The 66,945-nt window shown below is 40.1% G+C and overlaps 2 protein-coding genes and 1 pseudogene across 2 annotated transcripts; all 3 read right to left on the bottom strand.

The window, feature by feature from the left end:
- Positions 1 to 6,589: 6,589 nt before the first annotated feature.
- LOC120290444 (cysteine-rich receptor-like protein kinase 42) lies at positions 6,590 to 7,357 on the bottom strand. Its single transcript, XM_039306709.1, has one exon. It carries the CDS (start codon positions 7,355 to 7,357, stop codon positions 6,590 to 6,592), a length of 768 nt encoding a protein of 255 aa, XP_039162643.1.
- A 3,873-nt stretch (positions 7,358 to 11,230) lies between these two features.
- Positions 11,231 to 14,304, bottom strand: LOC104418003 (cysteine-rich receptor-like protein kinase 42). Its single transcript, XM_010029206.3, is given in 6 exon segments — positions 11,231 to 11,557; positions 11,882 to 12,026; positions 12,348 to 12,582; positions 12,850 to 13,200; positions 13,287 to 13,400; positions 13,573 to 14,304. Coding segments are annotated over 6 exon segments (1,773 nt in total). The 5' UTR covers positions 14,174 to 14,304.
- A 4,052-nt stretch (positions 14,305 to 18,356) lies between these two features.
- LOC120290443 lies at positions 18,357 to 23,492 on the bottom strand (annotated as a pseudogene).
- Positions 23,493 to 66,945: the final 43,453 nt, after the last annotated feature.

Here is a 66,945-nt window from a genome sequence, read left to right as displayed (position 1 = left end):
TCAATTCCTCTAGAATGATGGGACTATTTTACATTGTTAGTCAAATCCACAATCTTCATATAATATTTCTTCGAACCCGTAAACAACTCATTGGCAAACTCATACTACTCGAGTAAGAGTTGGTTTCCTCTAGAATGACGGGACTATTTTTTAGTGTTTTATGTGTCCTATGTTATTTGCTTGAGAGAAGCCCTACCTCTTCATAGAAGGTGAAAGAAGACCCTTAGTCTTCCTCTATAATTCTCCATTACTCCACTGTTTTATCATATGATGGTGGAAGAATTATTATTTGTAACTCCCACATAATTAGAGGAGTTATTCTTTTGTAACCTTCACAACAGCAACGGGCGTCTTTAATGTTTATTCTAACACCTTGCTGGAATTCCAGCAAGGTGTAAAATGTGGCGCTTGTAATTCTTACCATCCAAAGAGAGAGACTTGTGTGATGGAAGTGGATGAACTGAGGTGTGACATCCACTATGCATGTAAATGAAATAATTGCTTTCGACCGCTCGCACGAATTTGAAGAGTTGCTCCCATATCAGTTGATACTATTTCCTAATGAGAGCCCATCATCAATAGTCGAGTATGGCTGGTCGTCACGTTACATAATACCACGTTAAGTAATACCGGCTGAAAATCCTTAATGCATGTGGAATGACTCAGAAATTCTGAGATCTAAGACACTAGGAAACAATTCAATGGTGTCCGGTAATAAAGTCTCATGGGACACTGAACTAGACCTCCTTAAAGATCTGCAGTTCTATAATGCAAAAGAATTATTGCCGAGATTGAGATTATTTCTTCTTATTTTGCATTTTATAACTTTTTAAGTTCTTTCTCCCAAAAAAGAAAAAAAGTAGCTGGTTCTTTTGATCAATCCTAAGAAGAACCAACCACTTTAGCTCCGACCTCCGATCCGTTGGGATCGAGAGCCGCCTTTTCAACTCAATCAGAAACAAATCTCCTCTAGAAAAAAGAAAGGTTCGACACCCTCAGTAGGCCTGACCAAATGGGTGGGCTAGGCCAGATCCGGATCTAATATCGCCACACCTCAAAAGATGACAACTAAATCTCGGGTTGAGTTGAGTCGAGTCCCCAGGAGGGGCCCAAGGGGGGGCCTTTTGATGCGGAACCCTCGTCCGACTCATGATATTCGCGTTTCAAGCCAGCTGGCCATCCCACATCGCGAGGAGAATGGAAAGAAGCGTGCGGAATAAAGAAGAGAAGGAGAAAGAGACAAGAGAAGGATGAGGGCATTGACCCAGCTTGTCTCCATGCCACGACAAAAGAGCAATTCCCGGGCCATCGGACAAAACATGACCCTCGTCTAACGCTCAGTTGGGACAGAAGGTGCTCCGAATGTTTAAGCTCTCTCGCTTTGTGTTGACCCTTCTTTTTCTCTCAGTCTTCTCTGCTCATAAATCAAGAAACGCCCAAGAAGAGGAGATGAGGGATTCTTCATCTTTTCCGCGAGACTAGGGCTTTCATCATGAAATCAGCACGTCGGAATACCTCGGGAACCGATCGGTCAACTTGAGTCAACTCTAGTCAACAGTCAATGGTCAACTGATGATGTGGCAATGATGTGGCGATGACATGGCACTGCAGCCGCCGAAGCAGCTATTGGGTTTGCTATTGTTTCGTCGATTTATCGTAACAGAAAATCAACTCGTATCAATCAATCGAATTTGATGAATAAATGAATAAATAAATAGTATTAATTAATTATAGAAATAAGAATATTCGAGTCAGATGACGTGGCGATGACATGGCGTTGGCGTGGCGGATGAGGCGGCAGGTGACATAAGGATTATGCAATGATCATGTTAGGCAATACATGGCCGACCTAAGTCACGTGAGACGCATGTGGGCGTGCAGAGGCTTGGAGTGGCGCGTGTGGGCATGTGCGGCATCAATTGGCGGTGTGATTTGGCTGGTTGGATTCTTTGAGTGACGTAGAATCTGTTTGTGGTGTTGTTTTGTCAATATAACCAGCTGAATAAGTCCAAAATAGACTTGCAATATATGCCTGTGATGTCAATATAACCAGCTGAATAAGTCCAAAATAGACTTGCAATATATGGCTGTGATGTCAATATAACCAGCTGAATAAGTCCAAAATAGACTTGCAATATATGGCTGTGATGGTTCCAAGTCAATAGCATGTGGCAGCTGGGTTGGTGACAAAACAACCAGCGGAAGTTGCAGAGAAACGAGAGCGACGCGACACCTTTGTCGAGCAAACGTGACCTATTCAGCTGGCATTGCAAAAAATAAAAATCCTCAAGAAAGAGGCTTTGATACCAAGTTAAGAATAGAGGAATAAAGAACTTCTCTATATTTTGATGATTTGTAACGAGGAATACAAGAGCCTATTTATAAGTTTTACAGTAAGACTATTTACAGTAACAAAATATTATATTATCAATTATAATAAATCATAAAGATATCCAGAATATTAAATATATTAAGGATATTATAGATATTAGGATATGGGAAGGATATTTAGAATATTAAATATCTCTAGAATATCCAGAATATCGTAAAGATAATCTCATTATATCTTATAGCTCCGCCGATTGACGGAAGCAATCTCAAAATCGCGAGAGCATTGCTAAAGAGGCTGGACTCCAACACCGTCATGGTGGCTGGCAAGTCCCAACGTCGCGAGCTCTGCCATCTAAACATTTGTGAGTACCAGGTTCCTCCCTTTCTCTCCCCTCGCGTGATCTATACTAGGAGTGATGTTGTTCATGAAGGGATTCAACTCTGAAAAAGTTAGATTTTAGGCTCAGATTGCATTTGTGATATACGATTATGAATTAACGGTGTACGTGCCCAAAGTATTTGATGTTTTTGCATTTGTTGAAGACTAATGGTAATGGGTCCTTTGCTTTTCTTCTTAGCGTCCATCAAAGTCTCTTCTCTCTGCAAGTTCTTCTTTTGAGGTTTCTAGTTCAGGGACATCGTCACCTTCATCGTCGGAGGAGAAGCTTTCTTCAGAGTCTGTCCCTCTCAATCATCACCATTGGGAATGGAGAACTTCTCATTTTGTCATCATCTTTTTCTTCTTTTTTTTTTCGTGAAATCAAAGAAGAAGAGGACGTGCGACAATGCGCCGAAGCGATGGGCAGCAAAGGGTAAGCGAGATAGTCGCGGATTTTGAAGCAACGTAAAATTATTTCAACCAAAAAAAGAGAAGAAAAAATGACATAAAACTATAAAAAAAAAAAAAAACAGAACGACGTTGGTTCCTTTTTTCTTTTTCTTTCCTTTTATTACATAACCTATGACTGACTCTGGAATCGAAACATCCCAACATGATATGATTCTCCAACCAAGACGTAAAACTACGAAAAACAGAGCAATGGCATCTCACTTAGATTCATATATTCATGGGATATTCGTGATCTATCGATTTAAGATTGGACTCATTGTCATCTGAGCATGCTGCTAACCAAGTAAGGATAATTCGACTCATGCCCTGATGTCACTAAAATCTACACTGCTAGTCGTTTGCAAAGTGTTCGTATTCGTTGGAAGAAGAAGAAGAAGAAGAAGAAAGGTCCCAATCCTAAAGGGTCAACGCTGCAAAGCTGGAAGAGACCTCGGATGCCGTGAGCTGGCTCAACAGCCATGTGTTCATGTAGAGCTTCTGCTGCTGGGTTTGTCGAACAGCAAGCTAGCGTTGACAAACGGGGGTTGGCTTGGTTGGGGGACTACATGGTTTTTGTCGTGGAGCATCTCGACGACTCTAGACATGGGCGGTCGCAATTCCATGCTAGCTTGAGTGCACATAAGGCTGATTTGGAGCACATTCGATGCCTCCAGGATGGGGAATGTACCTTGTAAGGCCGGATCAATGCACGCGGCTAAATTATTTGACTTGTAATGCTTCCATACCCGCAGCAATCATGAATTTCCATGGCTCCCTTATATCTAAAGATAAATCTACTAGCACTAACGTAGAAACCAACGATAGAGTTTGTTAGGAAAATCAAAAGAAAAATTAGATAATCCTAGTGGGGTGTGGCCAGGAAAGTAAATGTCAGTCTAAGTTCTCATGATCGTAGGGACAAGTAATCTTACCGACTGTAATACCGAGCTTGATCCCCGTGTATATACACTGTTCTTCCTACCACTCAAGATTTCAAGAACCAGCACCCCAAAAGCATAAACATCGACTTTCTCCGTTAGTTGTCCCCTCATAATATATTCAGGCGCCATGTAACCGCTGCATAGTCAATCGTCTTTTAGATATAAACCATACTTAGCCCAACGAAGATGTGAAGTGCAAGGGAAGGATGATACGCGAAACCCCTCTTGAGGGGCCAAACTTGTCAGATTAAGGAAATAGAAAGTGCCGACTATGGTTTCGAGCAGGCTGGTAATGAAAAGGCATTCTTACGGTGTGTGCCGATTCTGTGCTAAGATGAGACTTATCCAGAGCAATGCATCGAGCAAGCCCGAAATCTGAGATTTTCGCTGTGAGATTTTTGTCGAGGAGGATGTTGCTAGTTTTTATGTCTCGATGGATGATTTTCACTCCACAACCTCCATGAAGATATGCGAGGCCCTCGGCTATTCCTATGATGATGTGCAGCCTTTCCTCCCAAGTTAGGACGGGGGTCGCATCGTTGACTGCAACAACAGATTCTATTCGCTTATTTAGAAAGACAAGCAGAGCAGAGTGGGATAGACATAACCGACGAAGGCAAGACACTAATGGAGCAGATTTTTGAAACCTTCGACTCGAAAATCATAAGATGGAAGCATTGCTTGCAATACAAGAAGCCAGTTACTAAGAATGCAAACTGAACCGATGCTCGTTGTGAAGGGTGGATCTCTTCTTGGCATCAAACAATGACTGTGTAAGTGCGTTATGCAGTTATGCAACAACCAGCTACTTACCAAAAAGAACTAGATCAAGACTTCTTTTAGGAAGATATTCATAGACGAGGAGGCTCTCTCGGGCCTTCGATGCTGCATCCAAAAGCCTCATGAGGTTCTTGTGTCGGATCCCACGTCGGGTTCACCTCATTGAAAAAGTCATCCGCCCATTGGCATGTGTTGAACACCAGCCGCTTAACCGCGACGACCTTCCCGTCGGTAAAATCCCCTTGTACACAACCGCCGCCCCCTTGGCCCAGCTTCCTTGAGTCATCAAAGAAGTTGGTGGCCTTCTCCCAGTGTCCCGTACTTGAAATATAAGCTAAACTTGCTCTTGCTCGCTCGTAATTGCATGAGGTTATTTTGCACTTTGAATAAGGATGAATGCGAAATTTGTGTCATCAAGCTTGTGATCAAGAATTACCAAGTGATCATTTTACACATTTGAACCGAATTGCTTACTTTGTTTCTTCTTGGAGTACTTGTTGTATCCAAGGTATGCACCAATGAGAACAAGCGAAGTCGCTGCAATAGCCGATGAGGTTATTGCTATGGTGATGCGAACCCTAGATGAACCCGCGAAATGATAAAGACAACATCAGGTTAAGATGAGCGAGTTCATTAATAATTCCAAAAATCTGGCAAGCATTGAATCATAAGATCAATCAAATTAAACTTAGGGTGCATTCATTTGGGGGAAAATTTCAAGAAAAAGGAACATGTTTTTGGAAAATCATTCTTTAAGAAAATGATTACTTTTCCTTTATTTGGTGATATATGACTAAAAATGTTTTTTAGTGTTGGAATCTCATTTGGAAAATGATTTCAATCTCATACAAAAAAAGTCATTTTTAAAATAATTTTTGTTTGATTTTCTTTCTCTTTCCTTCTTCCTCCTCCACTAGTCGTCGGGCCTCGACAGGGCCCGCAGCATTGTCGTCAAGGCCCGGCAAGGGCCAACCCGACCAGCCTCGGGTAAGTTTGAGCTCGCTAGAACCTGGGGTTTGTTGCAACGAGGCTGCCGAGGCTTGAGCTTGCTCGAGGTGGGCTTGCACTGGCGATCGGTGGAGGAGGAAAAAAAGGAAAAGAAAAAAGATAAGAAAAAAATAAAATCAATTTTTAAAATAAAATATTTAAAAATTCCACATGAGCAATTTTTGAAAGTGTATTCATCATCTTAGATTTAGGAATTCACTTTTCTAATTTTATGCATGTATATTTTCCTTGATCGGAAAGTGTTTTCGATTTATCAATCATTTTTGGCGAACTAAATGGATGAAAGTACAGAAATTAATTTTGAGAAAACACTTTTCGTCAAACAAATGCACTCTTAGGTTATGTTCGTTTCGTGGATAATATTTTTTCTAAAAACATTTTCCCTGGTGTTCAATTCGCTTAGGAAAATGAGGCAATGGAAAATATTTTTCTGGTCAACGTAAAACTATGCTTATACTCAAGAAAATGATTTCATGTTTGAAAAAGTTGGAAAACATTTTTCAAAATATTATTAGATATTGGCGCTTGATCTAAAACTCTACGTTTGAACACAAGAATCCCAACACTAGTTCCTGAGTCTCTAACGCTCAGGCTAGATCCATCAAGGTTGGCCCCGGATCCATTGAGGCTAGGACCAGGTCTCTTGGGCACGAGTCCATTGAGACCGGATGTGGGTCAATTGAGGCCGGGCTCTCGGTGCCTAGTTGTTACCTCCGCTATCAGGGACGTCGTAGAACTTTGTGGTCGAGTAACGGACGAAGCATCCCGCGTTCATGGCCCGCGCTTCTTCTCCAGGTGCGCAGCTTCTGGCCATCGAAGTTGCATTCTCCAAACAGACTCTGCAACTGCTGGCATCAAGCGTGCTCCAACACTGTGCCAAAGCATATACCCCGGCGACTCCTCCAACTCCGTCCTCCCCAGCCACCGCAAAGCCCTTGTTCCGCACGGCACTGGCCGAGACATTCCTCAGGACCCGGTCCACCCTATCCGAGAGCTCGGCCACTCTCTCTGCCGGGACTGTCAAATTGGAGCTACACTTGAGCATGTCGTGCGTTGGATCCACGGTCTCGTTGTAGAAGTCGTAACTGCCATAACGGAGGAAGCAGCCGTCGAGGTAGAGCCGACCAAAGTTGGGGAGGCAGCGGGCGATCCGGGTCCAGCTCTCGGTAAGGCAGAGGAGGCACTCGGTCTCAATCAAGTCACCATGGCACTGGGTGAGGCCGTACACTGCTGGCGGCGGCGAGGCGAGGGAGTACTTGCCCCAGCCCTGGGCAGCGGTGCTGTTGGAGATCTCGTTCATGGTGGCGATGAGGTTGGAGACGACGTTTCCAGCAACAATCCAAGTGGAGTTCTCGCAGATGAGGCCCACTTCGATGATTCGAGGATCGGAGACAGTGAGAGAGAAGAAGAAGGAGGAGAGCGCGAGCAGAGGAAGGGCGATTGATGGGCTCGCTCCGTTCGACTTCATAGGCTCTGCTTGAGATATGCTCGGTTATCAAATTTTCCTTCTCTCTCTGTTCTCTTCAAAGAGAGAAGAAGAAGAAGAAAAGGGGAAGATTTGAGCAAGAGCGCGAATGGGAGCTCCGATTCAACCTGATGATCTCTTAAAAAGCTTCAACCCAGCTACACCACGCGGAATCGGAGAGAGAGACTGATGCTTGACTTTTTGGGTCTCGTTTTTCACGTCACCCCTTGCTTTCTCTGCGAGTGGTTGGAATGCAATGTTGTTTTTTTTGTCTTGACGCAGCGAGAATGATGGGGTTCCGAGACCTTTCGAGTCCGAGGATATTTTGGATTGAGGGTGGTCCAGACGAAAGCGAGAGATCTGCAACGACCGAAGCGACGAGGGCGACGGATGTTGATGTCCATGTCGGTAGTTTTTTGTTGGGATATGTGCAACAGAAGTTGCGGTTTCAAATTGAAGAATTAATATTGATTGTAGACGAGAATGAAGTTGGCTCAAATCTGTTTTTGGAGATCGACACGGACTTAGTGAAATATATTCATGAAGATTATAGATTTCCCAATTAAAAAATATTGCTGGAGGTATTATTAGGTATTAAGGATGTTATTTGATATTTCATTATTCTCTTCAACAATTAATATCCTTCCCTGTGCATGTTACTTGGGTATGATAACCCTCCTCTAATGACGTGTAAAGTGAAGTCAATTAAGTAAAGATTCTCTCATCCTCTCCCTTCAAGATCTTAGAATATTTACGAGTTAATTACACAAGACTTGTTTGGATTTGATTTGGGATATTCCCCACGCTATCAGACACATTTTCTCTCCTCGATAGAGAGAGAAATTCGAAGGAGAGATGGGGTCGATCCTCAGCTCATCATCGCGCGGCGCGAGCAAGGAGGCACTGGCGGCCGCCGCAGACAAGGCCAAGGAGATCGCCTCGTCGGCTCCCGTCGTCGTATTCAGGTCGCTCCTTCCCTCCTCCTCCCTCCCGCTGCTCGTCGATCGAGCGATCTGCTTCTCTGGAACGGTCGAATTTTGATCTTGAATGATCGGCCGTTGACTAGTTATCGGTGTCGTTCGCGATGCGATTCGCTGCTGAGTCCGATCGCGGGCGAAATTGTATCGGCCGATGGCTTTGAACGGTAGAATTGATGTGCTAATTTGATGCATGGGAGAGAGTATATATTAGGTGAATTGGGGAGAATTGATTTTTTTTTTTTTTTTTTTTGGGTGGAAAACTAGCACTTTTTCAGTGGGTTTTTGAATTTTGACCAAAAAAAGAAATGGGTTTTGAATTAGATGCTTGTGGCTGTGGATTGTGCTATCATCTCGTGGTGCTGGTTGCTGAATTGATAGTGCAAGTCATTAACCTTAAACTATCATGTGTAAGGAGAGAAGCGCTAACAAGACTATCACTCAGGTCTCTCTCTCTCTCTCTCTCTCTCTCTCTCTGCGATTTTGAGTGCATTAATTTGTTCCCTCTCAGGACACTTTGTTGAAACTCTCCCTCTCTCCCTCTATCTCTCGCTCTCTTTGGTGGTTGTTTTTTTTTCTTGTTTCTTTTACGGTGAGTGCGGCGATAAACATTCACTCGGGGCGTGGCGGTTGTGTGATTTTTTCTACTGCAAATTGCAACCCAAAAGTTTTAAAAAATGCATAAAATTTGCTTTCGTTGTTCTGTTTTAGCCTTTTGGTTTCGCTATTTACTTGCATTCACTCGTGCAGTTTTTTTGCTTTTGTAGGTTGAGGAGAACATCAGCAAGTTCGCCAAGAAAGGTTTGACGCCATCACAGATTGGTGTCATTCTTCGCGACTCTCACGGGATTGCCCAAGTGAAGAGCATCACGGGGAGCAAGATTGCTCACGGTATGTTTTACTTCGCATGTTCATTATATTTGTGAAGTGAATTTGCCGGTTAATATATATAAATTGGATTTCAGATCTACAGAAGTAACTCTTTATATGCTATGTAGTACTTAAATTGTAAGCTTGATGACTTTGGTGGCTGACATCAGCTAAAGCACAACTTTAAGAGGAGATAAATTAGTTTTTAGAGCTTTCTACTGCAAATTGCAACCCAAAAGTTTTAAAAAATACATAAAATTTGCTTTCGTTGTTCTGTTTTAGCCTTTTGGTTTCGCTATTTACTTGCATTCACTCATGCAGTTTTTTTGCTTTTGTAGGTTGAGGAGAACATCAGCAAGTTCGCCAAGAAAGGTTTGACGCCATCATAGATTGGTGTCATTCTTCACGACTCTCACGGGATTGCCCAAGTGAAGAGCATCACGGGGAGCAAGATTTTGTGTATCCTCAAGGCTCACGGTAGGTTTTACTTCGCATGTTCATTATATTTGTGAAGTGAATTTGCCGGTTAATATATATAAATTGGATTTCAGATCTACAAAAGTAACTCTTTATATGCTATGTAGTACTTAAATTGTAAGCTTGATGACTTTGGTGGCTGACACCAGTTAAAGCACAACTTTAAGAGGAGATAAATTAGTTTTTAGAGCTTGCTATGTTCTTGGGGTCCCAAAATCATCCTGAAAACTATGTTGTGCACTATCTGTTGTTCATCAAAAGTTGATTTTCGAGGCTTGATTTATTATTGGAATTGTCTTACTTCATATCTAGCTTTAGCATCTTTCTATTGTTCATGTATCCCTTAATACGATTGGCATAATAGTGACTAGTGATTTGATTTATCTTGTAATTAATTTGCATAACTTTTGATTAAGTGAATGCCTTATTTATTCTCTCTTTTTTTGTTCTTTTTGTTTTTGTTTTTAGATTTGGATTGTCTTACCAAGGACATTATCATTGGAAAATAAACTTCATTTTGTGGAAACTTCGATTTTGTGGTAAGTAAATAAACTTTATTAAATCATAACTTTTGCATATGTCTCTAGAGCATGGTTTCTTGTTGATTTTTCTTTATATATGAATTTTAGGTTTTTGTCAAAGATTCGGTACCACGTGGAACGCAAGGCCGAAGAAGGAGAAGAAGATCAAGTGCATCAAGGACAAGGTTGAGGTCCCTAGGTCCACTCCTTGGCAATGGAATATGGAAGTTGTTTGTGTAAATTGTCGGTGGATTTTCAGTTGGGATTCACTTTGTATTTCGATTTTGAGATTAGAAAAGTTCTATTTTCTTTAAGATCGATTGTTCTATTGGTTTGAAAGCATGCATGGTGATATCTAGGAACTTTTGGATAAGAATGAGAGTCATTAGCATTTTGATTGATAGTGTTTTTAATCGCTAGTCCTCGCGGTTTTTATGCAAAATAGTCCTCTGGTACAGAAACTTTTATGCGAAACAGGTTCCAATATAAACAGGGTTGACCCTGGAACCGGATTGGAAAAACAGGGTGGGTCAAGAACAGGGTCCAATACGGGGTCGTGGCATAAGGTCCAAAATGGGAACCGGTTATAACAGAGTCGGGTATAGGGTCCAAGTCTAGACCCTACCCACCCTAGACCCGATCACCCCTAAGTCACTGTACTTCCCGTATTAATTGAGTGGAATTGGAAATACTAAGAGAAAATGGAGGATAAAGGAAATAATTGAATATGTACATGAGTTCCTCTTAACTCACTAAGTGGGAAACGGCTAGCATAAGACATGACCGATGCACCACGGAGCTTCTGCAATCTCTTGCACAGCACCCGCATCTTTGCCCCGTCTCGCTGCGCAGATATTCTCATCCCGATTTCTTGATCGGGGTTTGAGAAACACTCAAGCATTACTGGCCATTGGACTCCTTGCAATCCTTCTCACAGGACCATATGCCCATCTCATCACATGCGGCTAGTGGTCCTGTTCACATGTCCGAAAATTACATCGCCTCCGCTGGCTCAGTTGATTCCGCTGAATTCACCGGAGGCTTATGGTGGAAGCGAAGGAAATTTCAGAATTTGTCGGTTGTTTTGTGATCCCACTATTTGTATTCAAGCTTCTGCTGGAGTCATCTGGAATCAGATTATTGTTGAGAAATGGGGGTTGTGTTGGCACGGGAACTATACACTCCCGGTCTTTGAGCATCTCAACTACTTCAGACATGGATGGTCGTAAATCTGGGGAAGCTTGGGTGCAAAGAAGCGCGATTTGAATCACATTCAATGTCTCTGAGACGGGAAACTTGCATTTCAACGCAGGATCGATGCACTCAGCAAGACTATATGATTTATATTGCTTCCAAACCTGAGAAGTACAGAAAAGTCGAAGCAAGTCATTATAAACTTTGCTAGTGTTGAGTAGAAAAGACAGACTATCTCCAGATTGTGAAGGGATGAATTAAATAAAGCCCTTGTGCAGCTGAATCATGATATGTAAAGCCACGAAGGGGTTCGTGTGGGTTACAAGATTTCCAGTACAGGGAAAAGAGTAGCCGGAAAACTCTCAATTTGAAGTTCGAGAAGATGTTAGGATTTATTTCAACTCTATATCATAGGCAAGAAGAAATTTGCAAACGCCACATGCATATTCTAGAGGTTCAAATCAGAAGGATAGGTATATGAATCTTACTGATTGCAGAACTGAACCTGAGGCCTGCCCGAAGATACAGTTCTTCCTACCACTTGGAATTTCTAGGACCAGCACACCGAAAGAATAAACATCCGCTTTCTCTGTTAGTTGTCCCTTAACAAGATACTCTGGAGCCATGTAACCCCTGCAAAATTATTCTTTCAGAAGGAGAGAAATCTGTTCTGCAGAATCTGAACTCGAAGATGAAATTGCTAAAGAGTGAAGAGAAGGGGTCATCCAGACAACAAATTCCCCAAACCAGAACTGAGAAAGTTAGGGAAAAAGAGAGCAATTCTTATTTGATACAACGCCGCTCTCACTTTAAGCCCTATATCACATGCTTATCTTCTGTACACATAATATGTGGCAGTTCAAATAGCCAATCCAGTCTTCTCTACATGTAGATGTTATCTAAACTGGTTTAATTGAAACAAAAAGAGAAAAAAATTAAAGATCAGAATCTTACAGTGTCCCTGCGATACCAGTGCTAAGATGAGATTTTTCTGGATCAAGACATCGAGCAAGTCCAAAGTCAGCAACCTTTGCTGTGAGATCCTCGTCAAGAAGGATGTTGCTGCTTTTGATGTCTCTGTGTATTATTTTCACTCAACAAGGTCCATGAAGAAATGCCAGCCCCTCAGCTGTTCCGGAGATGACATTAAGCCGCTCCTGCCAACTCAGGATAGAGGTCGCATTCTTAACTGCAACAGCAACCGGGTCTTGTTATCGGTCACATTCTTGCAATTATGTACTTACTCAGGAATGAGTTTTAAAAAGTTGCCTGGAGAAGTTTAGCAAGAAAAAGTATTATTCCAGAAAAAGATGAAGCTAGCAACTAGATTAACACCGTGGAACAAATTATGAGAAGCTAGAATTCTAGGGTTTTATTATGGTAAGAGGACCTATTTATAGAACAAACTACACTAATCTCGGATGCAGAATGGAGCAGCAAGTGGGGAATAACTTACCGAAGAGGATTTCATCAAGGCTTCTGTTGGGAACATATTCATAAACTAGGAGGCTTTCTGGGCCTTCAATGCTGCAACCAAGAAGGCGGACCAGGTTCTTGTGTTGGATTCCACTGATCAGATTTACCTCATTGAAGAGGTCATCCACCCACTGACGAGTGTTGAACACCAGTCTTTTTACTGCAACAACTCTTCCATCAGGAAGGATCTCCTTGTATACAGAACCAGCTCCTCCTTGACCTAATTTCCTTGACTCATCAAAGAAGTCCGTAGCCTTTTCAAGTGATTCATAATTAAAATTCAGATTCAACTTCCTTACAATTGCCGGAACGCCAAAGACTTTCTTCTGGACTGGGAATAGGCAAAGAAGATGGATGGCATTAGAGAATGTTTAAAGAGAGTTAAAACAGAAATATCCTCTTTAGTTTCACATTTACCTTCTCTTTTCTTGGATAATTTTCTGTATCCAACATAAGCACTGACGAAAAGAAGTGAAGTTGCAGCAGCAACGGATAAAGCAATAGCAATGATGATCCCAAGCTTCAACGAGTCTATTAAAAAACACAGAGATCATCCTTTGCTGACAAGAAACCGGAAGCTATAGCAATTAAGAGGCAAAAAATAACCTACTACAGACTACAGCTATCCCAATTCAGTTGAAAATACAGAACAAGAAAACTAGAACATCGTGCAGACTAACTTGCAAGATCACTCAATTCTTACCACCATCTGTAGAGACAGTACAAAACCTCTGAGTCGAATATCGCATGAAACATCCGGCATTCATAGCCCTCCCTTCATCCCCAGGAGTGCAGTTCCTCGCCCTGATCATTGCATTCGCCAAGCACTCCCCACACCCCTTCTCGTCGAGAGTGTTCCAGCACTGCGCCAGCGCATAAACGCCAGCGACTCCTCCCCTCCTCGCCTCTCCGAAAATGGCAAACCCCTTGTTCTACGGCGTGACCGCTGACACATTCCTTAGCACCCAGTCGACCTTATCGGCGAACTGCTGCCTCACCTGCTGGTCGGCCGAGACGCTGGACTGATTGGCGCACTTGACCATGTCATGCTGCGGATCGATGGTCTCATTAAAGAAATTATAGTAGTCGGACCTTATGAAGCAACCGTCGAGATACAACCGCCCCTTAGTATCCAAGATAGTGCATCGAGGAAGTATAGTCCTGCTCTGCACGAAACAGAGGAGGCAATCGTCGCGGCTCAGGTCGCCATGGCACTGAGCCAGTGCATAGATTTCCAGCAACGGAGAGGTTTCGGAATCATTAGCCCAGCGATCTTCAGCGACTTTCGCGGCAACTTTCAGCATGACGTCGAGGAAGTTCGAGACGGACGTGACGTTGGATTTGAGGCATAGAATGCCCGCCTCCGAGATTCGAGGATTGCCGAGCGAGGCCGAGAACGAGGAGCTGAAGAGAACCAGGAAAACGCAAGCGAGGTTGAGGATCGAAGGCCGCATTTCACAGCTCCGACCTCAAGAGAATATGTAACCGAGCCGAAGTCGAGAAAATGCGGAGGAGCGAGAGAACCGGATTGCCGCCTTGAGTTTTCTCTCGGTTCAAGCTTCTCGCGCTTTCAAGGAGCGTCAGCTACCGAAGTTCTCCCTCCTCCGTCAAGATTCAAAGCTCGTGGAGTCCAGAATAGCTGCGGCGGCTTACTTATACACGTGAGCGCATGCGCAACATGGAGCGGCGAGCTTCTAGGAGCGGCAGGCGAGCCGACGAAGTGGAAATTTCGCGCGAACCGGTCGAACCGGCGATGCGTATGGAGGCGGATCGGCTCCGCGACGGCGACGATGGCGCGGCGGAGGGTGGGTCCTTCCATTGAAAAAAGGTCAAAGGCGATCTTATCTTAATGAATGATGATTGGACGGAAGTGAGAGTAGACGACGACCGGGGGCGGTTGCTTGCGCCTCAAGGAGGAAAGGAGGGAGAGAGAGTTTGACATTTTAAAAAAAAAAAAAAAAAAAAAAAAATAGCAGAGAAAGATGAGGAATGACTTGACTAGAGTAGCTAAGCCGCCTTTAATGTCATTGTAACATAAAAATAAAGATAATGATTTTCTTAATTCTAATTATTTATTCCGATATGAAGATCGATAATTTGGACAGAATCAGTAGAGTTGATCGGTTCCCGATTTGCTCTGGTTCCAAGGTGGAACTTGAAGCTGAACTAGGAGAACCAGCCGAACCGATCGGTCTAGTCCGGTTCAGTGGAACCGATAAATTTGGAGACCCAACATTCTCAACCCAGACTCGCTTCCTTGTCTTCAGAGCGAATTGGCGAAGACCCAATCCCGAATCAAGAATTCAACAAAGACAAAGAAGCCTCCTTTGTTATTATAGATGAAGGTGGGGGAGAGAGAGAGAGAGATGGCCCCTTGTCTCCAGCGGAGCTCCGGGCAGAAGAGGACTCAGGAATATTTAAGGGGGTCTCCTCTCTTCCGCGTGCCTTATATCTTCTTCTTTAGCTTCGAAACGGGAGCTCCAAACCACATTCAACAATGGCTTCCACGCTCTGAACTTCAGAGCGTCTTCGTTGTCGTCAAGGCAAGAGATTCTGTCCAGCGAGAGAGGTGAGCGAGAGTGAATAAGGATTCCCCGGGAAATAGGGGAAATTGGGAGGAATTATGATTTATTTCTTAAGAAATTTAAAAATATATATTATATAAATAATCAATCGATCCGGTCCGGTCAGTCCGATTCCCACCTTAGAATTGGAAACCAGAGCGACTAGTCACAGGTTCCAAGAATGGGAACCGAACCTCCCTCTTCGGGAACCACCTAGAACCGGCCGGTCTAGTCCGATCCGGCGGTTCCGTTGCACACCCCTAGGGCCCAAGCCCAACAACGTGTTGGAAACTAGAAAGTCTCCCCATGAGATGGTGGATATGGAGACAGAACGCCCCCGTTCGAGAGTTTGCTCCCCAACGTGTCCCGAATTCACGGCTTTATGAAAAGACCGGTACCATCTTTAGTGAAGTTTTAATTTGCTCCCCGGCATGTCTTAATTTCGCATTCGAACGAAGTAGTTCGAGAACTGTTTGCATCACTTTTGGATAAGGAGTCTGATCGACATAGAATGGATGAGAAGATGTCTGCGCATCTATGAATTGTTTTGAGCCGGACTTTGAAATGCTTCTTGCTTGTGAGACAAAAAGGAAAGTTGAAGAGGCGGAGAGATGTCAACAGATTTGGTGTTCTAGTTACAGCGTTCTCCCACTCAAGATAAAAGCCATACTTGCAATCTGGTTGGCACTGTCGTGCCCTATGCATATGTATAGCGCAATTTGCACGCGTTCCTTAGGATTGACCAAATTGAAAAAAGAAAAGATTTTCTTCTTTTGTTGAGATGCCGTGCAAATTCGGAAGACTTGGTGTGATTTGAACAATTAATATATCATAATTATCTTCTACCTTGCTAATTTAGACTTTCGAATAAAGATAGGTCTAACTAAATACGTCAATAGAGTCAGACTTGAAAGCTCCCTTTTGGCGACTTCCTCAGATGAAGGTATCGGGTTCTTGCCGCACTCTCAACAAATGGCACTAGAGTATTCTCAACACCCTCTTTGGGCAAAAAAAGGCGAGCCTTGCGATGTAGCAATACAAAGTCTAATGGTAGCTTTTATGGTTCGGTCTGGGGATGAACACCAACAAGGTGGATATTCAAGTTGAGACATAAGTTGAGTCGGTACAGTACCCGAATTAAGAGAGAGAGAGAGAGAGGACTCTGACTGCGACTGCGATTACTAGTGCAGGGGATGACTTGATTGAGAAACGCAGCAATCGAACCAAGAATTTTGAATAATAATAAAATAAAATAAAAAGAACCAAGAATGGACTGTCCATGCCGAATTATCACCGAATCTTTCCATTCATTATTTATTTGTTGCTTTCTATCTTTCCGGCTAGTGACGTATTAGCTCACATGATGAGTAATTTATATGAACAAAAATATCGTGTGAGAGCATGTAAGCTACTTTGATGTAGAGATGGTTTCTCTGCTAGTCCTTGGCGAAAGCACCAATGTCGAAGTAAGTATTCTCACTAGCTTAGAAATAATTGCGCTTCTTAAATTTAAGGATGGTGATATTGTCTCAACCTTATCCCTCCTTGGAAATAAGGGTGGGCAACTGTGTCGATTCAACCTAAAAACCAAGATGAATAGACCTCATCTGGCCGGTTCCAATCCTATTGACATGAGGACTGTGGTAGGTTCCCCAATAAAAAAAAAAAAATAAGGGAACACACCTTGATCGATTCCCAAACTATTTATTTCCATAAGATAATAGTTATATTATTAAATAAGTCTAAAAAAAAGGTAGGTTCTCAAGTATACACTAGAACCATCTGGTTTAGTTTTTAGCCGATTCCTTGCTCCAAAAATCAAGAATGAACTCTGATTGGTAGGTTTCAATTTCTAAAATAATTACTAAAAAGGTTTTAAACCTTTTATACGGATACAAACATTTTAATTTGATTAATTTAGTCCCAAACTTTTTCACAATTTGTTTTTGTAGTTCTCCCAATTGATTTTGGCCGAAAATTACTTATGTAAATGCTGGTTGTTTTACGTGTCAAAGGCCGGCATATCGATGCTAATGTGGAACTCTCCGTTTGGCGAGAGCCGTGGCCCGTGGCACAAAACATTCCTCTTTTTCCTTTCCTTTCCTTTCTTTCTCTTTCTCCTTATCAAGTTTCTTTCCTATTCGTGCGTCTCGGTCGCTTTTTATTAAGCTGAGCATCCACTGTTCACTGTTCCCCTTTTCTTTTTCCTTTTTTGATCTCATTGACTTTTGGCCTTTTGACTTGGTCAAAAATTCAAATGTTACATTTTCACTCTCCGGAAGTTCTTCTTCCGAGGTTTCTGGTTCAAGGCCATCTTTTTCTTGAGAGTTTGTGTCCCTCTCAATCATCACCTTTGGAAATGCAGAATTTCTCCTCATCATCATCATTTTTTCATGACATCAATGCACCAAAGCGATGGGCAGCAAAGTGTAAGCGAGACAGTCATGGATTTTGAAGCGACGTAAAACTATTTCAACCGAAAAAGAGAAGAACAAACGGCAGAAAACTAAGAAAAAATAGAATGACATTTGTTTCTTTTTTTTCTTTTTCTTTCCTTTTATCAAATAACTTATGACTGACTCTGGAATCGAAACATCCCAACAAGCTGTGATTCTCCAATCAGGACATAAAACTATGAAAAAACAGAGCAACCGCATCTCACTTAGATTCATACATTAGGGGGATATCCATGATTTATCGATTTAAGATTAGACTCCTCGTCATCTGAACATGCTGCTAACCAAGTAAGGATAATTTGATTCATACCGTAATGTCACTAAAATCTGCACTGCTAGTCTTTTGCAAAGTGTTCTCCGTCACTCGTTGGCAAGTGCTCGTATTCGTTGGAAGAAGAAGAAGAAATGTCCCACTGGAAGAGGGCTTCCTCTCAAGTTGGAAGAGACCTTGGATGCCGTGAGCTGGTTCAACAGCCATATGTGCATGTAGAGCTTTTGCTATTGGATTTGTCAAATAGCACGCTAGCGTTGAGGAATGGGGGTTGGTTCGGTTGGGGGACTATACGGTCTTTGTCGTGGAGCATCTCAACGACTCTAGGCATGGGCGGTCGCAATTCCATGGAGGCTTGAGTGCACAGAAGACTGATTTGGAGCACATTTGACGCCTCCAGGACAGGGAATATACCTTGTAAGGCAGGATCAATACATGCAGCTAAATTATTTGACTTGTAGTGCTTCCATACCTGCAAAACAATCATGAAATTTCCATGGCTCCCTTACATCTCAAGATAAATTGCTAACACTAATGCAAAAAACAACGATAGGGCTTGTTGGCAAAATCAAAAGAAAAGTTAGATCCCAGTGTGGCGTGGCCAGGAAAGTCAATGTCGGTCTAAGTTCTTCCTTATGGTAGGGACAAGCAATCTTACCAACTGTAATACCGAGCTTGACCCCCATGTGCACACGTTGTTCTTCCTACCAGTCAAGATTTCAAGAACCAGCACCCCAAAATAAACATTGGCTTTCTCTGTTAGCTGTCCTCTCACAACATATTCAGGCGCCATGTAACCGCTACATAGTTAATCATCTTTTAGATATAAACCATACTTAGCCCAGAGAAGATGTGAAGTGAAGAGAAGGATGATATGCGAAACCACTTTGACATGCCAAACTTGTTAGATTAAGGAAAGAGAAAGTGCTGACTATGGTTTCAAGCAAGCTAGTAATGAAAAGGCATTCTTACAGTGTGCCAGCAATTCCTATGCTAAGATGAGACTTATCCAGAGCAATGCATCAGGCAAGCCCAAAATCTAATATTTTCAGTGTGAGATTTTTGTCAAGGAAGATGTAGCTCGTTTTTATGTCCCGGTGGATGATTTTCACTCCACAGCCTCCACGAAGATATGCGAGGCCCTCAGCTGTTCCTATGATGATGTACAACCTCTCCTCCCAAATTAGGACAAGGGTCGCATTGTTGACTGCAACAATGGATTCTATTAGCTTATCTAGAAAGACGAGCAGAGTGGAGTGGGACAGACATAAGAAAAGAAGGCAAGACACCAATGGAGCAAATTTTTGAAACCTATGACTTGAACATCATAAGATGGAAGCATTGCACGCAATACAAGAAGCTAGTTACTGAGAATGCAAACCCAACCGACGCTTGTCATAAAGGGTAGATCCCTTTTCGGCATTGAACGATGACTGTGTAAGCGTGTTATGCAGTTATGCGACAACCGGCTACTTACCAAAAAGAACTTGATCAAGACTTCCGTTAGGAAGATATTCGTAGACGAGGAGGCTCTTTGGGCCTTCGATGCTGCATCCCAAAAGCCTAACGAGGTTCTTGTGTTGGATCCCACTGATTAGGTTCACCTCGTTGAAGAAGACGTCCACCCATTGTAGTGTGTTGAACACCAACCGCTTAACTGCGATGACCCTCCCATCGGGTAAATTCCCCTTGTACACGGAACTGCCCCCACCTTGCCCCAGCTTCCTCGAGTCATCAAAGAAGTTGGTGGCCTTCTCCAGCGTCTCGTACTTGAAATATAAGCTAAGGCGGCTCATGCTCGCCCTAATTGCATGAGGCTATTTTGCACCGAAAATGGATGAATGCAAAATTCGTGTCATCAAGCTTGTGTTTAAGAATTACCAAGATGATCATTATACATATTTGAACTAGATTTTTTACCTCGTTTCTCCTTGGAGTACTTTTTGCATCCAATGTATGCACCCATGAGAACAAGCAAGTCACTGCGGCAGCCGGTGAGGCTATTGCTATGGTGATGCGGATCCTAGATGACCCTGCAAAATGATAAAGATAACATTAGGTTGAGATGAGCAAGTTCATTAGAAATTCTAAAAATCTAGCAGCATTGAATCATAAGATCAATGAAATCATACTTAGGATGTGTTTATTTGGGAAAAATTTTTCGTGAAAAAGCAATATATTTCCTCGAAAATTACTTTTCAAGAAAATGGTAAATTTTCCTTTGTTTGGTGATATGTGACTGAAAATGTTTTCTAGTATTTAAATCTCGTTTGAAAATGATTTCAATCTCATAAAAAATAATTTTTTAAAATAATTTTGCTTTATCTTTTCTTCTTTTCATTTCTTTCTCTTTCCTTCTTCCTCCTCCGTTAGTCGTTGGGCCTTGACAATGGCTGCGATAGGCCATTGGTTCCATCGTGGAGGCTCGGTGAGGGCCAACTTGACCATCCTTAGGCAATGTTGAGCTTGCTAGATCCTAGGCTGTCGCAGCAAGGCTAGCAAGGCTTGAGCTTGCTTGAGGTCGGCCTACACCGGCTCACACTTGACACTTGTGGCCAATTGCCGAAGCCCGACAACCGATGAAGGAGGAAGAAGGAAAAGAAAAAAGAAAAGAAAAAATATTAAAAATCGATTTTTAAACTAAAATATTGAAAAATCCTAGAAGAGAGATTTTTGAAAGGGTTTCACCTTCTTAAATTTAAGAATTCACTTTCCTAATTTTATATATGAATATTTTCCCTGATCGGAAAGTATTTTCGATTGATTAATTATTTTTGTTGAATCAAATGAGCGAAAGTTCGAAACTAATTTTAGGAAAATATTTTTCCTCAAACAAACACACTCTTAGGTTCTATTCGTTTTGAAGAATTTTGTTTTTAAGAAAACATTTTCCACATTTTATGATGTTCGGCTCATTTAGGAAAATGAGTCAACGAAATTTTTTTCTAGTCAACAAAAAACTATGCTTATATTCAAGAAAATGATTTTCTCTTTGAAAAAGTAATAAAAACATTTTCCAAAATAATATTAAGTATTGGCGCTTGGACCCGAAATTGTACATTTGAATACAGGAACCCCAATGCTAGTTCATAAGTCTCCAATGCTCAAGCCGGCTCCATCAAGGTTGGGCCGGATCCATTGAGGCCAAGACCAGGTCTTTAACGCATTGGCACAAGTCCATCAAGATCGAACCTAGGTCAATTGAGGCTAGGCTTGGGACCTCGTTCCCAACTCGGGCTTTGAGGCCAAGCTCAAACCCTTGGTGCTTGTGCCTTATGCCTTAGCACTTGAGGCAACATCCATAAAAGTCAGGCTTGGGCCTCAACACTTGAGCTCTAGTCCTCAACACTCAGGCTCAAGTCCTTGATTAATGAAACTTTGTTCTTATAAAAATAAAATTTTTAAAAATTGAATTCTCAATTATTTTTACATTTAAAAAAATGAATCTTAAATTATTTAAAAATTTTAATTTTTAATTAATTTTTCTTTCCTTTTTTTTTGGGGGGTTCTTTCTTTTTCTCTGCTTCAATTGATCACTGGCCATGGTGATGACCAACAATCAACCATAGGCAAGAGACAAGCTTGTTGTTCTAGCAATGCCAAGGTCTTGTCAACCTTTGACAAGGCTTGACACTCACGATTTAGCAAAAGTCAAGCTTGACCCCGCTTGAGGTTAGTTGTTAGTCATCATCGTAGCCGGCGATTGGCTGAAAAAGAAGAAATAAGAAGAATACAATAAAATAAAAATAATTACAAATTCAATATTTAAAAAAAGAGAAAATTTCAAATAAAGGCTCTAAATGGATCTTATTTTAAGTAAAGGGCAGAAGTGGTTATGGTTATTTTAAATAAGGGCCTAGCCTCCGGCTAATTAGGGATATTTTCGTCCCTAGCCTCTAGTCGATCAAGGATATTTTCATCTAAACACAAGTTAAATTTAAATTCAATTAGATTAAAAAATTAAAAATAAAATAAAACTTATAAATAGAAAAAGAAAAACATAGGCATGAGGGCTCTCTCTTGCTTATGGTTGCTACCCCATTGGCGGTGGGGCAGCGGCAAAGGCCAGCAGTGTCGTTGGAACCTAGGTGAGGGCTAGCCACCCTCACCAGAAGCAAGAGAGGGTGGCGACCCTTTCCTAGGTAAAGGTCACTCGCCCTCGTCTAGCGCCTCCGGATCTTGCTCCAAGTCTGAGGACTTTATTTAAAATAATATTCACTTCATATTCTTATTTGAGAAAATAAAGACATTTCGGGTCCTTATTTGGAATTTTCCCTTTAAAAAATGAAAAAGATATCATTCAAACAAGTGCTCAAAGGTGGTGGAATATATTTTCTATTCCATTTTCTAGTTTCAACCCAACATCAAAAAAATATTATCATTTTCTGATAAAGTGACGTTTTGAAAAAGGTTTTTTCAGAATTTTCTAGGAAAGAAGTGAAGCCTTAACTGACCAACATGGAGGAAACCACAATTGGAAAAATCAATCTATGACGGTAGATATAGAAAGCCTTCTTGGTTTTTCTTTAATGGCGAGGAAGCCATCTCTTAAGTCGGTAAACCAGTGATCGGGAGACTAGTTGCTACCTCTGCTAACGGGAACGTTGTAGAACTTTGTGGTTGAGTAACGGAGGAAGCATCCCGCGTTCATGGCCCGCGCTTCTTCTCCAGGTGCGCAGCTTCTCGCCATCGAAGTTGCACTCTCCAAACAGACTCTGCAACCGCCGGCATCAAGCGTGCTCCAACACTGTGCCAAAGCATATGCCCCAGCGACTCCTCCGGCTCCGTCCTCCCCAGCCACTGCGAAGCCCTTGCTCAGCACCGTGCTTGCCAAGACATTCCTCAGCACCCGGTCCACCCTATCCGAGAACTCGGCCACTCTCTCTGCCGGGACTGTCGAATTGGAGCTACACTTGAGCATGTCGTGCGTTGGATCGACGGTCCCGTTGTAGAAGTCGTAACTGCCGTAACGGAGGAAGCAGCCGTCGAGGTAGAGCCGACCAAAGTTGGGGAGGCAGCGGGCGATCCGGGTCCAGCTCTCGGTAAAGCAGAGGACGCAGTCGGTCTCGGTCAAGTCGCCGAGGCACTGGGCGAGGCCGTACACTGGCGGCGGCGGTGAGGGGATGGAGCATTTGCCCCAGTGCCGGTCAACGATGCTGTCGGAGATCTCCCTCATGTCGGTGCTGAAGTTGGAGCCCACGGTCGCAGTGGAGTTCCCGCAGAGGAGGCCCGCTTCGGCGATTCGAGGGTCGGAGGCGGCCAAAGAGAAGAAGAGCGAGGAGAGCGCGAGCAGAGGAAGAGCGATTGAGGGCCTCGCTTCGTTGGACTTCATGGGCTCTGCTTGAGAAATGCTCGGTTATCAATATTCCTTCTCAGTTCTCTTCGAAGAGAGGAGGAGAAGAAGAAGAAAAGGGAAAGATTTGAGCAAGAGCGCGATGGGAGCTCCGATTCAACCTGATGATCTCATAAAGCTTCAACCCAGCTACGCGACGCGTAATGGAAGCGACAGACTGATGCTTGACTTTTGGGGTCTCGTTTCTCACATCACCCCTTGCTTTCTTTATGCTACAGTAGAGCTTTCTGGAAAGTGGAGAGAGAGAGAGAGAAGACTTTGGGTTGACGGAGGTTGGAGAAAATGGAGTAACGTCTGAGAGAGGAAGAGGGACAGAGAGAGATCTACAACGGACCGACCGAGACGAGGGTGGGTGTCGGATGTCGCTGTTTTGTTGTTTAGCGATCTTTCTGTCGCACTGCGTTCAGGGATGGTGCCATGAGTATCGTGGTTGGGTCGGTAGATAGATGTCAGTCGCATGGGAAGATCCTTTTTATTTTTTATTTTTTTAAGATTTTATTTCACGAAATTTTGGATTTTACCAAGTTGTAATATACGCACCAAAAGAAGAAGTTAACAAACTTCGGATTCAAACTGATATTGATGTAGCACCAAAAGTTATTATGTTTCAAGGTAAAAGCAATAAAATTTACCGATAGAGTCAAATGTCGAAAAAACCGGTAAAATGAAAAAAATGCGATTAAAGTTGCAACCACAAAAATATGGACATCAATATCAAGTAATTCTAATATCAAAGAGAAAATGAAGTACTATGGCACCACACTTAGGTTAAAATTCGTGGCGCTTGAGTTTTTTGCCATAATATAAATGGTTAGGTGATGGAGAAAAAAAGTAACCAAAATCATTTTTCCGTAGGAAAAAGGCATAAATGTGAAATCTTGATGGTGAAACTCCAAAAGCCCAAAGGTAAACAAATCCAAAAGGAAAATGACAAGAAAAAAAAAATTAAAAAGGGGATTATGTTGAAAAGTGTCAATTTAACCATTTATTAAGAAACCAAATAACGAAAGTCTTATTTACCAAAAAAATAAAATAACGAAAGTCTTTAATTTTTAACCATGATTTTTCAGATGTTGTGTATAATTAGATAAGATTTTTATAATAATACAAATAAAACAAGGCACACAAAACCTAGGGATGAGAAAAAAAAAGGTTTGCCTATTACTATCCCAAAAAGGTTGCAATTGAAGTCGTGACCACGGATAATTGGACATCTAGATTAGGTAGTTCTTTTTAGGTTTAAATTCTTTGCACTTGAAATTTGTTGCCATGAGACAAATGGTTAGGTGATGGAAGAAAAAGTAAACAAAAGCATTGTCCCATAGGAAAAATCTTGATGGCAAAAGCTCTAGAAATTCAAAGGTAAACAAATTCAAAAGGAAATCGACAGAAAAAGGAAAAACAATTAAAGAGGGGCTAATGTCCAAAGGTGCTGTCTAATTAAGGTATGGTTCTTTCACAAGTCGTGAGTAATTAGATAAGATTTCTATAATAATACAAATAAAATGAGTTTTGCCAATTATCATCCAAAGGAGAGTTCATTGGTTTCATTATCACCAACACCTTTAAAAATTTTGACTATTTCCAATATGCAATCACGGACAAAATCAATATGAACCGTCCAATTAGGAAAAAGATGGAAAAAAAAAAAGGAGAAAAGTATTTGCGTGCTTGCCGACTGAGGGAAGACTCCACAGGGTCAACTTTTCCCCTTTCATGGAGCAACTCTTCAAAAGAGAAAAGAAAAGCTTTTTTTTTTTTTCAAAAAAAAAAAAAAAGATGAGTATGACAAAAAAATAAACAGTTTGCTAGTGACATGACGACATCAATCCACATCCATCTCTCTCTTGAACTTTTTTTTTTTTTGGACAAGATCTCTCTCTTGAACTTAGCCAAAATATAGTTGCCATTCACCCCTAGTTTAACGTTTATAGTAAAAGGAGTTTACACCCTTCATTTCTAAACTCGAGCTCATCGCACAATGTGTTAATTTTTTTAATTCTTATATGAAATTACTAACTTTAATCAAAGTGATTTATCAAACTTTTCTCCAAGTGAGTGATCAATTAAGTTTGGATTCTTAACTATTGTTTGAGTTAGTCACCGGTCTAATACCAGAAAATCAGTGCTACATTTATCCTTAATTAAATTTCATGCCTCAAAAAAATAACAATGGTTAATCTCTAATTAGTTTTCATGTCATAAAAAAAAAAAAAATCAACCAATGTTTCTTTTGTTAGCTTCCATTCAATATTCTAAATAATTACAAACATGGAAACATGTTTGGTAAACAATTTGGATGATTGATGTATGACTTGATTCCTCATAAAAATTCCCCATAGATGGGTCTATTAAATGACATTGTTTTTGGGAAGTCGGATCTGAAAAATAAACTTAGATTGAAAAATCTGCTAAAATTTACTAATTTGTTCTAAGAGATCCCTCACCTTTCAAAAAGTAGGGAAATGATTACAAGAGTTGATAAATTAGAAAAAAAAAAAAAAACATATAAAAGTTAGTAAGAATTTAAACGAGATGTAACCCAAAAGACGTTGGTTATTATAATTGGAGAAAAGTTGGTAAATAATCAAAAGAAAGACTAACAAATTCATATGGGAGTTAAGTAAATCTAGGCCAGTAGTAAGGATGATAGGTAAAAGTTAGTGAGAAAACTTGATAACTTGCAAATTGTAAAAAAATTCTAATAATTTCATAATAAATAAGTTACCAGACAACTGGGTGATCGGTAATCAACAGTTTTTTATACCTACAGAAAAACCACTCTCTCTCTCTCTCTCTCTCTCTCTCTCGTCTGAAAACTGAACCATGAATGCAAAACCTTGGAAGAAGAATCAATTGCGAGATGCAGTCTCTCTCTCTCTCTCTCGTGTGAAAACTAAACCATGAATGCAAAACCTTCAAAGAAGAATCAATTGCAAGATGCATGCGGCATATCCGAATGCCAAATCTCTAGTATGGACGCAATAATATCTATTGGCAGCATGCGAGCCATGTGTTGCGGAAAGTAAGTAATCAAACAATAAAATAGACAAAATAAAGAAAGTAGATCGAACACCAGATTTATGTGGTTCGGTCGTAGTGATCAGAGTGGGATTCTGAATAAGATTCTAACAACCTCTGCATGATCGGATCTAACAAACTTATTTGAATGGAAAAAAGTCTTTGGATATTGACACACGAAGTGAGCGATAATGAATTCTACTATGGATAAAACGATACAATGGAGATTATAATCACACTCGAGTCACTCAAACATTTTTAGTATTTGCGAAACCCTAATTACACCTAATATCTTACTTAGTGTTTTGCCTCGAAATTCCTCGTGACATAAACTTTCAATCTCGCAGAAATTAAATAGATCTTAGGCTCCATTTGTTTTATGGACAATAATTTCTAGTGTTTTCCAAATTTTCTAGTGTTCTTTTTATGGAAAATAAATTGTTTGAGGAAAATATTTTTCATTAATGGAAAAAAAGTCTTTTAAAATGGGGAAAAATATTTTTCATTTTTCCATATCTTCTTTCACCCTGCTTTTTCTCATCAAACACATTTCCTTTAATTTTTACATTTTTTTTTTTTTAATTGAGTTTTTAATTATTTTTCATTATTTTTCTTTTTTTCTTCTTGCTTGGCCTTGGCTGGTTAGCGATTGGCCAAGGCCAAGGAAGAAGAAAAAAATAAAGAAAAGAAAAGAAATAAAGAAATAAATTTGAAAATTTGAAAATCAATTGAAAAAGATAAAATAACCAAAAAAAAAAATTGAAAATGAGTCTATGAAGGAAATCTCTATTTATCTTCAAATTTCAGTCGAACACTAGAATATATGGTTATTTTCCAGGAAAATGACTTTTGGAAAACAATTTTAAAAAACGTCACATTTTTCGCAAGACGAACGGAGCCTTAAACTCACAAGATTTAATTGGCTTGAACACTATCGGGGACCAACAAAAGCCAAGGAAGAAGAAGGAAAAAATAAAAGAAAAGAAAAGAGAAAAAACAAGATTTGGCTTGAACATTAAATCTTCTTGGATGTAATTTCAAGAATAAGAACAAAAAGTCCACTTTCAAGCACTCGATGTAGGGCGCTTCAAGAATGTGCACACCCTTGTCAAAAACGAATCTCCGCTGCATGAAGACTCCCAGCATGAATATATAGATTGGTCAACGTGGCCAACTTATAGTAGAATTTAATTTCCTTTATGTTCTTTCTTTGCACGCTGACCGAGCCCAAGTCCAACACAAATTCCATGTTGGACTTTTCAGTTTGAGAACACAGACTCCTATTCTTATACAAAATGTGCTTCAACAAACTTGCGTCCCATTCAAAGCCAACTTATCCATTATTAATCGTCGCTTCAATGCCAAATAATTTCGGTATTTTTCAGCATTCTTTACTCGGATCAAGTTTCGTACGATGGGCTCAAATTCGAGACGTATTTTAACACCATGCACTGCACAATGAGCGGTCCAAGTGAAGCCCTCTCCTCTCTAAGCTCGCCCCCATCCTAGTTACAGCTCAAAAATCATGCATGTCTCTGATTGAGTAGAGATGAATGATAAACCTTAGTTCACAGCTTTTGATCAAGTACATTCACCTAACACACATGCGTTCATCTCGTATTGCAAGGTAACTGATGTTTTGGCGCACAGTAAATGGAACCGCAATCATGACTAAAGTGGAGAGCTTCTTCATGCAATGGCTTTTTCCACCCCTATTTTGAATCTTATATTGGCACATCTTTGGCGGGGACACCACGTTGACATTAAGCTTGTAACCTAACTCGTCGAGTATGATAATTTTTTATTATTATCATGAATTGGTGAAGAACCCGTTTTCAAATGACTTTTCAATAACATTGGAGTATATAATGAGATGTCACCAGTCTCAGCTCATAACTTCAATTCAAGTAATACCTATGCTATGCATTTACTTCACTAACTCATTGTTGGCACCGTATGCTAAACGCCTACTCAATAATCTCAAGGCCCTAATACTATGTTGTATGCCATATGGAGTGGCCATTGGGGGGGATGAATTGCCATTACCTTTCACGAGTAGAAGTTGTTGATCCCAAAATGAAACTAAGAAAGCATATGTAGTTTTTTTTTTTTTTTTTTTTTGGTCAGAAAGAATATGAAGATTTGAAAAGGAACACTTTGGAGCAAGGGTCTAGAAAAGCTAGTGAAGAACCGCACCATACGGGCTTAAGTATGAGTCAACCCAGCCCGGTTGTGTTCTCTTTCTCTTTTTCAATAAAATCAAGTCGACATACAAGAGTAAGGGGCATCAAAGCACATTACATCTTGATGCCTTTATAATCTAGCCCGCCGGTCTATTTGATTCTTGAGTGCAGCGGACCAATTCAAGATTCATAAAAAGGGCCAAGAGGTATTTACATTCTGTGATAGGTGGCTCAACGCCCCAAGAGCGGAGAGAGGAATCTTACAAATAGCTTAGCAAAGTACAATTATCTTACTCTCGAACTAACTTCAGTTCAAAACAACTTGTAAAGTGACGGAGAATGTGGAGATAATCTACGGTTTCAAATTGATGAATTAATTTGGATTGTAGATGGGAATGAAGTTGACTCAAGCTATTTTTTGAGATCGAGACGGGCTTAATGAAATATATTCATGAAGATAATTAGAAAATATTACCAGAGATATTACTAGGTATTAAGGATGTCTTTTGATATTTCATTACTCTCTTCAACAATTAATATCCTTTCTGTGCATGTCATTTGGGTATGATAACCCTCCTCTAATAACGTGTAAAGTGAAGTCAATTAAGTAAAGATTCTCTCACCCTCTCTCTCTCTCCAAGACCTTAGAATATTTAGAGTTAATTACACAAGACTTGTTTGGATTTGATTTGGGATTTTCCCCATGCTATTAGATACATTCTCTCTCCGAGAGAGAGAGAGAGAGAGAGAGAGAGAGAGAGAGAGAGAAATTCGGAGGAGAGATGGGGTCGATCCTCAACTCATCATCGCGCAAGCAAGGAGGCACCAGTGACCGCTGCGAACAAGGCCAAGGAGATTGACTTGTTGGCTCCTGTCATCATATTCAGGTCACTCCTTCCCTCTTCCTCCCTCCCGTTGCTCATCGATCGAGCGATTTGCTCTTCCAGAACAGTCGAATTTCAATTACTCGGTGAAAATGCTAGTATTACCACCTAGAGGGGGGTGAATAAGTGTTTAAGAAAAAAATTAACAATTAAAAGCAAAATATATTACGTTGCAAGTAAAGTCTATGAATAAGTTAGAGTCGACTAAAAGCGCCACTAAACTTCTGAAGAAAATTCAGACTCAAATAAGAAATTGATTAGAATTTTGAGAAATTTAAAAGAAAATTGCAATGGATAAAGTTGTAAAGAGTTAAGGGAAGAGAAAATTACACACAAGATTTATAGTGGTTCGGCTTAGATCAAGCCTACATCCACTCTCCCACGCTGACAGCCTTCTGGTTGAAATTCACTAAAGTATCAATAGAGAAGTATAATGTTTCGAGTGCAAACACTCAGTGGAAGATTTCTTTTTCCCTACTAAGTCACTCTTCTTATGATTTTCTCTCTTGAATATAATCTGTAAGCACTATCGTTGAAGAGCAAGTGGTTGGAAAGGCTTCAAACTTTGGAATTTCAATTTTCATGCACTATCTCAAATAGACTAAATGACATCCTTAAATACTCCTCTACGCCTTACTAGCCGTTGGCATTCTCCAGAGAAATTTCTTCCAATCAATCCGTTGGACAGAATTGATTAAGGAAATCTTATAGCCGTTTGAAAATTGAGATGAAAATCCGTTGATTCTAGTCATCCATACAATCAGAATCTAGGTTTTCATAAGTAAATGCTTCCCAAAAAGGAACTTGTCTTCAAGATTGATTTCATCAATTCGTAATTGATTCCATCAATGTATTTATAAATGGTAAGTGAGATTTTTTGCCATAAAGCCAAATATTAAAGATAAATCTTTATAACGTTTATACTGAATCCTTATCATAAGATCACTAATCCTAAGTTTGATTATATCTTTGTTCTGGACTTGGTTTCAGTCTGAATTACGTCAGAGTGGGAAAGACTTCTGGAATGAATAGACTTTGACAAGAGTCCGTGATGTGACTTTAAAAGTCTATTATTCTTTAGAATAAGAACAAGAATAAGAACAAGAAAGTTTTGTCAACTTCTAAACTTGGTAGGAGTTTTCTGTCTCATCCCGAGTCGTGTTTGCAATGATCAGTCATTGACTTCGGTATCGGTGTTGTTCACAATGCAATTTAGTCTTGACTCCAATCACGGGAAAAATTGTATCGGCCGTTTGCTTTGAATTGTAGAATTGATGTGCAAATTTGACGCATGGGGAGAGTATATATTAACTTAATCGGGAGAATTGATTTTGGGGGAGGGGGGCGAGACTAGCACTTTTTCAGTGGGTTTTTGAATTTTGACCCAAAAAGAAAAGGGTTTTGAATTAGATGCTTGCGGCTGTGGATATTGCTATCATCTCGTGGTGCTGGTTGCTGAATTGATAACGCAAGTCATTAACCTTAAACTATCATGTGTAAGGAGAGAAATGCTAACAAGACTAGCACTTACAATGGGTTTTGAATTTTGAGGAAAAAAATGATTTTGAATTAGATTTTTGTGGCAGTGGATTTTGCTATGATTTCATGCTGGTTGGTTATCAAATGATTGAACAACCAGGAGCAATTTACTTACGATACTTAGGGTGCGTTTATTTGTGTTTTGTTTAAAAATTGTTCCATGGAACAGAAATAGAAAAAAGTATTTATGCTCCGAGAAAACAATTTTTGAACAGAAAAACGCGTTTGATAAATTTGTTCTAGAAAAAGAAAAGAACAGAAACATGTTTGGTAAACTTGTATAATTTTTTTGTTTCTTTTAATTTTTTAAATTTTTAAATTTTATTTTTCCTATTTTCTATTTTCTATTTTCTTTTTCCTTTTTCCTTTTTTTCTTTTTCCTTTCTTCTTTTCCTTCCTTTTGGCCGGTCGCCAACCTTGGCCATGTTGGAGAAAACTTCCTTGAGTGTTTTGAAGCCGACAAAACGTTTCCATTAGTCTAGTTTGAAGACTTGCAGACTCTTCCATCAAAGTCTGAAAACCTCCGGACTGCCAGACTCAAGACTTAAAGTCTATCCTCATTGACAGTTTCTAGACTATCGAAGAAGGCTTATCCAAAACTGGATGTTTCGTTAAGGATTTGACTTTATCGACTGGAGAAGATCTCTTGGCTGGATACAACATGTTGGAATCCATTATTCAAATCAAGATTGATTTAGGGATTTTAGATCCGTTGATTGACGAAGTATACTTGGAATGTTCTATTTATGGAAACTTAGATCCTAATTGTATGGGCGAGCAGGATTGATGGGCTATTGTCATGTTCCTTAAATAGCTCGAAGATCTTCCTAATTGATTCTGTCCAACGGATAGATTGGAAGAATTCCTTTGGTAAGTGCCAACGGGTATGATGGCATAAAGGAGTATATAAGGAAGACGTTCCAGTTGTTTGAGTGTGTGCGCAATAGAAGAATTCCAAAGTCTGAAGCTCCTTGTTCTTAGTCAATTAAACTGTTGAGCGAAATCTTGTACGCAAAAGAGAATCTATATCCTTGAGAGATCTTGAGGAAGTGTAGTATAGTCTCTACACTGTGGAATCAAGGAAGAGCTTTACTGTAACAACTCTTTTGTTCATAGTAAAATCCAGCCAGTGGGCTGTCAGTGCGGAAGAGTGGACATAGGCTTGGATTAAGTCGAACCACTATAAACTCTGTGTTCATATTCTCTTCCCTACGCTCTTTTACTTTGATCGTAACTCGTTTAGTTGACAAGAAACAAATTTCATTTTCATAATCTATTATTGATTAGTGCTGCACACTTATCTCGAAAATTTGTTTTTGCACCTATTCACCCCCCTCTAGGTGCTCATACTAGCTTTCACAATTGGTATCAGAGCTTGTGTACTCACTTAAGTTGAAGTGTTTTACTTCAGAGTTAAAGATCCATGGCTAGTATGTTGGCTCCAGGACTGGTTGAAGAGCAAAGCAATACTAGACCGCCTTATTTTGATGGAAATGAATACAACATATGGAAAAACAAAGTGAAGGCATTTCTAAGATCAAAGGATCCTCTGGAATGGGATGTGGTAGACAAAGGAATTATTCCTAGAGCTGCACCTGTCTCAAAAAGAGGAAAAGAAGCCGTTGAGTCTAGCGAAATGACTCAAGAAAAGATAACCAAGAGACAAGCTCTTGATGCAAAAGCAATTTATTTTTTATATTGTGCATTATCACCTACTAAATGTAACAGAATATCTTCTTGTGTTACAGCTAAAGAAGTCTGGGATAGATTACACATCACCTATGAAGGAACTTATCGAGTGAAAAAAACCAGAATCAACATTCTGCTCAGTCAATACGAAGCATTCAAAATGAAATTAGGAGAATCTATCACTGACATGTTTAGTCGTTTTACAGAAATCGTGAATGGTCTTAAAAATCAAGGTCAACCAATTTTTGATCCCATGAAAGTAAACAAGCTACTGCGTGGACTTTCCAAGGATTGGAATCACATAAAGACCTCCATAAGGGAGACACAAAGAATTATGCCACTTTCTGTCGATGAATTGGTTGGGACTCTTCAGTCTTATGAAGTGGAGCAAATCAATGAAGATGAAGATCCTAAAGGTAAGAAATCCATTGCATTAAAATCTAATGATGATTCTGATGTCACAGATTCTAAAGACGATATAGATGATGAAGAGCTTGCTCTCATGATAAGAAGATTCAGAAAGCTAAACAGAAAGGGGAGAAGATTCAATCCAAAGAAATAAAGTTTTCAAAAGTAACAGACTAAGTCTGTTGAGGATGATGAATCCAATAGAGATGTAGTATGTTTTGAATGTAAGAAAAAGGGACACATCAGACCTAACTATCCCCTTCTGAGGAAAAAGAAAGGAAAAGCTGAGAAATATCGAAAGGCACTCAAAGCAGAAACTTGGAGTGATACAGAATGTGAAGAAAGTGATGATGATTATGCCAATATTTGTCTCATGGCACAATCAGACTCAGATTCAGACTCCGAGACAGACTCAGATTCAGACAGTGAAATCGAGGTAAGTAATTTGAAAATCCCTACTAAAGTCTCTAGATACATTGATGAATTGTGTCTTAGTCTCAAAACTTCTCTTAAAAGGATTTCCGAACTTAAAAGAGAAAATTCTGCACTAAAGCAACAGGAAAATGTTTGGAAAGAAAATGTCAAAAGTTTAGACAAAAGTGTTACTACTTTGAAAGAAAATGAAGACAATCTTTCAAAAGAAAATACATTCTTGAAAAATGACATCTCAAGTATTTCTAAAATATTTTCTATAGGATCTCGAGAAACTTGAAAAAATTCTTTCAAAGCACAAAGACCTTACTTCAACAAATCAGGTTTAGGAATGACTGCTGAAACCATTCCTCTAATTGATTTTCCTAAAGTAAAGGAAAGAATTAAGCAAAGACCTACAAGAGATGCTTACAAATATTATTTCCAAAAAGTTTTTGTAAAACCAGTAGGTCGCAGTGCTCTTAGATGTTCTAAGTGCAATAGCTCAGATCATTTTGAGAAAGAATATCCTATGGTTTGGAAACCTGTTAAGAAGGTATGGGCAAAGACCGTATATTACACTAACACCAATAAACCCAAGAAAATATGGGTACCAAAGAAAGCTTAACTCTCTTTTCTAAATGCAGGTCACTATCAAGAAAAAGATTAAATGGTACCTGGATAGTGGATGATCAAGGCATATGACAGGAGATTCAAATTGCTTCATAAAGCTTGTTCAAGTTAATGGTGGAAAGGTTTCATTTGGAGGAAACGGCAAAGGAAGAATTGTGAGATACGAAACTATAAAGATTGGAAGCCTCACGATCAGTAATGTTTCCTTAGTGGAAGGACTCAACTACAATTTGCTAAGTATCAGTCAGCTGTGCGACACCGGTTTCAAAATCAATTTTCAAGAGGGAATATGTTCAGGAACCAGTAAAGACTCCTCTCAATCTTTTACGGGTCGAAGACATGGAAATATCTACCTCTTGGATGTCAAACCAGATGAAACCCAATGTCTAATCTCAATTCAAGAAGAAGCAAACTTATGGCACAGAAAACTTGGGCACATCAACATGAAGCAAATAGCCAAAATTTCAGCAAAAAAGCTTGTTCGTGGTCTACCCAATCTGTCATACCAAAAGTCTGATCTATGCACACCATGCATATTGGGAAAATAGGTAAAAAAACTCATTCAAACCAATAAATCAAGTTTCAACTAATTGTGTACTGCAACTCTTGCATATAGATCTCTTTGGACCAACCAGAACTCAAGAGCATTGGAGGTAAGAAATACTGTTTAGTGATTGTGGATGATTATTTACGATTCACTTGGGTATATTTACTAGTAAGTAAGTCTGAAACCTTTTCTTATTTCAAAAAGTTTGCTAAAAATGTCCAAAATGAGAAAGGATATGTTATTTCAAGTATACGGACAGACCATGGAGGTAAATTTGAAAATCAAGACTTTACAAAATTCTGTGATGAATCTTGTTTTTAGCATGTGTTCTCCTCTCCATATACTCTAGAGCAAAATGGAGTCGTGGAAAGAAAGAATAGGTCGCTTCAAGAAATGGCTAGAACTCTTTTAATTGAAAGTAACATCTCTTCACATTTTTGGGCTAAGCAGTTTCTAAAGCATGTTATATTATTAATAGAGTATTTCTAAGGTCTATTCTGGAGAAAACTCCCTACGAGTTATTCAAAGGAAAGAAGCCCATTGTTTTATATTGAAAAATGCAAATGATCGAGTTGGTAAGTTTGAAAAAAAATCAGATGAATGTATTTTCCTTGGATACTCTATCACAAGCAAAGCTTACATAGTTTACAACAAGAAGACTCAATCTGTGGAGGAATCAATGAATGTCAAATTTCAAGACTTTATGCAAAATGAATCGATTCAGACTCAACTTGAAGAATCTGAACCTACTCCAGACTTTACAAAGTCTAAATCTCCAGAAGCAGCTCAGACTTCAGAAGACCAGCAACAAATGATCGTCGAAGATTCAAATGAGGAAAAAGATCAACAGTCTGACAAATCAACCAGCAACTGGAAGCATAAGTCCAATCATCCCAAAAATCTCATTATTGGTGATATTAATGAAGGAATTCGCACAAGATCCAAAAGGCGCGAAGAGTCCAAAGGTCTTTGTGGCTCTTATTTTTGAAATAGAACCCAAGAGCATAGAAGAAGCTTTAACTGATGAAAGCTGGATTGAAGCTATGCAAGAAGAACTTAGGCAATTCAGCATTAATGATGTCTGGGAATTGACTCCTAAACCGAAAGGTAAATCTATCATTGGAGCAAAATGGGTTTTCAGGAACAAGATGAACGAGAAATGAAAGGTCGTAAGAAACAAAGCAAGACTTGTGGCCAAGGGATATACGCAAGAAGAATGGATAGACTATGATGAGACTTATGCACCAATAGCAAGGTTAGAAGCAATTAGATTATTACTTGCTTTTGCTTGTCATAAGAATTTCAGGTTATTCCAAATGGACGTCAAAAGTGCTTTCCTAAATGGATTTATCCAAGAGGAAGTCTATGTGGAACAACCACCCGGTTTTGAAGATCCAAGAAAACTAGACTCGTATTCGGGACCGAAAAAGGCTTTATACGGTTTAAAGCAAGCACCTTGAGCTTGGTACGACAGACTAAGTAAGTTTTTAATTGAGAACGGTTTTGTCAAAGGTAAAGTAGATACTACATTGTTTATCAAAAGAGAAAGCAAAAGTTTTCTACTTGTTCAAATTTATGTTGATGATATTATTTTTGGATCTTCTAATGAAAGTATGTACAACAAATTTTCTAAGTCTATGCAGGATGAGTTTGAAATGAGCATGATGGGTGAACTAACCTTCTTTCTCGGGCTTCAAGTGAAACAACTGAAGGAAGGAATCTTTATTCATCAAGAAAAATATGCTAAAGAAATTGTCAAAAAGTTTAGACTAGAAAATTGCAAAAAGACTGATATACCAATTTCTAGTTCTTTGAATTTGGACAAGGATGAAGAAGGAAAGAAAGTTGACCGGAAGCTATACAGAGTATCATTGGTTCACTTCTTTATCTAACCGCTTCTAGACCTGACATTTTATTTAGTGTTTGTATTTGTGCTAGATTTCAATCAGACCCTAAAGAATCTCATTTAAGTGCTGCAAAGCGTGTAATCAAATACATTGCCTCAACTTCAAATTTGGGTCTCTGGTATCCTAAAGAATGAGACTTTACTCTTCTTGGATACTCAGACGCAGACCTCGAGCACCTGTCAACTACTTGGAAGCAGGACTATATCTTGGTTTTCAAGGAAGCAAAGTACAGTAGCTCTTTCTACAGCAGAAGCGGAGTATGTAGCTCTTGGAAGTTGTTGTTCACAAATTTTGTGGATAAAACAACAATTAAGAGACTTTGGAATTGAAGATTCATGCACTGAAATCAAATGTGACAACACTATCGCAATCAATCTCACCAAGAATCCGATTCTTCACTCAAGAGCAAAACATATAGAGATTCGACATCACTTCATTAGAGATCATGTTCAAAATGGAGAAGTTTCGATTTAGTTTATTGACTCAAAGAATCAACGGCGGATATATTTACGAAGCCTTTAGAGAAAAATCAATTTGAAATTATTCGTTCTGCATCGAATATCTTAAAGTCCGAAGAAGTTCAAACTCGGGACCGAAAGTCTAAAGGTACTCAAACTCAGATAATCAAGATCTTCGACTGTAAGTTATTTCTATTTTAGGAACTTATCTCTCGGATCAAATCTTGAAAAGGTACGATCATCTATCCAAAATTAATTGGTGTTATTTTCCCAATTTTTCGTGATTAGTGCAATCCTTCCTTTTCGAAAAAGAAGTTATTTTTGAAATGACAGTTATCTATTTTTTTGAAAATGCAGTTATTTTTTTTAAAATGCATCTTTATATTTCCTTTTTACGACGTTTCGTATGCCTCGCTTCGACTGCCTTATATACTGTCGGTTCGTCTTCGTTTTACTCACAAAAACCCTAAAGAGAAGCACCAATCTTCTACTTCTGTCTTCTTCTCTTGTTTAATCCTCAAAAAATTTTCATCTTTCTTGGGAAACAAGCTTGGAATCTCTCAAAGACTGTGAAAGATGTCGTCCCAAAGAAAGTCTTCGAGGATCTAAACAGGGGACCACAGCAAATGCGTGAGGGGCCTACGCACTTTGATCTCATCGAGGAACAAGAATCTCCTAGACAGAAGAGAGCCCACAACATTCTCAGCAGCGTCTATCTCCTCCATCTAGACCTCAGAATGTTGCACATTAAGAAGAGGAAGAAATCATCGAAGACGCAGAACCCGTAAGAACTCTTAAGCCCGCTTTTACCTACAAGCTTTATCGTGCTTTGAAGAGGAGTGGTACTCCGTTGAACTACATTGATGAATTTCTGAAAGACAAAGGGTATAGAAATAAAACTTTCTTTTTACGCATAATGGAACGATTGGGAATTGCCCCTGCTGGGTCGGCGGAAGAGGCATTGGCAAATATCCCAAGTGATCCATGTGTTGGAGGGCTGAGTAAGCCAGATAGGAATGACGATGATAGGATGTACAGTCAGTTTAAATCTAGAATGGGTGTTGCAGCAAAAATCCGAAGCAAAAGGACGGATTTATTTCGATTGGAGGAACACAAGCAACTGTACTCTAAGTTGCTGAAGCGTGGGGTGATAAACCCTAGAAGTGTGGACTTTGATTTTCTTGATTCGTGAATGTCAATTTGCAGGAAAAATTCAGTTTTCTTCAACTCGAACAGTTTTGTTCTGAAACTACAGAAGCTCATGCTGAACTTACTGCTTATTTCTATTCGAATCTCAGTTTCTTGGATGCGAATAGATTCTCTTTTAGTGTTCGAGATCAGGACTATGTGGTTGACATGAATATTTTGGCTGATGTGATTGGAGTTGAAAGAGGGAGATATCAACCTATTAGTGTGTCTATTGCTCGTGTAACGTTGGAGCTTGTTAAGGATAAATTGACGGAAGGAAAGATTTCCTATTTGAGAATGAATGCGTCCAACATTCTGCGTCACAAGATAGTGATTAACTGTCTCAGACCAAAATCAACTTCAAAGACCGACATTTCAAACTCAGAGGCAAAGTTGATGTACACCATCAATGCTTTGGTAAAAAGTTCTCTCTTCCACACACTATTATGTTCCACATGTATAGAGCATAGTGGTGAAGGACAAGGGTCAACTTCCTTACCCAGCACTTGTGACCAAGTTATTCAGACATTTGAACGTTTAGCCTCCTTGGATTTTCTGTGTTCGAACATGCGATCAAATGGTGGTGGGACTGAAAATGGTCTCTAAAATGCGTCTGAAGGAACTCAACAAGGCGTTGGAGCAATTCAAGGAGAAAACCCCTATTGAGACTCATCAAATCTCTTCAGCTGCAAAGAGAAAAGGGAAGGAGCCCATGGTTGCTCCATTCAAGAAAAGAAGAGCTCTCATCATTGAGGATGAAAAGGATGAGGATGATATCGCCATTTCTGCAATGGCATTGAAGAACTTGAGTCGTTCTATTACAGAATCAACGGAGAGATAGGAAAAAGACACGAATGAGATAGAACAGAGGACTGGAGAGAGAGAAGATTTGGAGAAAGAAGCAGAGGAGAGAGATGAAGAGGAAGAAAGAATTGAGGAAGAAGAAGAAGAGGAGAGAAGAGATCAAGCGGAAGCAGAGCATGAGGAACACTTTTCTCCACCTGAAGGCATGGAAACAGGGGGAGATCTTGAGAAAAGAGGAACGTCCTCATTCCCTGCCACCAGTGAAGGAATAAGTCGTTCTCCAACAGATCCAGAGGACATCTATGCCTCTCAATTTCCTGAGGAGGGACATGATGTTTCATCGCCCAATTTGCGTGACCATGCTGATTTGCCATCATCTGCCTATACTACGTCTGATCGTGCAGAAGCCAGTACTCAAACTGATAATTCAGCATACTTTTGCATAATACTTGATGTTCTCTTGGAGATGCGAGGTCAAATATATGCTCTGGGATACGAAGTACAGAACTTGCAAAATGCAGGTCAAACCTCTTCAGTTTCTTTGCATGATCAAATTCATGCCCTTGCTCTTCAAGTTCAAGCAAATGCCAAGGGTGAAGATGTGGCGCAACTGAAGGAGGATTTGAAAAAGCTAGAAGGGATTGTTCAGTCAATAGGAGATTTCCAGCTTATTCGTGTTCCCAAGTAATCTTAATTACATTCTCTTTTCATCTCTACCTTTTTAATGATTACAAAAAGGGGGAAAGATGTGCAGATTTGATTTGAACTTTGAACTTTGAACTCACTTTTTGAACTTTTGTGTCGATTATGTTTGATTGACTTGACTTTTGTGTTTGGCTATTTGGATTTGAACTGGATTTGGATTTGATTTGTTTGAACATTTGTTTATCTTAAGTAATATTGATATCTCATGGCTTTGATCATTTACAAGACTAACCTACTTTCTGTGGATGCAAATTCTAGTGTTATTTTTACTAAGCCATTTATCTTTGTGAGATATCCATATTTGCTTGAATAATGTTTTGCAGGTCAAAGTTATCCAAATCTGCATAAAAGTTTTGTCACCATAAAAAAGGGGAAGATTGTTAGAGAAAACTTTTTTGAGTGTTTTGAAGCTGACAAAACATTTCCATCAGTCTAGTCTGAAGACTTGCAGACTCTTCCATCAAAGTCTGAAGACCTCCGGACTACCAGACTCAAGACTCAAAATCTATCCTCATTGACAGTTTCTAGACTGTCGAAGAAGGCTTATCTAGAACTGGATGTTTCGTTAAGGATTTGACTTTATCGACTGGAGAATATCTCTTGGCTAGATACAGCATGTTGGAATCCATTATTCAAATCAACATTGATTCAGGGATTTTGGATCCATTGATTGACGAAGTATACTTGGAATGTTCTACTTATAGAAACTTAGATCTTGATTGTATGGGCGAGCAAGATTGATGGGCTATCGTCATGTTCCTTAAATAGCTCGAAGATCTTCCTAATTGATTCTGTCCAACGGGTAGATTGGAAGAATTCCTTTGGTAAGTGCCAACGGGTATGATGGCATAAAAGAGTATATAAGGAAGACGTTCCAGTTGTTCGAGTGTGTGCGCGATAGAAGAATTCCAAAGTCTGAAGCTCCTTGTTCTTAGTCAATTAAACTGTTGAGCGAAATCTTGTATGCAAAAGAGAATCTATATCCTTGAGAGACCTTGAGAAAGTGTAGTAGAGTCTCTATACTATGGAATCAATGAAGAGCTTTACTGTAACAACTCTTTTGTTCATAGTGAAATCCAGCCGGTGGGTTGTCAGTGCGGAAGAGTGGACGTAGGCTTGGATTAAGCCAAATCACTATAAACTCTGTGTTCATATTCTCTTCCATACGCTCTTTTACTTTGATCGTAACTCGTTTAGTTGACAAGAAACAAATTTCATTTTCATAATATATTATTGATTAGTGCTGCACACTTATCTCGAAAATTTGTTTTTGCACATATTCACCCCCCTCTAGGTGCTCATATTAGCTTTCACAGGCCATGGCCAGCGGCCTCGCCTAACCACGGTGAGGCTCGCCGTCCCCTGGCGAGGCTCGGCCTCGCCTTGGCTGGGTGAGCTCAAGCTAGCCCAGATCCGGCAAGGCCAAGCTCGCCCAGCCACCGGCGCGAGGCTTGGCCTCGCTAGGCCACCGCCGAGTTGGCGTCGCGGCGATGGCCCGGCCGAGGCCGAGCGTTGCTGTGGCTAGGCGAGGCCGAGCTCACCCACCACCGGCGAGGCTCGCGTCACCGGGCCACCGCAGTCGGCGTTGCTCGGGCGGTGGCCCGGCGAGGCAAGCCTCGCCGGGGCCGACGAGGTCGCCGGCCCTCAACGGCTAGTTGCCAGCCATGGCTGAGGCCGGCGACCGGCCAAAGAAAAAAAAAAAAAGAAAAAAAGAAGAAGAAAAGAAGAAGAAAAAGAGAGAAGAAAAGGGAGGAGAGAGAAAATCCGTTTCTAAAAATTGTTTGAAACAAGAAACATGTTTTTCTTGTTTCTTGTTTCTGTTCCAAATGTGTTCTTGAGAAAAAAAAATAGATTTGAAACAAAAATGCAAACAAACACGTTTTTGTTCTTTTTTTGTTCCTCGAAACAAAAAAAAAACATAAATTTTATTTATAAACAGAAAAAAAAAAAAAGAACATAAACAAACAGGGCCTTAGTTGACATGGAAACAAATAACTCTCGCAGCCCAAAATCAAAAAAATAAGAGTTTGGAACATTAAATAACTTGTATCCATAGAACATTTGGCAGACCCAAAGTGGCAGCAGCTCAAAATGAGAGTTTTGGAGATTGCTTAAATTGCTTTGACATTTAATTGCTCCAACTAGATCAATGATCTTTCTTCCGCCAATTTTGGTAGGCTTCAAGATCACGACGACATTGAGGCGAGCCACCTCCTTCAAGATCACAACGATCTAGGGTTTCCATCACCTCTTGCTCATCAAGGAGATAGTGAATCTTTCAGAGCAAGATCTTATAGTTCTCGCCGTCCAGTTTCTCATCCTTGTTCAAATCATCAAAAAAATTTCTTGCAGCCATTTTCAACTACATTCAAGAAATGCGCATGAGATATTAATAATTAGCACATATCACTATTTTGCAGCATTAATCTAAATTACATAATAAAAATTTTATGCAAGTCACAAGATCAAAAATTTTCCATTATCTTTATCATCTCCTATGCCCAAGTACTCAATCATTATATGTAATTTAATATGCGTAGAAATATATTGTAGGAGGAAATTAATAAGTCTCAAATTGACTAAAAACACAATCCCACTTAACTATCACATAGACTTTCTCTTACCATCCAAAGAGAGAGATTTGTTTGATGGAAGTGGATGAATTGAGGTGTGACATCCACTGTGCATGTAAATGAAATAATTGCTTTCGACCGCTCGCACGAATTTAAAGTGCATGCTTTAAACTACCCTACTAGAAGAGTTGCTCCCATATCAGTTGATACTATTTCCTAATGAGAGCCCATCGTCAATAGTCAAGTATGGCAAGCTGGTCGTCACATAATACCACGTTAAGTAATACCAGTGGGGGCTGAAAATCCTTAATGCATGTGGAATGACTCAGAAATTCTGACATCTAAGACACTGGGAAACGATTCAACAGTGTCCGGTAATAAAGTCTCATAGAACATTGAACTAGACCTCCTTAAAGATCTGCAGTTCTATAATGCGGAAGAATTATTGCCGAGATTGAGATTATTTCTTCTTATTTTGCATTTTATAACTTTTTAAGTTCTTTCCCCAGACAAGAAAAAAGTGGCCGGTTCTTTTGATCAATCCTGAGACGAACCAACCACTTTAGCTCCCACCTCCGATTTGTTGGGATCGAGAGCCACCTTTTCGACTTAATCGGAAACAAATCACCTCTAGAAAAAAGATAGGTTCGACACCCTCAGTAGGCCTGACCAAATGGGCGGGCTAGGCCTCGTTCTCGGATCTAATATCGCCACACCTCAAAAGATGACAACTAAATCTCAGGTTGAGTTGAGTCGGGTCCCCAAGAGGGGCCCAAGGGGGGGCCTTTTGATGCGGAACCCCCATCCCACTCATGATATTCGCACTTCAAGCCAGCTAGCCATCCCACATTGCGAGAGGAGAACGGAAAGAAGCGCGCAGAACAAAGTAGAGAAAGAGAAAGAGACAAGAGAAGGATGAGGCCGTTGACCGAGCTTGTCTCCATGCCACGACAAAAGAGCAGTTCCCGGGCCATCGGACAAAACATGACCCTCATCTAATGCTCGATTGGTACGGAAGGTGCTCCGAATGTTTTTGCTCTCTCGCTCGCTTGCTCTGTGTCGACCCTTCTTTTTCTCTTAGTCCTCTCTGCTCATAAATCAACAGATGCCCAAGAAGAGGAGATGAGGGATTCTTCATCTTCTCCGTGAGACTAGGGCTTTCATCATGAAATCAGCACGTCGGAATACCTCGGGAATCGATCGGTCAACTTCAGTCAACTCTGATCAACTCTAGTCAACTGTCAATGGTCAACTGATGATGTGGCAGTGATGTGGCGATGACATGGCACTGCAGCCGCTGAAGCAGCTATTGGATTAGCTATTGTTTCATCGATTTATTGTAACAGAAAATCAACTCATATCAATTAATCGAATTTGATGAATAAATGAATAAATAAGTAGTATTAATTATATATTATTAATTATAGAAATTAGAAAATTCGAGTCAAATGACGTGGCAATGACGTGGCGTTGGCGCGACGGATGAGACGGCAGGTTGGAGTGGCATGTGCGGGCATGTGCGGCATCGGTTGGCAATGCGATTTGGCTGGTTGGATTCTTTGAGTGATGTAGAATCTGTTTGTGGTGTTGTATTATCAATATAACCAGCTAAATAAGTCCGAAATAGACTTGCAATATATGGCTGTGATGGTTCCAAGTTGACGGCGTGTGGTGGCCGGGTTGGTGACAAAACAAGTAGCGGAAGTTGCGGAGAAACAAGAGTGACGCGACACCTTCGTGGAGCAAACGTGGCCTATTCAGCTGGCATTGCAAAAAATAAAAATCCTCAAGAAAGAGGCTTTGATACTAAGTTAAGAATAGAGGAATAAAGAACTTTTGTATATTTTGATGACTTGTAACAAGGAATACAAAAGCCTATTTATAAGCTTTACAAGGAGACTATTTACAGTAATAAAATATTATATGATCAATTATAATCAATCATAAAGATATCCACAATATTGATATATCTAGAATATTATAGATACCAGGATATGGGAAGGATCAGAATATTAAAGATCTCCAGAATATCCAGAATATCGTAAAGATAATCTCAATATATCTTACAGCTCTGCCAATCGACAGAAGCAATCTCAAAATCACAAGAGCGTTGCTGAAGAGGCTAGACTCCAACACCCTCATGGTGGCTGGCAAGTCCCAGCGTCACCAGCTCCGCCACCTGAACATTTGCGAGTACCAGATTCCTCCCTTTCTCTCCCCTCGCGTGATCTATACTGGGAGTGATGTTGTTCATGAAGGGATTCAACTCTGAAAAAGTTGGATTTTAGGCTCAGTTTGCATTTGCGATATACAATTATGAATTAACAGCGTACGTGCCCAAAGTATTTGATGTTTTTGCATTTGTTGAAGACTAATGGCGATGGGTGCTTTGCTTTTCTTCTTAGCGTCCATCAAAGTCTCTTCTCTCTGCAAGTTCTTCTTCTTCTTTCGAGGTTTCTGGTTCAGGGACATCGTCGCCTTCATTGTCGGAGGAGGAGCTTTCTTCAGAGTTTGTCCCTCTCAATCATCACCATTGGGAATGCAGAATTTCTCTTTCTTGTCATCATTTTTTTTTCTTGAAATTAATGCAGAAGAGGACGTGTGACAATGCGCCGAAGCGATGGGCAGCAAAGGGTAAGCGAGACAATTGCGGATTTTGTAAAATTATTTCAACCAAAAAAGAGAAGAAAAAATGACATAAAACTACGAAAAAAAGAGAATGACGTTCGTTTCTTTTTTTCTTTTTCTTTCCTTTTATTACATAACCTATGACTGACTCTGGAATCGAAACATCCTAACATGGTATGATTCTCCAATCAAGATGTAAAACTACGAAAAAACAGAGCAATCGCATCTCACTTAGATTCATATATTCATGGGATATTCGTGATTTATCGATTTAAGATTGGACTCATCATCATATGAACATGGTGCTAACCAAGTAAGGATAATTCGACTCATGCCCTGATGTCACTAAAATCTGCACTGCTAGTACATAGCAAAGTGTTCGTATTCGTTGGAAGAAGAAGAAGAAGAAGAAGAAGAAGAAAGGTCCCAATCCTAAAGGGTCAATGCAGCAAAGCTGGAAGAGGGCTTCCTATCAAGCTAGAAGAGACCTTGGATGCCGTGAGCTGGTTCAACAGCCATGTGTTCATGTAGAGCTTCTGCTGCTGGATTTGTCGAACAGCAAGCTAGCGTTGACGAACAGGGGTTGGCTCAATTGGGGGACTACACGGTTTTTGTCGTGGAGCATCTCGACGACTCCAGACATGGGCGGTTGCAATTCCATGTAGGCTTGAGTGCACAAAAGGCTGATTTGGAGCACATTCGACGCCTCTAGGATGGGGAATTTACCTTGTAAGGCCGGATCAATGCACGCGGCTAAATTATTTGACTTGTAATGCTTCCATACTTGCAAAGCAATCATGAATTTCCATGGCTCCCTTATATCTGAAGATAAATCTACTAGCACTAACGTAGAAACCAACGATAGAGTTTGTTGGGAAAATCAAAAGAAAAATTAGATAATCCTAGTGGAGTGTGGCCAGGAAAGTAAATGTCAGTCTAAGTTCTCATGATCATAGGGACAAGCAACCTTACCGATTGTAATACCGAGCTCGACCCTCGTGTGTATACACTATTCTTCCTACTACTCAAGATTTCAAGAACCAGCACCCCAAAAGCATAAACATCGACTTTCTCCGTTAGCTATCCCCTCATTAAATATTCAGGCGCCATGTAACTACTGCATAGTCAATCGTCTTTTAGATATAAACCATACTTAGCTCAAAGAAGATGTGAAGTGCAAGGAAAGGATGATACGCGAAACCCCTTTGAGGGGCCAAACTTGTCAAATTAAGGACATAGAAAGTGCCGACTATGGTTTCGAGCAGGCTGGTAATGAAAAGGCATTCTTACAATGTGCCGGCAATTCCTGTGCTAAGATGAGACTTATCTAGAGCAATGCATCAAGCATGCCCGAAATCTGAGATTTTCATTGTGAGATTTTCGTCGAGGAGGATGTTACTGGTTTTTATGTTTCGATGGATGATTTTCACTCCACAACCTCCATGAAGGTATGCAAGGCCCTTAGCTATTCCTATGATGATGTGCAGCCTCTCCTCCCAAGTTAGGATGGGGGTTGCATTGTTGACTGCAACAACAGATTCTATTCGCTTATTTAGAAAGACAAGCAGAGCGGAGTGGGACAGACATAACCGAAGAAGGCAAGACACTAATGGAGCAGATTTTTGAAACTTTTGACTTGACAATCATAAGATGGAAGCATTGCTTGCAATACAAGAAGCCAGTTACTAAGAATGCAAACTGAATTGACGCTCATCGTGAAGGGTGGATCTCTTCTTGGCATCAAACAATGACTGTGTGAGTGTGTTATGTAGTTATGCAACAACCAGCTACTTATCAAAAAGAACTAGATCAAGACTTCTTTTAGGAAGATATTCGTAGACGAGGAGGCTCTCTAGGCCTTCGATGCTGTGTCCCAAAAGCCTCATGAGGTTCTTGTGTCGAATCCCACTAATCAAGGTCACCTCATTGAAGAATTCATCCACCCATTGGCATGTGTTGAACACCAACCGGTTAACCGCGACGACCTTCCTGTCGGGTAAAATCCCCTTGTACACGGAACCATTGCCCCCTTGGCCTAGCTTCCTCGAGTCATCAAAGAAGTTGGTGGCCTTCTCCAATGTCTTGTACTTGAAATATAAGCTAAACTTGCTCTTGCTCGCTCGTAATTGCATGAGGTTATTTTGCACTGAATAAGGATGAATGCGAAATTCGTGTCATCAAGCTTGTGATCAAGAATTACTAAGAGATCATTTTACGCATTTCAACCGAATTGCTTACTTTGTTTCTTCTTGGAGTACTTTTTGTATCCAATGTATGCATCAATAAGAACAAAATCAGCAATCAATTCGTATTCTTTCATATGAATTACCTCAAATTCGCCTCTCAAAGTTTAAGGGTGAATTTAAACTTTTTATACTCCTTGGTATGTGTTGTGATGAATCTCCCATGCCTCCTTAGCAATAGTGGCATTCGAAACTTTTTCGAATATGAAATCATCTAAAACTTGATAGATGATTGACAAGGCATATTGAAAAAAAGATATTTAGCGTTCAAGTTTCTGGGTTTCCTTCTCCCCACCCCCGGGGAAGCTTCCACAGATTTCCCAAAACTCGAGTTGTTTGCAGCCATGTCTTCTATGCTTGGCCAAAAGGACAAGCTGAGAGACCCGCTGCACTTCCTTGTCTCAAAGATTTTTCCCCAAATTTTGTTTTTCTCAAGAGACTTCTGTGTTTTCCAGATTTTTGGCCGTTCGCTCGAGGCCAATAACGGGTAAAGATGACCACAAAGGCAACGGAGATGGAGGACCCCTTCTGGCGAAGACGAAGCTAACAACAAGGACGACGGAGGGGGTGGTCTGGTTTGGACGCACAGCAGTGTTGGCCTGGATGGGTGGCGGCCATGGACGGGACTTTGGCCAGAGGAGGATGAAGAGAGAGACTTGATCTGAGCGGATTTTCAATTTTTTGTGATTCCCCCTCAGAAACCACTGAGTATTTTCTTTTTGACCAAGGAGTAGAAAATTCTCATGAAGGATGTCACGGCGGAAATGGACAATAGTTCGAATATGCAGCAAGCATAATTCATGACCACCTCGTGTCCAACTAAAGCGACAGTTAACGTACTAGTTGCTCATCTAAAACCGAGAAACAAGTACTGCTTTGCGGAATCACATCACAAATCTAACTTGATCGGACATAAAATCAAATATCAAACGTACTCTTGGCTTGGCTTTCAGCTGTGACTCCTACATCAAATCAAGCATCGCCCGAAGTGAACTTCCATCTGCTCATAAGTTATAACTTAGCCAAAGCACTTCAATTCAGTCGATAATTTCAACAGCCCTCGAAGGCGGCGTGGCTTCCTTGTGTAAGTTTCTAAGAAAAATGGAACTTAAAGAGAAGGGGCTCAAAAGCAAGAATTACTCAAAGCAGCGCAGAACCACGAGAACGTCCGCACGAAACATCAAAGTACCCAAAGAAAAACCCTAAAAGCGATTGGAACGAGAAAATCCACACAACCCTCTATGCTATCGTCACCGAAAAAGGGGGACGCAATTAGGAACAGCAGAGACACAGACGCATGAATATGACGCCCTCGTCCAAAATCCACGGACCAGACGCAAAAGCTCACCCAAACAGAGAAACCCAGAGAGAGAGAGAGAGAGAGAGAGATGGTTGCCTGGGTGGGATCACTCTTCTGAGCTTAGCATACTCATCGTCCATCTCTGAAGTATGCGACTCACTGCTTGTTCGTTGGACGAAATGGCCAGAGGCAAGTGGAGAATGGAGTGAGTAGAAGAGGGAACGCAAGGGAGGAGAATATATTCACAGGCAAGAGTGAGGTGTGTGAGGAGAGAATAATAGGAGAGAGTGTTGGTGTGCTCTGGTTCTGGCAACAACGCTTCTGCAACGTCCAAGGAATAACCCCAGCGAGAGAGAGGCTGAGGCGACGTGCCGGAGGCAACGGATCTGAGCTGAGGGTGCGACCGGTGGGGCTCTTGGGAGCGAGAGAGAGGGGGGCTCCATGCGGCTAGAGGGAGAAGACGAAGACGCAGAAGAGCAACACTGCGATCAATGAAGAGAGAGACAGAGACAGAGAGTGAGAGAGCGAGAGAGGAGGCCGAAGTTTGATCGGAGAGCGAAGTTTGAATGGTCCTGCCAATCCACATGGGTGGGGCGGCCTATGCAATATTTTGTGGTCCCGGAGAACCAAAAAAAGCTAACTACACAGTTTTTTAATATTTTGAGGCTGACTCCATTGCCTCCTTTGCAACCGAAGAAAAGCTCAGTGGGCTCCGGAATTGCGTGCCAATGCATGATTCGAAGCCAAGTTAAAGGGAAAAAACTTGCAAAACCTCGAATTTTAATGACATATAAAAGATAATCTCTTTCTTCGGCAGAACTCGAAGATTCAAACTATTCAGACAACACCTTTTCAAAAGAAGTATTACATAAATCAACAACAACAAATGAGACCCCAAACTTATAGAAGCCACGATCTTCAGAACCTGAAAAATAAAACAAGAAGACTCGCCACCGAGACAGCAAACATTGTTTAATATTAATCAATACAATAAAAGGGCCGACCACGCACTCAATCAATCAAAAGGGATGATGTCGAGCGAGCAGCTGAGGGTGCCTCCGAGGATCATCCAATTGCCGCCGCCCTCGTCGCTGGGAGCTGTGAAGGTCAAGCCCGTGCATGAGACGTCCACGTTGAACACGGCGACCCACCACGGACCCAAGCGCATCCTCCACTTGATTTTCGACACTATGTCGATGGTGAACTCCCCGTCGTTCAACATTCTCACCAGGCTGTTCATGCCCAAGTGAGTGACGATTGCCAGCATTGACTGGGCCTTGGCTCGGAGCGACATCATGCAGCCGGGGCCTTGAGGGAAAGTGGACACGAGGGAGGGACGAGAGATTTCGAGTTGGTCGTCGAAACTCAAGATGAGATTGATGTGAGTGTACTCGATAGTGATGAGCTTACTGTGGGAGGTGGAGATGTTGAGGGACCAAAGGGAAGAGCCCGGGTTGAGTCCGGCCTCCAGCGGCATTCCAGCGGGTATTGCCAGGAAGATGACCATGATGAGGCCGAGAATAGTGTAGCCGACAAAAGAGATACAACGGCCGATGATCAGGTTGTAGAGGCCGGACGGTGGCGGCACTGCAGGTGGTGATGCCGAATCATCATTAGCACGGGGTGGGATGGGGTGGTCGGCCCTCATTTGGAAATTTCGTATTGAGTATGTCTCTGCTATGTGTTTTTGAATGTTCTGAGTGGACACACTTATATTGGGGGGAATTTATCAAAGGACGGAGCTGTTTCCATCCGTACTTATACACTCTCCTACATGGCCCACCTTATAGAATTTTTTTCTGTCTGTCTTTTATTCTCTCCTCTTCTTACGGGGAGTGATGGTTAAGTAAAAGGGCGAAGGGAGTAAGAAGAGTCAACATAAATATTAGTTTTTAGTGGATTCTTGAAGCGCAAGAACATTGCCAACAGTATCTCAATTACTTCCGCAAATGTGGTTGATTCATTCATAATCATTTGGATGAAAATTTTCTAGATTCGTCCTTAGCACAAACCGCTGTAAAAACTGTAATTGTAAAGCTATGGACATTAACAAGGCAAACTATAGGGATAGAATGGGACAAACCACAAGAACACATGGGCCATCGTGTGATATTTTGATTTAGCTAGTAATAGCACCTAGAGGGGGGTGAATAGGTGTTTAAATAATTTCTCGAGATATGAAAGCAATACTAGACAAATCAGAAAGGAAGCTCTCCTTTGGTTAACAGATCGAACTACGATTAAAGTAAAGCAGAGAGTAGGGACGAGAAAATTGAACACAAGGTTTATAGTGGTTCGGCTTATTCCAAGCCTACGTCCACTCTTCTGCACCGACAGCCCACCGGGCTGGATTTCACTATGAACAAAAGAGATGTTACAAAGATGCTTTCCCTTGATTCCACAGTGTAGATATTCTATCACACTTCCTCAAGGTATCTCAAAGTATAGACTCTCTTTTGCGTACAAGATTTCGCTCAGCAGATGAATTGACTAAGAATCAAAGAGCTTCAGACTTTGGAATTCTTCTATCGTACCCCACCTCGAACAGCTGGAACGTCTTCCTTTTATACTCCTTTGTGCCATCATACCCGTTGGCACTTACCAAATGAATTCTTCCAATCCTCCCGTTGGACAGAATCAATTAGGAAGATTATTCTAGTTATTAAAGGAACATGTCGATAGCCCATCAATCCTGCTCGCCCAAACAATCAGGATCTTGGTTTCCATAAGTAGAACCTTCCAAGAATACTTCGTCAATGATCGGATCTTTAATCATTCTTGATTTGAATAAAGGAATCCATTATGTCATATCCAGCCAAGAGATCTTCTCCAGTCGATAAGGCCAAATCCTTAATGAAGTAGTTCTGGATAGCCTTTCTTCAATGGATTAGAAACTGTCAATGAGAATAGACTTTGAGTCTTGAGTCTGGTAGTTCGGAGGTTTTCAGACTTTAATAGAAGAGTCTGCAAAACTTCAGACTAGACTGATAGAAATGTTTTGTCGCTTCAAAATATTCCAGAAAGATTTTTCCAACAATCTCCCCATTTTTTATGGTGACAAAACTTTCTTGCAGATTTGAATAACTTTGACCTGCAAAATATTACTCAAGCAAATATGGATATTTCATAAAGATTAATAGCTTAATGATAACACTATAATCTACAACCACAGAAAATGGGTTAGTCTTTCATGAGAGTAAAGCCATTCATAAGATATCAATAGTACTTAATATAAACAGCAGTCAAATCCAAATCCACGTTTAGTCAATCCTCATCCAGACACAGACACACAAGTCACTCATCAAAACAAACTAAAAATTCAACAAGTTTAAGTTCAAAGATTTCAAATCTCGCATCTCTCCCCCTTTTGTCATCATCATAAAAAGAAGTTGAGATGGGAATAGAATGGAGTCAAGTTTGCTTGGGAATGCGAACAAGCTGGAAATCTCCCATGGGTGGATGATGCCTTCCAGCTTTTTCAATTCTTCCTTTAGATGATCCACCTCTTCACCTTTAGCATTGGCTTGAATATGAAGAGCAAGGGCTTGGATCTAATCAGACAATGAAACGGAAGAAGCTTGTCCTGCATTCTTCAAGTTCTGAACTTCGCTTTCCAAAGCATATATCTGACCCTGCAATTCTAAAAGAACATCAATGATTATGTGAAAATCTGTTGAGTTATCGATGCCGCGTGCGGCTTCGGCACGATCGATGGAGTAAAGGCGAGACAATGGTATATCAGTATAATCACGCAGATTTGGCGATGAAGCACCATGTCCCTCCTCAGGAAATTGAGAGGCATGAATGTCTTCTGAATCTGCTGGAGAGTGACTGACTCCTTCACTGGTAACATGATATGAGGACATTCCTCTGTTTTCACCATCTCCCCTGTTTCCATGGCTTCAAATGGAGAAGAGTTTTCCTCATGCTCTCCTTCCTTTTGATTTTCTCTTTCTTCTTCTTCTTCAAACCTTTCCTCATCTGTTTCTTTTTCTACAGCTTCTTTCTCCTTTTCTTCCTTCTCCTCTGCTTCTCTCTCCTCTGCTTTTGTATCTTCTTCTTTCTCCTGTTCTTCTCTCTCCTTTGCTTCTTTCTCCTGTCGTTCCATTGATTCAGGAACAGAACGACTCAGCTTCTTTAATGCTATAGCAGAAATTGTGAGGTCATCCTCATCATCTTCATCAGTAATGAGAGCTTTTCTCTTCTTAGATGGAGCAACCATGGGTTCCTTCCCTTTTCTTTTCGCTACTGAAGGGGTTTTCTCTTTAAATTTCTCCAACACCTTGTCAAGTTCTTTCAGACGCATTTTGGACACCATTTTCAGTCCTACCACCATTTTGTCACAAGGTCGAACACAGAGAATTTGTGGAGGCTGGATATTCAAATGTCTGAATATCTTTGACACAAGACCTGGATAAGGAAGTTGGCCATTGTCCTTCACCACTGCTCTATACATGTGAAACAGAATAGTGTGAGGAAGAGAAAACTTTTTCCCAGCATTGATGGCGTACATCAGCTTTGCCTCTGAGTTAGAAACATCAGTCTTGGAAGTTGATTTGGGTCTGAGGCAATTGATAACAATCTTGTGAAGCAGAATATTGAACGCATGCATCCTTGAGTAGGAAATCCTTCCCTCTATCATTCTGTCTTTAACAAGTTCCAATGTGGCACGAGCTATAGAGACACTGATGGGTTGATATCTCCCTCTCTCAACCCCAATAACATCTGCCAACATATCCACATCCACTACAAAGTCCTGATCTCGGACACTGAAGGAGATTCTATTCGCATCCAAGAAACTAAGATTTGAATAGAAATATGCAGTTAATTAAGCATAGGCTTCTGTGGTGTCAGAACAGAACTGTTCAAGTTGAAGAAAACTGAACTTTTCTCTCAAATTGACATTCACAGCATCAAGGAAATCAAAATCTACACTCCTAGGGTTTATCACCCCACGCTTCAACAATTTGGAGTATAGATCCTTCTATTCCTTCGATCTAAACAACTCTGTTCTTTTTCCTCAAATTTTCGCCGCAACACCCATTCTCGGTTGAAATTATTTGTACAATCTATCATCATCATTTCCATCTATCGGATTAAATCCCCCAACACGTGTATCACTTGGGATATTTGCAAGGGTATTTTCTGCCAACCCCTTAGGAGTAATTTCCAAACTCTCCATTTTTCGCAAAAAGATGTACTCATTCCCATATCCCTTGTCCTTAAGAAACTCATCGATGTAGTTCAATGGAGTACCGATGCTCTTTAAAACACGGTAAAGCTTATAAATAAAAGAGGGCTTTTAAACTCTTACAGGATCTGCGTCTTCGACGATTTCTTCCTCTTGTTGATGAACAGCATTCTGTGGACTAGATGGTGGAGAATGACGCTGCTGAGAATGTTGTGGGCTCTGCTACTGACTTGGTGACTCCTCTTCCTCGGTGAGATCAAAGTGAGTAGGCCCTTTACTCATTCGTCGTGGTCCCCTGCTTGCAATCCTCGAAGACTTTCTTGAAGACAACATCTTTCTCAGTTTTTGAGAGATTCCTTCCTTGACTTTCCCAAGAAAGATGACAACTTTTTCGAAGATTAAACAAGGGAGAAAGACAAGAATGGAAGATCGATGCTTTTTAGGGTTTTGGAGTTAAGTGAAGAGGAACCGACTGTATATAGCTTAGTCGAAACGGGGGAATGCCAAACGTCGTAAAGGAAGGTTAAAAGATACCTTTTAAAAAAAAATAACTGCCTTTTTCAAAAAAAGATAACTGCCATTAACTCTTTTGAAAAGGAAAAATTGCACTTTTCACGGAAATTGAAGATAGCATAAATCAATTATGAATGGATAAATGATCGTACCTTTACGAGATTTAATATAAGAGAAAATAAAATAACTTACAGTCAAGAACCATGATTGTCTGAGACTGAGAGTCTCTAGACTTTAACTTCTTCAAGCTTCAAGATGTTGAGTCTGGAACGGATGATTTCAAATTGATTTTTCTCCAAAGGCTTCGTAAATATATCCGCCAGTTGGTTCTTTGAGTCAACAAACTGAATCGAAACTTCTCCATTTTGAACATGATCTCTAATGAAGTGATATCGGATCTCTATATGCTTTGCTCTTGAGTGAAGAATTGGATTTTTGGTAAGATTGATTGCACCGGTGTTGTCACAGTTAATCTCTATGCATGAATCTTCAATTCCAAAGTCTCTTAGCTGTTGTTTTATCCATAAAATTTGTGAACAACAACTTCCAAAAGCTACATACTCTACTTCTGCTGTAGAAAGAGCTACTGTATTTTGCTTCCTTGAAAACCAAGACATTGTCCTGCTTCCAAGTAACTGACAGGTACCCGAGGTGTTTTTTCTATCAATTCTGCAACCGGCTAGATCTGCGTCTGAATATCCAAGAAGAGTAAAGTCTCCCTTTTTAGGATACCAAAGGCCGATGCTTGAAGTTGAAGCAATGTATTTGATAATACGCTTTGCAGCACTTAGATGAGATTCTTTAGGGTCTGCTTGAAATCTGGCACAAATGCAAATACTAAACAAAATGTCAGGTCTAGAAGCAGTAAGATAAAGAAGTGAACCGATCATACTCCTGTATAGCTTCTGGTCAACTTTCTTTCCTTCTTCATCTTTGTCTATCTTCAAGGAACTTGACATTGGTATATCAGTCTTTTTGCAATTTTTTAGTCCAAACTTTTTGACAAGATCATTAGCATATTTTTCTTGATGAATAAAAGTTCATTCCTTCAACTGTTTCACTTGAAGTCCAAGAAAGTAGTTTAGTTCACCCATCATGCTCATTTCAAATTCATCTTGCATAGACTTAGAGAATTTCTTACACAAACTTTCATTAGATGATCCAAAAATGATATCATCAACATATATTTGAACAAGCAGAAAACTTTTGCTTTCTCTTTTGATAAACAGAGTAGTGTCTACTTTACCTTTTTCAAAGCCATTTTGAATTAAAAACTTACTCAGCCTGTCGTACCAAGCTCGAGGTGCTTGCTTTAATCCATACAAGGCTTTTTTCAGTCTGAATACTGAGTCTGGCTTCCTTGGGTCTTCAAACCTAGGTGGTTGTTCCACATAGACTTCCTCATGGATAAATCCATTCAGGAAAGCACTTTTGACGTCCATTTGGAATAACCTAAAATTCTTATAACAAGCAAAAGCAAGTAATAATCGAATTGCTTCTAACCTTGCTACTGGTGCGTAAGTTTCGTCATAGTCTATCCCTTCTTCTTGCGTATATCCCTTGGCCACGAGTCTTGCTTTGTTTCTTACGACTTTACCTTTTCGTTCATCTTGTTCTGAAAACCCATTTAGTTCCAATAATAGATTTACCTTTTGGTTTAGGAGTTAACTCCCGGACATCATTAATACTGAATTGTCTCGAGTTCTTCTTGCATAGCTTGATCCAGCTTTCATCGGATAAAGCTTCTTCTATACTTTTGGTTCTATTTCGAAATAAGAGCCAAAGCACTAGACTCTTCGCGCCTTTTGGATCTTGTGCGAATTCCTTCATTAATGTCGCCAATAATGAGGTCTTTGGGATGACCGGACTTATGCTTCCGATTCTTGGTTGATTTATCAGGTTGATGATCACTTCCTTCATTTGAATCTTCAATAACCATTTGTTCTTTGGTCTTTCGAGTCCGAGTTGCTTCTTGAGATTTAGACTTTGTAAAGTCCGGAGAGTGTTCAGATTCTTCAAGATGAGTCGAGCATATTCATTTTGCATAGAATCCTGGAATTTGACATTCATTGATTCCTTCACAGATTGACTCTTCTTGTTATAGACTCGTAGGCTTTGCTTGAGGTAGAATATCCAAGGAAGATTCCTTCATCTGATTTTTCTTCAAACTTACCAACTCTATCATTTGCATTTTTCAATATAAAGCATTTGCATCTGAACACATGAAAATATGAAACAATAGGCTTCTTTCCTTTGAATAACTCATAGGGGGTTTTTTCCAGAATAGACCTTAGAAAAACTCTATTTATAATGTAACATGCTGTTGAAACTGCTTCAGCCCAAAAACGTGAAAAGATGTTACTTTCAATTAAAAGAGTTCTAGCCATTTCTTGAAGCGATCTGTTCTTTCTTTCCACAACTCCATTTTGCTCTGGAGTATATGGAGAGGAGAACACATGCTGAAAACCATTTTCATCACAGAATTTTGTAAAATCATGATTTTCAAATTCACCTCCATGATCTATTCTTATACTCGAGATAACATACCCTTTTTCATTTTGAACCTTTTTTTTTGCAAACTTTTCAAAGTAAGAGAAAGTTTCAGACTTACTTGCCAGGAAATATACCCAAGTAAATCGTGAGTAATCATCCACAATTACTAGGCAATATTTCTTACCTCCAATGCTCTAAGTTCGGTTGGTCCAAAGAGATCCATATACGAAGTCAGCTGCAGTACACGATTAGTGGAAACTTGATTTATTGGTTTAAAAGAATTTCTTACTCGCTTTCCCAATACGCAAGGTGTACATAGATCAAATTTTTGGTATGACAATTTGGGTATACCACGAACAAGCTTCTTTGTTGAAATTTTGGCTATCTGCTTCATATTGATGTGCCCAAGCTTTCTGTGCCATAAGCTCGCTTCATCTTAAATTGAGATTAGACATTGCGATTCATCTGGTTTCACATCCAAGAGGTAGATATTTCCATATTTTCGGCCCATGAATGACTGAGTAGAGTCTTTACTAGTTCCTGAACATACTCCCTCTTGAAAATTGATTTTGAAACCAGTATCACACAGCTAGCTGATACTGAGTAGATTGTAGTTGAGTCCTTCCACTAGGGAAACATTGCTTATTATGAGGTTTCCAATCTTTACAGTTCCAAATCCCACAATTCTTCCTTTGTTGTTTTCTCCAAATGAGACTTTTCCACAATTTACTTGAACGAGCTTTATGAAGCAATTTGAATCTCCTGTCATATGTTTTAAGCATCCACTATCCAGATACCATTTTACATTTTTCTTGATAGTGACCTGCATTTAAAAAGACTTAAGCTTTCTTTGGTACCCATATTTTCTTGGGTCCATTGGTGTTAGTATGATATGCGGTTTTTGCCTATACTTTCTTAATAGGTTTCCAAACCATAGGACACTCTTTTTCAAAATAATCTGCACTATTGCATTTTGAACATCCGAAAGCATTTCGATCCACTTTGGTTTTACAAACTTTTTGAAAATGATTTTTGTAAAATGTCTTTGAAGGTCTCTACTTAATTCTTCTTCACTTTAGGAAAATCAATTAAAGGAATGGTTTCTGCTGTCATTCCTAAACCAGATTTATTGAAATAAGGTCTTTGTCTTTGAAAGAATTTTTCAAGTTTCTCGGATCCTATTGAGAATCTTTTTGAAATATTTGATAAGTCATTTTTTAAAAATGCATTTTCTTTCAAGAGATTATATTCGCTTTCTTTAAAAGTAGAAACATTCGTGTCTAAATGTTTCAACTTTTCTTTCAAAACATTTTCTGTTGTTTTAGTGCGAGTTTTCCTTTTAAGTTCGGAAATCCTTTTAAGAGAAGTCTTAAGACTAAAACAAAGCTCATCAATGTATTTGGAAACTTTAACAGGGATTTTAAAGTTACTTACCTCAAATTCACTGTCTGAATCTAAGTCTGTCTCGGAGTTTGATTCAGAATCCGATTGTGCCATTAGACATATATTGGCATAATCATCATCACTTTCTTCACACTCTGTATCACTCCAGGTTTCTGCTTTAAGAGCCTTTCGATACTTTTCAGCTTTTCCTTTCTTCTTTTTCAGAAGAGGACAGTTGGGTCTGATGTGTCCCTTTTTCTTACATTCAAAGCAGACTACATCTTTGTTTGATTCATCATCATCAACAGACTTGGTCTGTTGCTTTTGAAAACTCTGTTTCTTTGGATTGAATCTTCTTCATTTTCTGTTCAGCTTTCTGAATCTTCTTATCATGAGAGCAAGCTCTTCATCATCCATATCGTCTTGAGAATCGTGACATCGAATCATCATTGGATTTTAATGCAATGGATTTCTTACCTTTAGGATCTTCGTCTTCATTGATTCGTTCCACTTCATAAGACTAAAGAGTTCCAACCAACTCATCGACAGATAGTGGCATGATTCTTTGTGTCTCTCTTATTGAGGTCTTTATGTGATTCCAATCCTTGGAGAGTCCACGCAGTAACTTGTTTACCTCCATGGGATCAAAAACTGGTTGACCTTGATTTTGAAGACCATTCACAATTTCTGTAAAACGACTAAACATGTCAGTTATAGATTCTCCTAATTTCATTTTGAATGCTTCATATTGACCGAGGAGAATATTGATTCTGGTCTCTTTCACTCAATCAGTTCCTTCATAGGTGATATGTAATCTATCCCAGACTTCTTTTGCTGTATCACAAGAAGATATTATATTATATTCAGTAGGTGATAAAGCACAATATAAAGAATAAATTGCTTTTGCATCAAGAGCTTGTCTCTTGATTATCTCTTCCTGAGTCATTTCACTTGACTCAACAATTTCTTTTCCTCTTTCTGTGACAGATGCAGCTTTAGGAGTGATTCCTTTTTCTACAACATCTCATTCCAGAGGATCCTTTGATCGTAGAAACACTTTCATCTTGTTTTTCCAAATGTTGTAATCCTTTCCATCAAAGTAAGGTGGTCTGGTATTGCTATGCCCTTCCACCAGCCCTGGAGCTAGCATACTAGCAATTGATCTTTAACTTTGAAGTAAAACACTTCAAACAAACTGAGTACACAGACTCTGATACCAATTGATATAGCTAGTAATAGCACCTAGAGGGGGGTGAATAGGTGTTTAAATAATTTCTCGAGATATGAAAGCAATACTAGACAAATCAGAAAGGAAGCTCTCCTTTGGTTAACAAATCGAACTACGATTAAAGTAAAGCAGAGAGTAGGGAAGAGAAAATTGAACACAAGGTTTATAGTGGTTCGGCTTATTCCAAGCCTACGTCCACTCTTCTGCACTGACAGCCCACCGGCTGGATTTCACTATGAACAAAGAGATGTTACAAAGCACTACTTTCCCTTGATTCCACGGTGTAGATATTCTATCACACTTCCTCAAGGTATCTCAAAGTATAGACTCTCTTTTGCGTACAAGATTTCGCTCAGCAGATGAATTGACTAAGAATCAAAGAGCTTCAGACTTTAGAATTCTTCTATCGTACCCCACCTCGAACAGCTGGAACGTCTTCCTTTTATACTCCTTTGTACCATCATACCCGTTGGCACTTACCAAATGAATTCTTCCAATCCTCCCGTTGGACACAATCAATTAGGAAGATTATTCGAGCTATTAAAGGAACATGTCGATAGCCCATCAATCATGTTCGCCCATATAATCAGGATCTTGGTTTCCATAAGTAGAACCTTCCAAGAATACTTCGTCAATCATCGGATCTTTAATCATTCTTGATTTGAATAAAGGAATCCGTTATGTCATATCCAGCCAAGAGATCTTCTCGGTCGATAAGGCCAAATCCTTAATGAAGTAGTTCTGGATAGCCTTTCTTCAATGGATTAGAAATTGTCAATGAGAATAGACTTTGAGTCTTGAGTCTAGTAGTCCGAAGGTCTTCAGACTTTAATAGAAGAGTCTGCAAAACTTCATACTAGACTGATAGAAACGTTTTGTCGGCTTCAAAATATTCCAGAAAGATTTCTCCAACATATTTTTCCAATATTCACTGCAGAACCGTGAGCGAACAAGAGGCAAGCGCGCTCCTACGAAGACATATTGGGTGCCGCGTGGCCCTTCCCTCCTTCCTTTCAATTAGGGAAGGGTTGATTTGTAGGGACCAATTCGATTCCTGGGATAAAAGAATTTGGAAATCGGTTTGGATTGGTTCAATTTTCAACACTATACTCTAAGACGATTGATTCTATTTGAACACCGATATTGCAAGTGGGATTCAAAGCGTGTTCTAGGATTGAACCGGTTTCGAATTGATTCTCTCTCTCTCTCTCTCTCTCTCTCTCTCTCTCTCTCTCTCTCTCTCTCTCTCTCTCTCTCTCTCTCTCTCTCTCTCTCTCTCTCTCTCTCTCTCTCTCTCCTTTCTTATTTTGATTCTTCACTGTCTTTGTCTCTCACTCACTTTCTAGGATCTTTACCCTCTGGGAAGATGCTGCATTTAGGTTCTTCTCTCTTCGATCCTACTCCCGATCTTCACTGGGTCGTGCCATTTGAAGTATTGTGGAATAGTTATGACATGGGTGTATTGATCGACCTAAGTAATATCTAACAATAAGAAAAAAAAAAAAACAGTGCTTTTAATATACATGAGAAATTTACAATAAATAAAACTATACATGTTAAATTCTTAACTATGGTAAGTAGATCATACATAGATATAGAAAAACTATATATATATATATATATATATATATATATATATATATATATATATAAAGTACATAAATTTGGGATCAAACTCCATTGATAGAGATTTTTGTTAAATATAATTGAAGTATAAGTCTGTGTTAGTACATGTTTCGGGCATCCAAAGAATATTGCTGATGTGCTGGTTTTGTTATGGCATTGTTAACAATGAGATAGATTAGTAAAGTTCAGTACAAAACGTTTCTCTCTTCCTTGAGAAACTCAGCCACCATAACTTTCCAAGAAAATTCTAAATAAAGGCCTAAAGTACCTTCATTTTTTTAAATAAAGGCTTGAAGTGGACTTTATTTCAAATAATAACCTATAATGCTATCATTTTTTCAAATAAAGGCTTACAGTGACCTCTCGTTTTAAATAAGAGCCTAAAGTATCTATTTTATATAAAGATCTATTTTCTAGCTGGTCAAAAGCATTTTAATCATTTACTTTTTTTTTCCTTTTTTCTTTATTCTTTCCTTTTTTTCCTTTCTTTGATTTCTCTTTCTTCATCGCCGTCGGTGGCTAGCCAGCCATTGGCGATGTTGGAAAGGGTTGGGCAAAGGTTGCCCTCACCCGATTTGGCGAGGGCCACCCTTACCAACTATTGGTAAGGGAGCAAGGGCTTGCCAGCCCTCGCCAAATTTGGGAGGATCAGCCTTGCTTGGGGCCAATGAGGGCTTGGTGACCCTCACCTGGGGGAGGCCGCTCTCGCGGCCATTGGCGAGATTGGCCCTAATAAGATTTGTGCGATGGTTGCCTCGCCAGCATCCGGCGAGGGACGGCCTCACCGGGTGAGGCCACTCTCGCCGGTGGCTAGCAAGGTTCATCGAGCCCTTGTCGCAGTCGCTAGCCTTTGCTAGAAAAAAAAAAAAAAAAAAAGGAAAGAAAAGAAAAGTATGAAAAATAATTTAAAATTAAAATCGTAATTGGACGAAAATCCCCTTGATCGGTGGGAATATTTAGTTAGCCAATAAGGTTCTTATTTGACACAAGATTCACTTTGAGCCCTTATTTGGAAAAACAATGACATTTTGAGCCCTTATTCAGAATTTTCCCTTACTTTGGCCTTCTTTATTTTTCTTTTGACTCAAAAGCATCAACGAAAAGGCATGAAGAGTCAGTTTTCTTAGTCTGGTTACGTATTTCCGTTTGCTTGCGTGAACGAACAGCACCTTCGAGAAGGGTTGCATAAAATATTATTTTCACGGCAAAACATCTTTTTAACTCGATATCAATGTCGGCATTGACATCAATGGCACGTCGTCGAAGAAGGGAATAGTAGCAGGGGCTAACTATGCGATGGAGACGGCAACTCCCTAAACAGAGTAGAACATGACCAAACAGACGATTCCCTTTTATTTTGTCGTCCGAAAGCATCGTGACAAATATTTTCTCCCTGGTGGGCCTATAGCGCTGATGGAGACGCCAAGGCTTTTTTCCTCCATTTCCTCCGCCATCTCGGCTCCATCTGATGAAGCACAACGGGGGCGTGATCTCAAGCATGCTCTCCTTTGACAAAGACGTAAATTTTTTCCTTTCAACCGATAGCATTCGGGGTATACACTCAAATCACGTGCTCCTAAAGCCGAAATCCACCAAAACAGATCGAAATCGGAGGGGAGTATGTGAACGACGTCAAGAAGTCCATCGCTTTGTCCCCTCACCCAATTATCAGGATAAAATAAGTGAAAATGCAACATAAGAAGGTTATGATCTTGCTTCTTCTTTTTATTTTTATTTTTCTTCGGGTTTTTTTCTGCTTTTCTCCGAAACTTCCTCCGTATGTACGAGCAACGAGAACACGCCATCCCTTGTGGCAATGTCATGTTGACCATGACTTGCAACCGCTCAAGGAGACCCGCAAGGGGCGCTGTTGCTTCGCAAAGCTTAATCCCTTTGCATTTGACACCCAAAGCCAGTGTACTCTTTTCTTCTCTCTCTCTCGTATACTCTCTATCGAGAGCAGCAGAAGTCTGATACCTTAACATGGGGAGATCACCAAGAGGGCATCCAAGTTCAAGCTAGTTAATATATCATAATTCGTCCATAACTCATTAACTCAAGTCTTTGAATGAAGGCGGGTCCAACTGGATATATTGACAGGCTCGGATGGGCCAACTAGGATATATTGATTGGCTCAAATTTGGGCTCCCTCTTAACGACTTAAACTTCTAAATGAAGATGAGTCCAACTAGATATATTGATAAGCTTGAATGGGTCAATTAGGATATATTAACTAGCTTGGATCTAGGCTTTATCTTGGCGATCTCCCAAGATGAAGGGTGGGTTCGACTGGATATATTGACAGGCTCGGATGTGCCAACTAAGATATATTGACTGGCTTGGATTTGGGCTCCCTCTTGGTGACTTAAGCTTTTGAATAAAAGTGGGTCCAACTAGATATAATGACAAGCTCGAATGCGCCAACTACAATATATTACTAGCTCGAATTTGAGCTCCTTCTTGGTGATTTCCCCAAATGAAGGTATTGGACTTTTACTGTGTACTCTCAACAAATGATATCAGAACTAATGGTTGCAATTTCCGAGTAGGTTATGAGCCAACATTATATATTAATTGGCTCGGATTTGGACTCCTCTTGGTGATCTCTCCGGGTGAATGTATTGGACTTTTGCTATGCCCTCCCAATAAATGGTATCAAAGCCGATAATTGTGGTTTTTGGGGGGGCGGGTGGGCGTTGTGATGTAGCAACACAAGCCTATAATGGGGAGATCATAAAGAGGGAGCCCAAATCCGAATCTGTCAATATATCTAATTAGATCCATCTTTACTCAAAAACTTAAGTCAATAAGTTATGAGTCAACTTGGATATATTAACAGCTTAACATTACATCAATTCTTCGATGTGGAGCTTCTCTAACACAACTCACACATGTGTCCTAACACTCTCTCTCCCTCTCCCTCTCCCTCTCTCTCAAACATGATCGATTTAGCCGTCAAAACAAGTGAAGATGATTGACAAATTGACGCTAATCGGTCTTCATGCCGATATATTGATAGGAGTCTTTGCTTGCCCGGCTCTCTCTCTCTCTCTCTCTCAAACATGATCGATTTAGCGGTCAAAACAAGTGAAGATGATTGACAAATTGACGCTAATCGGTCTTCATGCCGATACATTGACTGGAGTCTTTGCTTGCCCGGGGTTGCAAGATTGCGTTACTATTAGGCAACTCTAAGGCAATTTCAATATTAGGGTCCAACGTGGTTTAAGAGATGAAACTAGTTTTCCTCCTTGCTTTATATTCTATTGGATAAATTGCTTGATCATCGCATGAAAAAGCGACACGAAAAAGTTGCACCCTATTTCGACGTCGACCACAGAAAAAGAAGGGTTTGAACTATTTGAAACACCAAAAATCGGTAAATATTCAGGAAATTCCGATCATGATAAAACATAGTTTATTCCCTTAAGAGAGAAGTGAAGACCCAAACCATCGTGTCCCTTAAATTTAGTGGGCATAATTAAATGATTACTAATCAATAAAATTTGTGACTGTTTGCAAACTATCCCTGAAAAACCATCACACTTTACATCATCAGTAAGAGTGGAGATGCTTTTGACGAGTCAAACATTGTACCGTGTTCTTTTAATAAATAAAGGGGCATAACCGAAAAATAGGCCGTCACTTTCTTAATAAAATGTTTTTTTAGTTAGTAGATTTGACCACTTTCACGTACCCCTTTTTCCTTTTGGTCACAATTGAATTAATCATATTATTTTGGCCGATGTCACTCGATAAATTTGATGAAATTGATTAACGAGGATGCATGTAATTGAACGACATGCCCACCATCCTAAAACCAGTATTCAAAATCAGTTAAGACCTTGTCGAACGTGCAGATTTGCTAATAAAAATCACCCTCTCCGGTGATTATCGGATTGAGATGGCCTCTCCTTGTGTAGAGCTTCTGGTCATCGAAATCTTCTCATTGTTTTTCACAAGAAAGAAACATGATGCTGGCCGGGTCATCTCGGGCCATCTCGAAGGCGATGGCGGAGAAATCAGAGGATCTGCAGATATTCGTATTCATATATAATAAAAAAATAATATAGGAAACAATATTAAGAGTGGCAAATGATGGAGTGCATAAAAGGGCATAAAGTGGGGAAAAAAAAAAAAAAGGGTAAGTTTTCCAATAAGCTGGAGGGCCGGTCGAGGCAAGTGGTTTTCTCTCTCCTCCATCTCCCCGTTGACATCAGAGATCAAAACACGTCAACGGATTGGAAGGATGTTTCGACGAATACAAAAATAAAAAAAAAAAATAGAAGAAAAGTGGTCCTCTTTGCGGTCTTGATTAGAAAGATTGGGGGGCCGTTTTTCGGAGGCTACGCTGATTTTGCGGCATGTTACTCCGTTGAGGTCGGTCCGAGGATACCGCGTCGAACAGGATGATTGGCCTTGATAATAACGGGGAAAAAAGCACGTGATGACGACAATATTCAAAACCTCCGAAAAGAAATTGTTTAAGGGACTTCCCTTTCATGTCCCGCCACGACCACAAACCAATCAGCGAAGACAGAGAGAGAGAGAAATGCAAGGGAGACTTGGATTAAGTTCCATGCACACGGGCTCAATTATTTAGTTATCAATTCACCGGGAATGATTTATTTGCGACCAGCTCTCGCATTCGTTATGGTTGACCTCTACAGTGATTTCACCCTCTCGCGTCGTAATTACAAGATCCAGTTAGTTTCCACATTAATCTTCAAATCGAATTCCGTGCTCCTTGTCATTGTTAAAAATAAGATAGGACATGCGATTGTTTTTTTTGTTTTTGGTCATAAAGGACACGCGATTGTTCGAAAAGGAAAAAAGGCAGTCGGTAAATGCGAATCATACGGAATTATAAGGACCTCAAGGAAATTGTTGTAATATTAATGCATAAACAATATGATCTAATAACCATTTGCCTCGGTGGCTCAGCTGAGTAAACGCTAGACTTCCATCGATGAGATCTAATGTTCAAAGCTTCCTGCAACGCAAGTTGCAAGAAGACTAGCTTTTAGACTCTTGGCAACTTACCCGATGGCACGTGTGTGGTGGCTAGCACATGTCACCCCCAGTGGTTTACCTTCGGCTACTAGCCGTGCGGAGTTCCCTGGATCACAAAAAAAAAAAATACAATATGATCTAACAAATTAATATACTAGAGAAATAAATAAAGTATAATAAGGATAATAGAGATTTATGTGGTTTAATCGAATATCGGTATTTATATTCACAAGAAGAGTTAGTGGCAAATAATTTACTATAATTCAAAAATTAAAATTACAATTATTCACAAGTTATAATATTTTTCATATCTATATTTAAGTCGAAATTTATAATAACTATAAATAAATAACTCAATTGACACGTGGACTCACTGAACGAAGTTAATGTGCGTTCAGGGTCTTCCCGTACGGCAAATATACGGAAAAGTCCTCGCCACTTTCAGATGGTGTCCAGGTACGGCTTCTCAGGAGGTAGATAGAAAAGCAAAAATCGCTTTCTATGTTCCTTTCTCATCCAATTACCTTTTTGCCCCCATGGTGAAATAAATATAATAAAAGAAAGTGTGCCCTTTAGTTTGTCTTTTAGTGGCCGACTCCTCGCGATCAAATTTTGGGGACTTATCAAACCCGATTGGATATAGTAAATGGCTCAAACTCGACTAACGATTAGGAGATCAACCTAGTATAACATGTGATGATTGTCCACTATCTTCTTCTTAGGCAAGTAAATAATTTCATCCATCGCATTTTATAGTTCTTATCATTTATAAGTTCTATTAATAACTTGTTTGCTAAGTGACGATCACATTCTTATTTTGATGATCCTACTTATCACTAGTTCATCCTTCTTCATCGACGGGCA

The sequence above is a fragment of the Eucalyptus grandis genome, chromosome 2 (genome assembly GCF_016545825.1).
Source record: "Eucalyptus grandis isolate ANBG69807.140 chromosome 2, ASM1654582v1, whole genome shotgun sequence".
Classification (NCBI taxonomy): Eukaryota; Viridiplantae; Streptophyta; class Magnoliopsida; order Myrtales; family Myrtaceae; genus Eucalyptus; species Eucalyptus grandis.
This window is presented reverse-complemented; position numbering and strand designations above follow the sequence as displayed.

Coding starts and splice junctions, on each gene's coding strand:
- LOC120290444 (XM_039306709.1), bottom strand. CDS start 7,357: ATGAAGTCGAACGGAGCGAGCCCATCAATCGCCCTTCCTCTGCTCGCG.